The sequence below is a fragment of the Sarcophilus harrisii genome, chromosome 6, assembly GCF_902635505.1.
Source record: "Sarcophilus harrisii chromosome 6, mSarHar1.11, whole genome shotgun sequence".
Classification (NCBI taxonomy): Eukaryota; Metazoa; Chordata; class Mammalia; order Dasyuromorphia; family Dasyuridae; genus Sarcophilus; species Sarcophilus harrisii.
Genome location: NC_045431.1, coordinates 238,662,694 through 238,733,012, shown reverse-complemented (window position 1 = coordinate 238,733,012; position 70,319 = coordinate 238,662,694). Strand labels below are relative to the sequence as shown.

The following is a 70,319-nucleotide window of genomic DNA, read 5'->3' as shown; positions in this document are numbered from 1 at the left end:
ACAGGAACATCTGCTCATCTCCATCAGCATCAGACGTCCTTCAACACTGGCCCACTCAGTTTTCCTCATTGTCCCGCCACTCCCCCCCCCCCACATTGTTTTTTGCCTTTAGACCTTAAGCCCCTTGAGGGCAAAAATTCTTATTTTTTAATTTGTATCTGCAGGGCCAAATACAGTGCCTAAAGCCTTGTGGGTGCTCATTGATGGTTGATTGACTATCCATACAGGAACCCACTAAATATCTCTAACAGCATTTCACTGGGCTGAGGGCTTGGAAGCCAAGCCAGCCTGACTTGTTTTCCCATAAGCCATTAAGAAAGGTGAATCACACTTTCTGCAGAAGTCCCTTCCAGTGTTAAGGACATTTCTTGAGAGGAAAGGATGATGACACTAGGAGAAGGGAATGGCTCTAGCCTCTTGGTGGCCCAGAGCTTCAGAATTCGTAGCCTATTGAGATGGACTTCCTGCCTGATGCAATTCATCTTTAATACATATTTTTTCATCTCAGAGTCCCACTACACAGCATGGGGTGACTCCTGACCCTGAAACTGGAAAAGCTCTCAGGCAACCCCCAAAATCGGCTTGGGGCTCTCAGGAAAAAGAAACTGCTTCAGGAAGAAATGGGCTATTCCCATAAACCAAGATCTGTACCATGAAAGACCCGGCTCCTAGATTCCATCAAGTGTTTCCATAGCCATGTTATTCTATCTTAAGGGGTTAACACGAAAAAGGCAGGAGAATTGACTCCCATTTGTGGTTATTGGTTATTATTACTCCAAATGTGCCTTTGGTAGACATCTTGGTAACTAACTATGGGGGGCAGTGTGTGTGAGAGACAGAAACAGAGACAAAGACGGAGACAGAGAGACAGAGATGAGAAAAAGAGAGAGAGAGAAACAAAATGATTGGGGGAAGGGCAGGAAAGGTCTCAGGTAGAAGGTTAATCTAGAGATCAGTCAATCAGTTAATAAATGTTTTGTGTTGATGGTGGTTCAGTCATATCCAACTCCATGACCCCATTGGAAGTTTTTGTGGAAAAGACACTGGAGAGTTTGCCATTTCCTTCTCCAGCTCATTTTACAGAACTGAGAAACTGAGGCAAACACGGTTACGAGACTTGCCCAGATTTGAAGTCAGGAAGATGAGGTCTTCCTGACTCCAAGCCCAGTGCTGTGTCTACTGAAGTATCTAGCTTCCTAATAAATGTTTATTATTTATGTTCCAGGCACTCTGCCAAGCATTGGAAATACAAAGAAAGGCAAAAAGACAAATCCTGCTGTCAATTTACACACAATCTAATGGGAGAGATAACAAGCAGACAAATGTGTACAAACCATAGCAACAAGAGTATGTGATGATCAACCGGGATGGACTCAGCTCTTCTCAGTCATGCAGTGATGGAAACAATTCCAATAGACTTGGGATGGAAGCATCCAGAGAGAGAACTATGACTGCAGAGAGAAGCATAATATTCTCCTTTTTTGCTTGTTTGTTTGCTTTTTCTTTCTCGTGGCTTTTCCCTTTTGTTCTGATTTTTTCTTTCACATCATGACTAATAGGGGCATATAGAATCTGCCACGGTGCATTCTACAGTTTTGTGGGGCCAAGGGTGAGAACTGGATGAAAGTGGACATTAAGGGTGGATAAATAGCCTTGCAAAGGTCACTGCAGAGGTGCTAGTCCTCTCTGAATACCCAAACCCCACATGTTATACATTTAATATGTTATATGATAAATCTATATAACATATGTATATATCTGTGCCTAATTATGTACATGTTCCCTCCCCTGTTATCCTGCAGGGATAAAATCCCAGACACCAAGGTCCTTTTTCAAACTAAATTGCCAGAGATTCCAACTCTCCTGCAGACTGTCCACATTGTTTAAATGTCAAATGTACGCTTGCCAAAAGAAGAACTCACACAGGGCCAGCTCTTACAAGGTGGTCAGAAAAAGCAACACAAGGACATCCTCAAGGTCTCTCTTTAGAACTTTAGGATTGATAGTGTAACATGGAAGATACTGGCACAGAATGGCCCAGCATGACGTGCCCTCGTCAGAGAAGAGGCTGTGCTCTAGGAGCAAAGCAGAACTGAATTGGCTTGAAAGAAACACGAGATACAGTGAGAGGAGCAACCTAAATGTTCACAGGGGCTATGTCCAACTGTGGCAGAAAATTCTGAGCTCCCCTTGATCCGATCAGCCACAGTCGGACACACTGCAACTCCACTCTCACATAGTGATGTCATTTTGGTCCTCTCTGAGAGTGAAGGGCAACAAGCAGCCAACCAGTCTCAGGGATCTACTCTTTCTTTGTACCCTCAGGCTCAGTTTGATGCCTCAAACCCAAATGTCAAGTAAATATTTTTGGATTGAAGGAATTCAACTCCATTAGAAGATGTCAATGACATTGTTCCTGGAGTTAGTTTTATTCCTGTGTCCTTTTTCTTCCTGCTCATTTGCATGAGAACCCAAGGGAGGTTGGGGACTGAGAAAACTGGATGGGAGTAAACCCTGAGAATTCTTGGCAGTTTGCTAGGAAAAGCCTCTGAAAGTGGGTTTGACTTTTTTTGAAAATGTTTTGCGTGACTTCACATGTGTCTTCTCAATGAGTGGTGGTGGGGGGAGAATCTGGAACTCAAAGTTTTAAAAACAAATGTTAAAAATTGTTTTATATGTAATGAGGGAAATAAAATATTAAATTATTTTTAAAAGCTAAGGTTTTAAAAGAAATAAACAAATAATGAAGAAAAATAAATAAAAATGGTCTTAACTGGGGACAATTTAACATTGAAATATTAAGCAGGGTTCTTGATGTTCACTCATATTTCAATCACATCTGATTTTCTATAACCTCATTTGGGGTTTTCTTGGCAAAAATACTAAGATGGTTGGCCATTTTCTTCTCCAGCTCATTTAACTGATGAGGAAACTGAGGGCAAGTAGGGTGAAGTGATTTGTCCAGGGTCATACATCTAGTGTGTGGCTGAGGCCACATTTGAAGTCAGGAAGATCAGTCTTCCTGACTCCAGGCCCAGTAGTCTGTATACTATGGCACCTTCTCCTGCCCCCTATTAAGCAGGGAGCTGTAAGGCATTTTAAACTCAAAGTCAGAGTGAACATGGTAAAAAAGGCCTTGCCCTGGGTGACCGGGAAGTAGAGACAAATGCTGACCCACCTGAAGGCCCTCCTTGACTGCTATTGTGCTCTGTTCCAGAGGCCGCAGCATCTGGGGAGAAGAAGTCCTTTCTAGAGAGAAACTGCCCATCCCAGCCAAGGCTTTAAGAATCAGATTTCCTTACAGGAAAAAAAAAATCCTAAGGGCGTTTTTCTCTTTAGCCCCAAGACTAAGACTAAGGAAGCACCAAGACTGGAAGCACACAGCCCTGTGCCACACATACATCTAGCAGAGAGCCCACAGGTCCAATAGGAACAACTTAACATGTCACCATACTACACCAGGAAGTCGGCCAGGTGAGCGGTCCACTTGTGGCTGTGCCCTGGATGGTCCCTCTGCTCCCCATATATGTGTCCATTCATACACATACTTAATATACACATCTTTATGTACCTTTGTACACATGTGGGGGGGGATGTATACATACATATACATAGAGAGATCCAGTTGGCAAACGTTAATCATTGGACTTCAATGCTATTGGCTCCAGGATCAATGGCCGCAAGCCACTGAATTCTGGTCTTCCTCCTCCATTCTTTTGAAATGCTTTAGATGAATTTCTCTGGTAACAGAACAAATCCTTAGGCACTTTTCCCATTTTACAGCTCTTATTCTGATCCTGAAATCCAGATAAGCATTCAACAAGTATTATAAAGCTCACAGAAGCACTTCCCATGGGAATCGCCCCATGTTGGGCGCCGGAAACAAGATGGTCCTTCCCCTCAAAGACTTCCTTTCCACTGGAAGATCCCCCCAAAGCTCCGAAAAGAATGCCATGGTTTCTGGATTTTGGGGGCCCCATCCACCACTTGCCATCAGCTGATGGAGAGCGGGCAGTCAGGGCGTGACATACAGAAAGCTCTTGGGCATCTGGCCAAACTACCCGAGTTGTCTTAGTCAAAGCAGTGGAGACGGGTCTGTCCGGAGATGAGGCTCCTCACAAGTTTCCGGCACATCCTCACTTAAAGAGTAAATGGCCTTGCAGAATCTCAACACTTCCTCCTTTAGTGGAAGTCCCAAAATAGAAGAAGCTTCAGGCCCTTCATTCATTCTCTTGTTTCTTGTTTTCCTTAAAGAGGAAGTGGGAGGATCGAGGGCTACCCGGAGGAAATGGGGAGGCCGTGAGGAACAGAGGAGAAAATGGGAGGGACAGAAGAAGTGGGGCTTACCATGTCAGAGGGAAATCCAAAAAGCCCAGAGAGAATGGGGGAGATAGAACCAACTCATATCTCCAAGCAGAGCTCCCCCATCCCGCTGTCCAGCCCTTCCCTGGATTTCACACCAGTGATGTGACCATAGTGCCTTCATTTAGCCTGCCCCTTCCTCACTTGGAAAGCTTTCCCTTCCATCATTTCAGATGCCATGCTCTTAGGGAGACCTTGCCAAGTGCTTGTGTCTCTCCCACCAAATGGTGATTTGGTGATTATTATTATTGTTATTGTTATTATTTGTCCCTCCCATTTATTTTGCCCTAACTTGTTTCTGTAGCTGTTGATGATCATTATTATTATTAAATGTCCTTCCTATTTATTTTGTTCTGGCTTGTTTCTGTGGCTGTTGTCTCTCCCTTGCAGACTGTAAGCTCCTTGAGGGCAGGGACTGTCTCGTTTGTGTCATCTCCTTGTAGTCTTGGGAAAGTGTTTTGCACTTTGTAGGATCTTAATGGAGGTTTGTTTCTTAATTGATACTTCGATTTAAAAAATAATACAAAACACAGTAACTAAGTTCAGGTAGGAGAGCGGGCTAGCCAGCACGAGCACTGGGGGATTAAGAAAGGTTTCCCAGAGGAGGCAATATTGGGGCAGATCCCAAGACTGGGGATTCTGGGATATGGAACTGAGGGGTGGGGGGAAGAGCATTCAGCCAGCACAAAGGACAGAGTGGAAACCAGACTGGGCCTCTGATTGGATGAAGGGGAGAAAAGAGGAGGGAGGAGTAGAGAATGACAGGCTTTGAATGCAGCTGACTGGACGGTTCATTTTGCTCTCCAGAGGGGCAGCTTTCGGGGATGCCCCACAACCAGGGGATGATGGGACCAGTGCACTGGAGGAAGAGGAACCATGCGATGTGGCCATGGGAAAGGACCGGCAGCCAAAAGACTTGGGTTGAACCCTGGTTTATTCCCTCCCTCTCAGGGGGATCTTGGAGAAGTCCATTCTCTCCAGCCTCAGAGTTTCCATCTGTAACAGGAAGGGTTGGACGGCAGAACTCTTGCCCCCCTCCCCAATCCCAACATTCAGGGTCTTCATCTCCCCATTCTGGCTTCCATGGCTCAGCCCTCTCTCCCTGCCCAGCACAGAGCCACCTCTGCCGCTGACCAGCTCCAGGAACTCATTGTCCCGGTCCACGCTGTGTCTGCCATTAAAAAGCCGGGACCGCGAAGCCCCGATCAGTCCGAGGCTGTCAGGGACCTTACATGGGGCAGCTTTTGTGGAGGAAATGACCATGAAAGAAGGGTCAAGCCTGGGGAAGGGTCAGGGCGGATAAACTCCGCCGTTCGGATGCGGTAAAAGAAAGAGCAAAGCGGCCCAGAAAAGCCGACTGTGGGAAGAATCTCGGCCGGGAGGGAGGGTGGTCAGCAATGTCAAGGGTGACGCCCTTTCATCCCGCAGCTGTCAAGTGCCATTATCCTCCAGACCCAGAGTCCATTTTTAATATAGATTGCTGGCTCTTGGGAAAGGGGAAAGGAGAAAGGACCAAGGCAGGGACGTGAGGGGCTTCCCCTGCTGGGTCAGCGGTAAGCCACAGAATGGCCCCAGACACCCAGAGGTACCCGGCCTGTTTCTGAGAGACCCAGCTGAAGACCAAGTAGCAAGGGACCACAGCAAGGTCTCTGACAGGAAGACGGTTCAAATCCAGCCTCCATCATTTTACTGCTGCCCTGGCAAGTCCCTTAACCCTGTTTGCCTCAGTCTTCTCAGCTGTAAAATGGCGATAATGATAGCACTCACCTCCCAGAATTGTCGTGGGATGGGATAAGACACATATAGTGCTTACCACTGGGCCTGGCACACAGTAGGCACCATATAAATGCTGCTTTCTTTCCCCTTTCCATTCAGATTTAGCTTAAAGGCTTCCAAGGAAGAGGAAGTGGCTGCTTCCCAGCCCTAGTTCATCCTGTTAGCAACAGCCGGACCTCATCACCCGGCTCCCTGGAGGCTCTGCCCCTTCCCCTGGTGCTCACGGTTCTGCCCTCTGGGGTCAAGCAGAAAAAAGCCAGCTCTTGTCCTGGGCAGCAGCCCTGCGGACACCTGAAGGTGATGCTCAGGTTACATACACACACACACACACACACACACACACACACACACTCACACACACACAGATATACAAACACACACACATACACACTTATACACACATACACACACTCACACACACAGATATACAAATACATAAACACATGCAGACACTTGAAGGTGATACTCAGGTTACACACACACATACACACTTATACACACGTACACATACATACATACACACATTCACACACAGATATACAAACATACACATTTATATACACAGAGACATACAAATACACATACACACATACATACACACTTTATACATACACACATATATACACACACACAGAGATATACAAACACATACACATACAGAGATATACAAATACACATACACACATACAAACACATTTACACATACATACACATACCTATACACATAAATACACACACACACACACACACACACACACACACATTCTGAGTCTTGGCTACTCCAGGCATACAATAGGAAGAGTAGACACTCCCCACTCCTGGTCACCTCTCTCTGTAGCTCTCTGATTGAGCCACAAGGCCCAGAATCTGCCCTCCGAGGGGCCCAGGGCAAAAGAGAACTGGCTCATCCATCTTGAAGCTTGGCACCCCCCTGGGCAGACCCGGAGCTCCTGCCCTTTCTGGTACCTGCTCCAGCCAACCTCGAATTCGACCTCCCCCCACTCTTTCAGTCCCTTGTCTGTGCCCAACCTGGGCTATGTCCCTGGAACATGAAGGGGAGGCCCCCCAAAAATCCACCGTATGTGATGGCAGGAAATGGCTGGACTTCGTGCTCATGTGGAGTCTGGGACTGAGGGAAAGGCGTGGGGCAATGCAAGGAGAGTTCTTCTGGTTCTGGATTCTGGGAATCACTTCCCTAGTCACTGAATGACTCCAGCAGCCCAGATCCATTGGACAGTGGGATAGAAAGAACCTAAGATCTGAGGCAATCCCAATCGACTTCAGATAGAAAATGCCCCTGCATCCAGAAAAAGAACTATGGAGACTGAATGTAAATCAGCATTCACTTCTTTTTTCTGTTGTTTTTTTTCTCTCTCCTATGTTTCTTTCCTTTTGTTCAGATTTTTCTCTGCCAACATGATTCATAAAGAAATGGTTATAAAAATGGGTATTAAAATTTTTTAATAACTTAATTTTTAAAAAGAACCTAAGAGTTTGGGGTGGAATTTAGAATACCCAATGTCATCCCTAGGAAGGATTTTAGAATATAGACCCCAAGGTGTAAGGCTGAGAGGGATCTTAGAAAAGGTCACAGAAAGTCAGATCTGGAGAACCTTAAAGACCAATTCCTTAATTTTACAGATGAGAAAACTGAGGCCCAACCAGGAAAATCATTAGTATAAATCAGAGTCCAGAGGCCACAACTAAGCTAGCTCTTTTTCTTATTGCCTCTGACCCCAGGCAGCTGCTTTTAAGCTGAGATCATGAATCCTTCATTCCTTTCCTAATAGCTGATCATATCTCATGAAACTTCAAGCTTGCATGACTCCCATCTGCTGCCTTTCCCCCATTCATGCGCTGCTGATCAGAGCTAAAGAAAATCGGGAAGCTGCGCCTCAGATTTGTTACGTGATCTCGATTGGGCTCTCACCGCAGCAAGGCAATCCTTTTGTACATCCCTGAGTGGTCCGCTCTCCCATTCACCACAACGGACATTCTATACCTTCGAGCCATTTCATGACTCTTCCCTCTTCTGACTTCCCTTTCTTTCCTCTCCTCTCCTTTCTTCTTCTCTCTGTCTCTGTTCCTTTGCATCTCTGTCTGTCTCTGTCTGTCTCTGTCTCTGTTATACACACATACACACCTCTCCTTACTAGCTCCTTCCCTGCTGCTAAAAATATGCTCGTATCTTCTCTTAATGGACCCTTACTTGATCCTGTCATCATTAACTGTCATCCTATATCTCCTCCTGTATTCCTCTCTTCTCCTTGGCAAAATTCCTTGAGAAATCTGTCTAGATTAGGTTCCCTGACTTTCTCTCTGATCATGTGCTTCTAAAGCCTCCACTAGCACTCCCCAGTGCTCCCCAGTGCTTAAATTAACCTGGTAAGTCTTAACTTTCTATTGCCCCTGAGCACCTCAGCTCCACGCCCGCGCCTTTGCTCATGCTGTTCCTCCCACCTCAGATGCCCTCCCGGCCTCCACAAATTCAAATTTTATCCCCTGCTCCTTCTGCTTTTGTTTGCATCGGACTAACACGTTTCCTTTCTTCAGTACAGATTCATTCCTGAATCCTTCTCAATCAAAAGAACTCTCAAGGCCAGGAACGATGCTTTGGTCCCTCTGAGTGGGAGGCCCCGAGGGATGAGGGCTGCCCTCCTCCCACCATCACCCCCGAGAGTCTAAGTGCTTCCCTGGCCACCGTGGAGTGTTCTGGGGTCTGTCTGGCAGCCCACCTCCTGCTCTGTCTTATCTGGGGGCTGGCCCAAATGTCACCCAACATCTGGCTGACAACCTCAGCATCCAATTATCGGGGCTGTTCCAAATATCCAGATCGGGGCCTGCAATTTGCAATCGTCTTCCAGATGTTGGGGATGGGGCCGACCCCGGCACCGTCTGGGAGAGGAAACAGACCTCTCCTCTGGCCGGCTTCAGGAACACCGGGCCGGCAGAGTTCAGTGGCGATCAATTACTGGCCGGGAAAAGGTAAGACAGACACATGAGACGCATTCCTTCGCTAATAGCCGGGACCGGCCCGCCGCCCGCCCAATTAGGTGGGCTGGGAAAGGCCCCCCCACTCCCCGTGCAGACATATGCCCCTGCCCGTCAACCGTTGGACAAAATCAAAACAGTTGGGGAAAGAAGAGGGGAAGATTTTAGGTAGCACATGGAGGCTCTCCGAGCCCGGAGGAGCCAGGACTTCCCTAATTGCAACCTCCTGCCTCATAAATGGGAGGCCAGGCTGGGAGCACATGGGACATCATTTCTCTCTTCTACTATTTCAAATACCTGGTTTGATTTTTCTCAGGCTTCTTCACCTGGGTCCCTTCTGGTTTTCTTCCTCCATGGGTCCTGGGCACCGGGCTGGCCCAGCTCAGGCAATTGGAGCAGAGTCCCTCATTTCTTGGTGCAGTTCTTTCAAGTCTGCATCGAGGGAATTGGGAGGAATGCACAATAAGCTCTGCCAGGTGTTATTTCCATCTGGAGCGATGGCTGGAGCCGATTCATATATTTACCAGTCCACTCATTCACTCTCTCCTTCATTCACTAGCTTGTTCATTCATTCATTTGATAAACATGTGCCCAGGGCCCGTTGGGTGCTGGAAGCAGATGGTCAGAATTCAGGGAACCCGATGTAAATCTCATAGGACCCACACCCCTCCAGCTCTAGGTAGTCAATCAGAAAGCCAGAGGACCCCAGGGATGTCTAAAGGTTGGCCAAGTCATTGTTTGGCTAAGAACTATCAAGATGGCCCCAGCAATCAGTTCAATGGAAAAATGACAGAACTGGGGCAGCTGGATGCGGCAGTGGGTAGAGCACCAGCCCTGAAGTCAGGAGGACCTGAGTTCAAATCTGGTCTCAGACACTTAACACTTCCTGGCTGTGGGACCCTGGGCAAGTCACTTAACCCCAACTGCCTCAGCCAAAAACAAACAAAAAAGATAGGACTTGCGACAGCATCAAAATGTCTTTATCTGAGACTGTGCCAATGGGTCAATAATCTGGGTTAGCTCATGCAGTCTTGGGGAAAATTGATCTCTGGACTTCAGTCTCTCCCTTCTTCAACCTACAGGCCATAATTCTCTTCTGAGTTGCCTTCTTGAAACCCCATTTGTTCAGGTCATGTCTCTATCCCCAACCTATCAGGAGCCGCCCATTGGCTCCCAGGTAAAGCATAAATTCTGCCTGTCACTCAAATCTTCCCCGGTCCAGTTCTAACTCACCCATTTGGTTTTCTCCCACACAACCCCTCTTGACACATTCTAAATGCCCCCCAAACTCTAAGTGTCATAATTGCCTTCTGCGCCCTTGTTTGCTTCCACCCAAAATGGGCTCCCCCACCCCTCTCTTCTCAAAATCTTTCCCTTACTCCATGAAGGCTTTATTGACCCGCCTCAGGATCCCCCATTTCAGGGACCCCATTGTCTGGCCCACGTGCAGGTGAGCGTCTTCTCTCCCACGTACGGCTCTCTCCTTTTAGACTGTAAGTCACCTTTGATCGCAGCGTGGCTTGGGGGTCCCTCAACAGCCAGCGTCAGGATTTGGTTCAGAGCAAGTATTTGGTGAACTGAACCAAACGGAGCCTGGAGACCGTGTCCAGGCTGACCGGTTCAAGGGCCAATGAGCCCGGCCGAGAGCCCCTCCCTGATTTCAGCCCCCACCTTCCTCAGCTAACACAAAATTACTACGATGTCTCCCCGGCTGTTTACTTATGGACCCCAAAGGGGTCATCCTGAAAAGCTAGCCTGGAATTTCCCAATCCATCCCCCAAGCATTTCTTTGGTGCCTGCTCTGGGCCCGGCGCCGTCTCAAGGCTGGGGATCCACAGACACGAATGAGACTGGTCCGGCCTTCGAGGAGCTTAGGCGAGGTGGGAAAGGCAGAGGGAGCATAGAATAAGTATCAAGTAACAAGTATCGAGATAAGTTTATACAAAGTAAACAACGCGTCAGTTTGGAAGCAGGAACTGTAACAAGTGCGGTCACAAGGAGCCCCAGACAAGGGGACCGCTGAGCGGGAAGAGATGTCAGAGGTAAAAAGTGGGCAAGTAGTCCGATTTGGCCACAGAGCGCAGAAGGCAGCTGTAGGTGTTGCAAATGCCCCGTTCTGCAAAGAGACCGAGGCAGTCCTGGGAAACTGCACAGCTTGTCGCACTGGGTCCTTCCCAATACCGTCCCTCCCAATGGGACATCGGAAGAAAGGTCACACGTTTGGTTGGGACCGCAGCGGACCCCGGAATGGCCGTGATTTTGTCAGCTTCGTTCCCAGGATGACCCTTCGGTGTCTGGGGCAGGTGGAGGAAACATCACCACAGGATGTCTGAGATGGAAGGGACCTTGGCGGTCGTTGAGCTTAAATGCTTGTTTCGGAGGGAGAAATTGATGCGAAGACAGGAAGTCCAGCATCATGTGCCCAGTGAGAGCCGAAATCAGAGACTGAAACCAGTACCCAAGAGGGCAGCGCCTCTAAAGCCAAGGGAAGCCCCCTCGGGGAAGGGCCGGTGGATTCCGGAGAGGTCCGGATTGGTCTCGGTCTTTAGAACCTCTATGGAACATCAGACCTCCTTTCCTGACTGGGCGCCTGCGCCTGTCAAGTGACCTCCTCGGCCTCCTCTGAGAGCCCGCCTCCTTTCCGAGTGTGGCACATTAGTGAGTGCTCTTGGGAGGGAGGAGACAATGGCCGTGGCCATGGGGAGATCCCTTTCTGAGCTTACTCACTTCCCACGTGGGGAGGTTCTGTTGAGTGTGTCTGAGCGTGTAAATGGAAGTGAAAGCCTTTACAGAGACAATGGAGTTTCTGGGAAAGGAACCAGTTCGACAGATTTGGCCAAAGATAGTCATCTCTCCTCCCCAAGGACCATTGGTCCAGCAAAGCCCCCGCCATCTTGGCTCTGTAAACATCAACCCAGGGACTAGTGACATGGCCCTGCAGCCAACCCCCCCTTCCCCTTCCCCCTCTTCCCCTGCCCCAGACTCAAGAACTCGGGAATCCAGGGAAAAGGCAGTCCCTCCCCCAAGCATGTGTTCTCATTCTTTCCCTCAGTGATGGCGGCACAGCCCAAGCTTACCTGGAAGCAGATTCCAAGGGAGAAGTTGGAAGAAAGGGAGGAGGGGGATAGAAGGCGACCAGGAGGAAGCTTCCCTCACCTCACCACACACACTCACATACATACACACACTTGTACACACACACTCACACACTCACACACACTCACACATACTCACACACACACTCGTACACACACACATTCACACTCACACAAACACTTACATACACACTCACACACTCACACTCACAAACTCACACACACTCTCCCTCACACACATGTACACACACACACACATTTCCATTTAGCGTTCAGCTCTTACCGCCCTCCATGACTGTCTGCCAAGTCAGGGCTGTTTGTGAAGCCTCTGTGACACATCAAGGACATCAGGGACCTCAAAACCAGTCTGAATGAAAACCTTCCATTATCCAGAACTGTTTTTCTTCTCTTCCCTTTAAGGATGAAGATGAAAATCACAAGGAAGTGAACTCAGATCAGCTTGGCTGGGGGGGGGGGGTGTTTTTTGTTTTTGTTGTTTTGTTTTGTTTTTGTTTTTGTTTTATTTTTAACCAAACACCTTGTTTTCCCAGAATCGGTCTATGGCAGAGGGTGGATTTGAACCCAGGACTCCTGACTGCAAAGATGTCCCACCCGTCTTACTCCTCTTACCTTGTCCATGACAAATACTGAATGTGGGCTTCTTAAGTTAAATCAAGTTGAATTTTTGCTTCTCCTTCAATTAAAACTTGGGGCAGCCCAAAGGCCGCAGACCAGGGCCTTCCCATGCTGGGGACCCAGTGGAGGATGGGAAGAGGCTGACCAGAAACAAAAGCATGGGGTCCCGCCCTCCCCCCCCAAGGAGGGGCCTGCTTCTGCAAGGATGGACAGATAGCGTCTTTCTAAGTCCGATGCCCAGTGGGTGCCAGTCCAGACCCATCTTTTGCCCAGGACTGCCCCAAAGAAGGCCCGTGGGCTCGTCGTGAGAGCTCACACGCCTTTTGGCTAATCGGGAAGACTCCGGCCTGGGTCTTGCCGCGAAGATTCTCTTTTATTTTTTCCATCATTTTATTGTGCGCAGGAATTTGAGAAAATCTGCTTCATCCCAAGGCAGGAAGGGCGTGGGGGGGAAAGGCCTGAGTTAGCATCTCCCGAGACTCCCTTCTGGCTAGCAAGGGCCAGCCAGCCAGCACGGCCAGTGGGAGAGCCCCTCTCCTCCCCGCTGGTCTGGAACAGGATTGGGGGAAGCCGCTCCCCTCCTTGCTGTTCTGGAACAGGATTGAGGGGAGTCCCTATTCTCCTCACTGGTCTGGCACAGGATTTGGGAGCCCCTCTCTTCCTCACTGGTCTGGAACAATAGTGGGAGAGCCCCTTCCCTCCTTGCTGATCTGGAACAGGATTGAAGGGAGCCCCTCCCCTCCTCACTGGTCTGGCACAGGATTTGGGAGCCCCTCTTCTCCTCTTTGCTGGTTTGGAACAAGATTGGGGGGCGTCCCTCTCCTCCTCACTGTCTAGAACAGAATTGGGGGGAGCCCCTCTTCTCCTCCCTGGTCTGGCATGGGGCTCAGGGGCAAGGGTAGTTATAAGTCCACAATCCATTTTTCTGTAAAGGCACCGAGTTACAACAAGAGGATTTGCTTTCCCATCAGGCAGACTCACAGGAGGGGGGATTATGGCAGCTGGAGACCCCAGCCCCCAACTTTCTCCTTTAGGTGCCTCTGCCGGATAATCAACGGGTTTCAAAAAGCCATTAGGAAGCCTTTGCCGGTGATTTATGGACTCCCAGCCGATGGTGCCCCATGATTCATGACATTTCATTAGGGCGCTGAGATCGGGCCGCTTCCTCCCCATGTGCATGCCGCAGCCTGCTGGAAGCCCCGCTCCCCCCTCTGCAAATAGCCCCTGTTAAAGCAGCAGACAAAAGGGCCTCTCAGTCGCTTCCCCATTTTCCCACGTGTGAGGCGGCAATTGGAAACTTCCTTTCGATAAGTCCCAACTTCTAAATTAGAATTTATGAGTGGGGGGCCTCCGGTGTCAGGGCCGGACGGCCGAGGGGACACAAGGGCAGCCTTTGATGGATAGGGCTGCTGCCGGGAGAAGGGGCCCGGGAAAGGATCAAAAAGTGGGCCGGGGACAATGGGCTGAGGCCCCGGCTCAGCCACAGAGCCGCAGGTCTGGCTTTGTGAAGGCGAGCAGACGGAGGGGACCGGGCCCGCAGAGCTGGGGGTTAGACTCTTATTTGGGGCCCCGGCCAGGGCTCACCCAGGTGCTGTCCTACCTTTTTTGGTCCCTGGTGAATGAGTGCAGGGATTCTGTACCGTGGTGGGGGGCAGGGGCACCGGAAAGATCCAGGAGAGGGAGACATGCTGGACTGCCTGGAGCTGAAAATTCAGCCTGTGAACCGCATGGGATGCTGGGAAAACCTCTGACCCTGGGTGAGCCTCAATTTCCTTCTTTGTCACCCCGCAGCGCCTCGCTCCCACCCGCAGCTCTGCCGAGGGTCGCTCGAGGTTCCCGCTGTCGGGTGCCAGGTAGACGGCATTTACTGCTTTGAAGACGCCACGTGTGACTCTGAGTCAAACTTTTTCTTAGGCTCTGAAATGGGGGAGATCAGGGCTCCCTGCCTTGGGGGGCTCCTCCATCTCACACATAGCCCTTTGAGGGCAGGATCTGAAACGCATCCAAACTGTGGGTGACTCCCTCCCCCACACTCCCACACATGTACATGTGCACACACATAATACCCCTCATTGCACCCCCAAATCAGAACAGCTCCTGCCTGCGCCTGTGTGACACAGCCGTCCCCTCCTGCATTTGGTGTGCGGCTTAGATGCGGCGCTGGAAGAGATCTGAGGGCTTTCTTGTCCTCATTTTACACATAGGGAAACCGAGGCCCAGAGAAATGAAATTCCCTACCCCAAGTTACAGGGGTGATAAATGATGGAGGCAGGATTCCAACACATGTTCTGTGCCTCTAAGTTCAGGGCCTCTCCATGGAACCCCATTCCCTCCACTCTCGTCTGCCCGCCAAAGGTCTAAAGGGGAGGAGGGAGGGCAAAGAGCCAGGGCCACACTGCTCTGGGTTGCCAAAGATACCCCATAAGGAGCTTACTCTCTTTCCATAAGAAATATAAGTACTTGCTTACAAACAAACAAATAAACAATTAAATAAATGATAGGTGAATAAATCGATGAACAAATGCACAAATGTATAAGGAAATAGAATAGGTGGGTAGACAAATGAATAAAAAATGAATAAATGAATGAGTGAATATACAAATAAAATGAATAGAAAAATGGATAATCAAATGAACAAATAAATAAAGCTTGGGGCAGGAAAGACAGATGTGAGCGTCAATCATGAAGACGTTGTTGAGCCTTCTTTAGTTGCAGGGAGCTGGTTGTTAAATCCAGCTGATGCAAAGCCAAGGCAGAAGGACGGGGGCCCAGGACAGAGCCCTGAGGGAGCCCTACTGTCCGAGGGCTTGATCTGGAGGAGGCTCCAGCAAAGGAGGCAGAGAAGGAGCAGTCAGAGAAGTGGGAGGAGGACCGGGAGAAAGGAGCCGGCCGGAGAGGGTGACCACCAGTTCCCACTGTGCAAGGGAGCCAAGAAGGAGAAGGAGGAGGGCCAATAAAAGGCCTGGACTTTGGTGCTTCAGAGAAGAGATGGGGCCGGTTGTCTGGTCACCCAGCAAAGGACCCTTGCAGCCCTCCCTGCTGCTCCTCCCCAGAAACAGCCCAAGTGCTGGAGAGTGCCTGCTCTTGGGGTCTCCCCAAGCACCCACACAAGGCCTTGCGGTCCTAGCTCTGAAGATGTTTGTGCTCAGCACGGTGCTCAGAATACAGTGGGTGCTTAATAAATGCTTCTAATGTTTGCTTGGATAAATGACTGAGAGAATGGATGGGGGCTGGGGTTCTCCCGGGACCCCTTTACTCCCTGCCAAGGCTCTCCCCACAACTTGCCCCCCTCCAGGCCCAGCCCTCAGCCCCAGCTTCAGAATCCCAATCATCGGGAGTGACTTCAGACCCCTGAGCAGAACGGGGTCCTGAGGAGGTTCCTCCCGAGAACGCCGGAGCCTTTTACAAGTCAGAGCCGGGCGGAGGCCGGGGTCACCTGGCCCAGGCCGGGCTGCTGCACCGGACGTCCTCGAGGGCAGTCCCAGCAGGCTCCGTTCCTCCACGTTCCCGGGAATCCGCGGCTTGTGATGAGTCAGTCGGCGCCGGCCTCGGCGACCCGGACCTAGAATCTGAGAAATGCCATGTGGCCGGCACCAGGGCTCGCCTCCCTGACTCAGCAGAGTCCCCCGTGCCCTGGCTGCCCGCCTGGGGCACCCTGCTGCGGGAGGACGTCAGCCCAGCTGTGACCCAGAGGCGATACCTGCCCCAGATGCAGCAAGTCCTGCGGCCAATGGAGGGACTGTCCCCGGCCGAGCTGCTGAGACAGCTGCCTCCCTGCCACGTGGCTCCTGCGTGGCACGGGCCCAGCGGCCCCGGCTGACCCAAGCTGCCCGGGACTCCCAGCAAGAGATTTCTGGGCTCACGTCCCCCGGGAGACGGCTCTGGGGGCCGTGGAAGCATCTGAAGGTGTTCTGAGGCCGGAAGCGCCGGACAAGGGGGAGGGACTTCTGGAAACGGGCCAACGGGGTCTCTGCACAAAGACCTCCCCGGAGGGGCCCCCACCTCCCACACAGCCCCTTCCTTTGGGCACAGCTCTCATTTCCAGGGAGGAGGCCCCCATTATGCCTCAGTCATCACCTTGGCAGCTTCTCTTCATCATTCCTGGCTCTGCCCTTTGGGGACAAGGAGGAACAAGCACTTATTAAGCACCTACTGTGTACCAGGCATTTTTATCAACTATAACCTGCTTTATATCAAACTAAGCAGGGCCGGGCCTGCAGGGGGGAAAGCTCATCCTCCCAAATTCAAATCCGGCCTCAGCCACTCACTAGCCATGTGGCCCTGGTGGGTCACTTCCCGCCTCAGTTTCCTCATCTGTAAAATGAGCTGGAGAAGGGAATGGCCCGTTATCTCTGCCAAGAACACCCCCCGCGGGGTCCCCAGAGTGAGCAGAGACACGGAGGTCGCGGAGCCGGGTCGGCCCCTCCTTGGCGACACCGCGCTGGGCGGGAAGGGGTGACCAGGGAGGTCCCTTTCAACTCTGAAAATCGCGAGGGTGTTGACCCCGCTGCTGATGTCTCCCATCCCTGACAGTCTGTGATTCTGTGAAATCCAACCACGGGGCACTGGCTGCCCTTTGACCCCGGTCAAGCAAAGATCAGTCACTTCATAAACAAGTCTTTAGGGAGCGCCTGCGACGTTATTGAGCTCAATAAATATTTGCGGATGGAAGGAGGGCCCTTTACCCTCGGCCGGCCTGGGGATCCCCAGCGGGCGGCTGACCGGGAGCCCGGGGCGACTTTGGGGAAGGAGCCCGACCCCGGGGAGCCATGGGCAGCCCGGGGAGTCCCGTCTCTAACTGGAGGCTGGGGGTCCGGGGGGAGGGGCCGTGGCCTTCCAGGGACCACCCAAGCCCCCCACCCACTCCAGGCGCTCTACTTCCAGGCAAGCTCAGCACCAGCTCCCACCATGCCCATGGGCTGGAGGGTCCGTGCGCTCCCCTCAAAGCGCTTCCACATCTGCAAACCTACTAACTGAAGCCCTTGTACAGCACCAGAAAGGAGGTGTGTTAGGTATCTTACATAACAGGAAACTGAGTCAGGAGGAGGTTCCATGACTCGCCCAAGGTCACACAGCCCACAAGGGTCAGAAGTAAGACTGCAGCCCAAGTCTTTCTGACTCTGTCTCTGTCTCTGTGTGTATGTCTCTCTCCATATCTCTGTGTCTTTGTTTCTATCTCTCTGTCTTTTTAGGTCTGTCTCTGTCTTTCTACCTCTCTGTATGTCTCTGTCTCTGTCTCTGTCTCTCTGTATCTCTGTCTCTCAATGCTTCTGTCTGTGATTCTCTGTCTCTGTGTCTCTGATTTGTGTGTGTGTCTCTGCCTGTTTCTCTGTGACTGTCTCTGTCTGTTTATCTTTATCTCCCTGTCTTTCTGTCTTTGTCTCTGTCTCTCTCTGTCTGTGTCTGATTTGTGTGTGTTTCTGTCTCTCTCTCTGTGTCTGTCTCTCTCTGTTTCTCTGTCTCTCTGATTTGTGTGTGTTTCTGTGTCTTTGTCTCTGTCTCTCTCTGTTTCTCTGTCTCTTTCTGATTTGTGTGTATTTCTGTCTCTCTATCTTTGTCTCTGTCTCTCTCTGTCTCTGTGTCTGTCTCTCTCTGTCTCTGTCTCTGTCACTCTGTGTGTGTCTCTGTCTCTCTGCCTGCCTACGGGTCCCTTCCCTCCCTGGCCACAGTTTTCTTCTCTGTATAACGGGCGAACTCGTGGCTCCGAATGTTGCCTCCAGCCTTGAGTCCCTGATGGGGTTTGGCTGAGGCGAGCCCGGTTTCCCACTGACCCGAGCAGTTCTGAGCTCCCGACAGTGACCTTGGAAAGTCAAAAACCTCAAGACTCGGGAAATAATAATGACAACAATAAAACCAATAATAATAATACTGAGATTTGCCAGCACTTTATAAACACGATTTCACCGGATCCTCGTGTTAGCCCTTTGAGATAACAGGGAAAGCTGTTCTAAGCTCCTTCTTACAGACAGGGAAACTGAGGCACGGAGGTGGTCCCTGAGACGGCAGATCTGGGACTCCGTCCCTGGCCTCCACTGCACGTGTCTCCCTCCAGTGGGGCCAGGAATGCCTGGCACGGGGGCGGCCCCGGAGGGGGAGCGGGTTCTTGTGCAGCAGCCAGCTATCATACCTTGGAGGTGCCACCACCCACACACACAGGAAGGGCAAACTACAAGGAAATACCCGTTGGGGCAAACACGGGGAGCGGCTCCAAAGTCTGAAGCCCTTGAGACAGCACAGGGAAAATCAATTGGGAAAAGCGAAGCCAGAATCGGGGGGACCCTTGGCCCCCCAGCTTGCAACCCTCCTCAGACTCAGAGCGGGGAAGGAGCAGAGAGTTTGTGGAACCCAACGCTCTTGGAAACTGAGACAACCCACGGAGGGGACGGGATCTGCCCAAGTCCCTGCCGCCCACCAGGCCCGGGACCGGGGCTAGAAGCCAGTTCCCCTTAATCAGATGAAGTCCAGAGTCCTCTCTGCTCCCCCAGCGTACACAGGACGCACGCGGTGCTTGGGATAAGGGGATTCCTTTTGTCTTAGGAACCAACTAACTTAGTTAAGAGAGTTCCGCCCTCTCAGGCCTGCTCCTTCCAGGCCTGGGCTCACATACTCTTCCTGCCCTGCACGGTTTCCCTTTAAGGTTTCCGGCCATTTCACCTCCAGCAAGCCTCCTTTCCCTTTCACATTTACTCCCTGGAGGAGCCAGACTTGCAAGGATCCATCAGGAGAATCAGCAGGGCACCTGCTGGACGAGGGCCCTTCCGTCCCCAGAGCTCCTAGTCCAACGAAACATGGAAATCGTTCGGCCTCCAAAATAATTCCCTCAGGTTTCTCTGGCAAAGAGGCTCACGACGCGGCCCTTCTCTGACCACGGCCCTTCCCTCGAGGATCGCTTCCTTGACCCCCAGATTGGAAGTCCACTGGGAATTACCTGGACACACCTGAGAGAAGGACATGGCCTTTTTGTCTCCCTCCAGGGGGGTTCCCGGACACTGAAGGCACTGGGCAGATGGGGGGGGGGGGTCTTTGGAGCCATCTATGAAAGGCCGCCCGGTCTGTCCAGCCAGTCCGGGCCAAGATCACACGACCGTTCCTCACTCAGCTCAGCCCCATTTGCATGGCTCATAGATCATGGACTGTAGGATGTCAGAGCTGAAAGGGACCTTTGGGGTCATCTCACCCCCTCATTATCAGTGGGAAGAAACTGAGGCTGGGAGGTCTCCCCCAGGTCACAGGGGCAGGAGCCGGAGCCTTCAGGACCCTTGTTCTCTGCCCCAGGTGGTCCATTTACTTCACATTCCTCAGGTCTTCTCAGAGAAGGGCCTCCACTGCTTAAGGGTCTCTCCAGTAACCCTGACAGACTGAATGCTCAGAATGAGCATCTTCTGGCCTCGGCTGTCCAATGCGCTGCCGGGCAGACCAGGCTTAAAAGTCGAAAAGACTTGCTTTCTTGCACCAGGACTTTCTACATGTTCCCTCTCCTCCGCGCCAAGCCCACGAACCACAATCAAGAAAAGGTCAGATGGAAAATCAGCTCTCGTTCCTACCTGTTACCTATATTAGTTTCCACCAATGAATCCCATCTTTTTCCCAAACTGACAGAGGGGAAATTAAGGCAGAAAGGAAAGAAGTGGGCATGAGCACTCCATCCCTACAATAGGCCTTTTTGAAGTGTCTGTTATGGTACATGTTGGTGTCTGTACTGGGGGTTGGGGCTACAAACACAAAAATCAAAATAAAAAAATATATATTAAATTATAATATAAAATTATATTTATATTATGTTAAAATTATATTGTATATTATAATATAAAATATTTATATTACATTTATAATGTATTTTATATTGTATTTATATATTATTTATGTGACATGTATTATATAATATATATAATATTAAAATATAATAGAAAAATTTAAAAAAAAAGAAATCAACATTCTGCTAGGGAAATCCCACAGGCTCAGAGAAATCAGTACAAAATAAAAGCAAAGCAAAACCACACTAACAGCTGGGAGAGATCAGGACTGGCTTTGAGCAAATTGTGGCAACTGAGCAGAATCTTGAAGCAATAGAGAGATTTGTGGAGGGGACAGTAAGAGTAAACGGTATGTCAGGCAATGGGCACAGCCCGTACAGATGCACAGAGGAAGGAACAGGACATCAAGGTATAGTATCCTAGAAATGACATGGAATATTCCAATCAACAAACTCCTTACCCAGACCAGGAAGGTTCCAATTAAGATTCTGCAAGCTAAGTTTCAGGATCTGCAAACCCGAAGGGCAGACTGGTTTTTGATAAGGCGAAAGAACTGGAGACCAAATTGTCAAGTCACCGGATTATTGAGAAGGCAAGAAAGTTACAGAAAAATATCTATTTCTGCTTCACTGACTACTCTAGAGCCATCGACTGTGTGAATCACAACACATGTAAGCCCTCAGAGATGGGAGCAACAGATCGTTCAACTTGTCTTTTAAAACACCTGTTTTGGGGCCAAGAAGCATCAGTTAGAAGCTAATATAGAATGTTCGGTTAGTTGAAGGTTGGGAAAGGAGTATAACGAGGCTGTCTGTGGTTACTTTATTTCCTCAACTTACCTGCAGAGCACACCGTGCCGAGTGCCCAGCTGGGTGAACCAGAAGCCAGAATGAAGATTGCAGGAGAAAAAATCAGCAATCGTAGCTATGCAGATGGTACCAATATGGAGGCAGAAAGTGAAGAAGAATTAAAAAGAGAAGAGCATAAAAGTATAACATTAAAAACAAGATCTTGGCGGCTGGTCCCTCTGCTTTCTGGCAAATAGAGGGGGAAGAAATGGGAGCAGCGGCAGATTTCATGTTCTGGGGCTCGGGGTTCCCGCAGATCGTGACTGCAGCCAGGAAATTAAAAGATGCTGTTTCTGGGAAGGAAAGCTTTGGCGAACCTGGACAGGAGGCTGAAAAAGCAGAGCCGTCGCCTTGCTGACCAAGATCTGGATGGTTTTTCCGGCAGCGATTTGTGGTTGTGACAGTTGGACAATGAGGAAAGTTGGGCACTGCCAAAGCGAAGCTTTCAGGGGGAGGTGCTGGAGAAGACTTGACAATCCCTTGTGTGGCAAGGAGATAAATCGGTCTATAATTCAATTAATTCTGGCTACTCAAGGAAGGAGAGAAGTTGAGATTGAAGCTTAAAGACTTGGGCCACGTACTGGAAGATGGAGCTCAGATTGACGGCAAAGGGAAGGGGGATGGCAGGGGATGGCATGGATTGTGTTAGGAAACAACGAACATGGGATCGGAAAGACTTTGGCAGGTGGTGGAGTCTGGGAGGGTTTGGCGCGCCGTGGTTCACGGGGTCATGAAGAGTTGGCCACAACTGAACAAGAATCATAGCAGCAGGAGGGACCTGAGAAGTCAGAGAGTCTGGGGGAAACTGAGGCACTGCGGTTAGGAGACTTGTCCAAAGTCATGGAACTAAGGAGAGAGCTGAGCTCTGGTCTTCCCGATGTCCAGTCTGGGTCCCTATAGATGCAGAGCTGGGAGAGAAACCAGAGCCCATCTTAGCCAATGCTCTTATTTTAGAGAGGAGGAAATTCAAATCTTGGAGGGGTGACTTTGCCCAAGGCCACACAGTTGGCCAGCAAGTCAGTGCAAGTACCCAAAGCTAGACCTGGGTTCAATAACCTCCAAGTCCCTCTAACTGTAAGTCTGTGACCCCTGATCACAGGAACCACCTGTTGGATGTTGCATGTTCCCGAGGGTCAGGGGCTGCACCGAGGGAGGGCGCAGGACCACAGACCCATGAAGCTCCAGCCACCGCCGTGTGGAAGCTGGAGAGGCAGAAGTCCCAGGAGGGGCTCCTCCCCGGGGGTCGCCGGGACCCTCGGCAGCTGCACCGGACGCCCTGCCCCTCGGCCTTTCTCCTGGAGTCCGAGCCGGCACATGCCGGCCCCCGAGGTGTCCCCGGGTCCCCAGGGCACCCCAGGGTTTAGGTCTGTTTTCCTCTGGCCCCATGCACGCCCCACCTTATGTTATTCTGTTCAAAGACCATCCCAATTACGCAGACACCCACACAGCCCAGATTGGACGGCCCTACATTAAAGGAGGCACTGGCCCCAGGGTTCACCCACGGACAAACATGACCCCTGACCCACTGCCGGGGTCAGCCCGACCGCAGTCGATAAAGAGCGATGCTGCTCGATGCCGGGCTGTCGACAAGGCGCCAAGAGCTCGGCCGCTGCCCTGTGGGGGTGTCGTGGTGACTTCAAAGGTGTCCGGCAGCAGCGTCAGGGCCGGCCGGATGTCGCAGGCCTGGGTGACCGCCAGGCCGAGGCAGGGGCCTCCGCCAACACAGAGAGCTCGAGACCATGTGACCACGCCCGAGTTACAGAGAGGGAAACTGAGGCGAGCCTGCTTGGGGCAACTGGCATAGGGGGCAGGGCCTGGAGTTGGGGAGTCCTGGGTTCAAATGCAGCCTTAGACATGGATCAACTTCTCCCCTCAGTCTCCTCAACTACAAAATGGGGATAATCACAGCACATACGGCAAGGACGCTCATGGGTATCGATTGAGATAATATTTGCAAAACCCTTAACACGGTGTCTGGCACATAGTAGGTGCTACATAAAGGCTTGTTCTCTTTCCTTTCCCTGGGAACAGACTCTGGGGCAGACCCTGGCATCTGGAGTCAGGGGATCTGCCTGCCACCCATTCCCTGTACAAGTCCCCCAAGATGTGGGAAAGTGACTTTTTAGGTAAAATGATGCCCTTGGACTGGATGACCTTTAACTCTGATGCCCCTCCTGGAGTGCCCCCCAATTGCCCCCCAATCCCTTGTTGTCTCCAAATCTCAGTGCGCACCAACCCCCATGTATACCTTTCCTGATCTCCCCACCCCCTTCACCTTACAGGAAGGAAGGAAGGAAGGAAGGAAAGAAGGAAGGAAGGAAGGAAGGAAGGAAGGAAGGAAGGAAGGAAGGAAGGCGGAAGGAAGGAAGGAAGGAAAGAGAAGAAAGAAGAAAGAAAGAAAGAAAGAAAGAAAGAAAGAAAAAAAAGAAAGAAAGAAAGAAAGAAAGAAAGAAAGAAAGAAAGAAAGAAAGAAAGAAGAAAGAAAGAAAGAAGAAGAAGGAAGGAAGGAAGGAAGGAAGGAAGGAAGGAAAGAAAGAAAGAAAGAAAGAAAGAAAGAAGGAAGGAAGGAAGGAAGGAAGGGGAAGGAAGGAAGGAAGGAAGAAGGAAGAAAGAAAGAAAGAAAGAAAGAAAGAAAGAAAGAAAGAAAGAAAGAAAGAAAGAAAGAAAGAAAGAAAGAAAGAAAGAAGGAAGGAAGGAAGGAAGGTAAGGAAGGAAGGAAGGAAGGAAGGAAGGAAGGAAGGAAGGAAGGAAAGAAAGAAAGAAAGAAAGAAAGAAAGAAAGAAAGAAAGAAAGAAAGAAAGAAAGAAAGAAAGAAAGAAAGAAGGAAAGAAAGAAAGAAAGAAAGAGAAAGAAAGAAAGAAAGAAAGAGAAAAAGAAAGAAAGAAAAGAAAAGAAAAAGAAAGAAAGGAAGGAAGGAAGGAAGGAAGGAAGGAAGGAAGGAAGAATACAGCACTTATTCAATACCCACTATTTATTAAGTGCCTCCCCTCAAAGAGCTTCCGTTCTAAGGAGCTCGTCCTCCAGGAGGGGACGGTAGCCAAGGAAGCGCTGAGTGGGGACCCTGAGTTGATCCCCCTCCTCTGGATGCGGTGGCGAGGCTCACTTGGTCCTGGCTCCAGAAGCTGCAGGGGCTGGGGGAGGGGTGGGGTTCTAAGATGTCCCAGGGTTCCAGCCTCGGGCTGTCACAGCCTCGGGCTGTCACAGCCTCACAGGGACCTTAGCCCTGGGTCACCACCCTCCTGGTGCCTGTTTGGGGGTTTGAAGGGAGGCGGTTTGGTTTGGGAAGGGTTGGGGCCCTTCCACCCCGTTTCGGGAAGTGTGGATGGTGGAGGTTCTTGGAGTCCCCATGGGTGGATCCAAAGAAATCCCAAACCCAAGGTTTTGGGTTTTGAGGTTAAATGAGTGGATGTTTTGGGCCTTGAGGGTTTTTGGGTTTTGTGTCCCCCCTTTCCCTTTTTGTTTTTTCCCCCCTTGTTCCTTTTTTGTTTACCCCTTTTTCTGTTTCTTTTTGGTTTGGGTTAAAAAAGGGAAGGGAGGAAAGGTTTGGGATTTTAACCCGTTTTGGTGGTGTTCGGAAGGGAAGGTGTTTTTTTAGGAGGGAAAAAGGGGCTTTTTGGAGGTGAGGGAATTTAGGGGAGTGTTGTGGTGGTAAATTTGGTGTCCCGGGTTATTGTGAGTGGGTGGTGAGTGGAGGGTGTGTGTTATAGGGGGTGGGGGAGGGGAGTGTGTGTGTGTGTGGGAGTGGGTGTACAGGTTTGTGGTGGTGTGATGGGGGGGTGGTTGGTTGTGGGAGGTGGAGGGGAGTGTGTGATGTTGTGGGGTGATGGGAGTGGGTGGTGATGTGGGTGGGGCGTGGATGCAAGTGGTTTGGGGGTGTGTGTGGGTGTGAAGAGGAGGGTGGGAAGGGGTGGTGTGGAGGGCCCTGGTTGTGTGACTGGTGGGAGTTGATTGGTGGTGATGGGTGGAGTGGGTTTCGGTGTGGTGCGTGGGGTGGTGGTTGGGGGTGTGTGGATGAAAGGTGGTGTGGAGGGGAGGCGATGGTGTTTGGTGAAATGTGGGGTGGGTTGTGTGATTTGGGGTGGGAGGAAGGGGTGGGATGGGGGGGTTGGGTGGGGCGTGGAGGGTGGATGTGGGGGGCAGGAGGGTGCGGGGACGTGGAGGCGGGTGCCCAGGGGAGTGTGGTTGTGGTGGGCGGGGGCAGTGGGCGGTGGAGGGGACCCGGTGCCGGTGAGTGGTGGGAGTGTGTAATAGGGTTGTGGGGGAGTGGGAGTGTGTGGTTGGTGGAATTGGTGGATTGTGGTGGCAAGGAGTGGTGGTGCTGTGGGTGGGGGACGGGGAGGCGGTTGCCTGGGAGTGTGGCAGGGGGGCGTGGGGACTGTGGGAGGCGCGCAGGTCCTGTGGATGTTTGGAGGGTTTGAGGTGATTTGTGTGGAGAGGTGGTGGGCCGCAGGGTTGGGTGACGTGGGTGGGATTGGGGGGCATGGTGGTGGGGTGGGGGTGGAAAGTGATGGGCATGGAGCGCGGGGTCCCTGGGGAGTGTTTGTGGAGGTTTAGGGAAGGTGGGATGGTGAGAAGGTGACGCCGGGTCGGTGGGACGTGGGGGGATTGTGGTGTGTGAGGTGGGCGGGGGACGTGGGAGGGGGAAACGTGGGTGGCAGTGAGGCGTGGCGGGTGGACGTGGGAGGCGAGGTCCGTGGAGGTTTGTGAGGTAAGAGGGTGATTGTGGTGGGAGAGGGGGGAGGGCAGCGGTGTGGGATGTGGTGAGGTGATTGGTGGCAGGAGGTGGGGGCGGGACGTGGGAGGCGGTGGACGTGGGATGGTGCATGGATGCGGCGGGGGACTGTGGGGGACGTGTCCTGTGGAGGGAGTGGAAGAGGGGATTGGGTGAGAATGGTGGTGCGACGTTCGGTGGCGGTGTGGGATTGGTGGTGGCAGGATGGTGGGGTGCGGGGATGTGTGGGACGTGGGATGGCAGGAGGCGTAAAGCGGACGTGGGAGGCGACGTGCCCGGGAGGTTTTGGGGAAGAGGGATTGTGGGGAGAGGGGTGGTAGCGACGCAGGTCGGGTGGGTGGATGGTGGGGTGCATGAGGAAAGTGCTGGGAGTGGGGTGGACGGGAGGGCATGAGGCGGGGGGGATGGGAGGCGACGGGCCCCTGGTGAGGGATGGAAGAGGTGTGGTGAGAGAGTGTGTGGAGTGCAGTTCGTGTGTGGACTGTGTGTGAGGGATTGTGTGTGTGGGAGTGTGTGTGTGCGTGTGGGAGGGGGGACTGTGGGAGTGTGTCGTGAGTGGGTGGTGGTTGACTGGGGAGTGGTAGGTGGCACCGGTTGGGGGGGCCTCGGCCCTGAAATTGCAGGAATGCAGGCGCTCGGGCCGGGCCATGAGAACGTGACCCGGGTTGATACTTAATCTACTCCAGGGCCCGGCTGCCCGGCCCGGCCGGCTGGGCCGCTGCCTGGGCGCCCCCCTCCCCCTCCCCACCGGGAGAATGCTTTAATGAGGCCGATCTGAGCCCGCGGAAGAGTAAATTGGGCCCTTTAACCCCGGCCCTTCTAATATTACAAGGTGGGGAAACCGAAAGGGGAGAAAAGCTGAGGGGAGGGGAGGCGGGGGGGGGGGGGCCCGGGGGGGGGGGGAGGCCCGGGGGGGGGGAGGCCCGGGGAGGGAGGCCCCGGGGAGGGAGGGGGCCCGCCGGGGGGGGAAGTTTCCCTCCGGGGGGCCCTCCCGGGGCCCGGGGTGGGGTCCCGGGGCCCGGGGGCGGGCCCCAGTACCCCCGCCCGGGGATCCGGAGCCGGGCCACCCCGGCCCCCGCGGTTTTAAAAGCCCAATTTCCCCCGCCGGCCCAGCCCGGGGCCAGGAGGCCCTTGGGAGGAAAGGGGACCCCGGGGCACCAGGGCGGTTCCCCAGTACTCCCGGGGGGAGCCGCCCGGGGCCCAGTTTTTGGGGGGGGGAAGGCCGGAACCCCGGCCCCAAACCAAGGGGCAAGCTTGGGCCCTACTGGGGGGGGCCGGGGGGGGAGCTCGGGTCGGGGAAGGTTTCCTGAAAGGGGGTGGGAGGGGAACTCGGGCCAAAACAGGGAAAGAAAAGCCAGGGGTTTGGGGGGGGCGGGAACCAGTAACGGGGGAAGGAGGGAGAAAAGGTGGGAAGGGGGGGGAAAGAAAAAAGGGAAAGGGAAAAGGAGGAAGGGGGAAAAGGAGGGGGGGAAGGAAGGAAGGAAGGGAAAAGGAAGAAGGAAGGAAGGGGAAAAGGAAGGAAAAAGGAAGGAAAAGAAAGAGAAAAAAGAAAGAAAGAAAAGAAAGAAAGAAAAAAAGGGAAAGAAAGAAAGAAAGAAAGAAAGAAAGAAAGAAAAAAGAAAAAAAAAGGAAAGAAAGGAAAAGTGGGATGGAGGGGGAAAGGGGGGGAGGAAGAAAGCAAAAGAAAAAAAAGGGAAAAAAAGAATGGGATGAAGGGAGGGAAGGAGGAAGGGAGGAAAGAAGGAAAGAAGAAAGAAAGGAGATTGGGATGGAAGGAGAAAGAGAAGAAGGGAGGAAGAAAGCAAGGAAGGAAAGGAAGGGAGGAGGAAAGAAGAAAAGAGAGTGGGATGGAAGGAGGGTGGGAGGGAGGGAGAAGGAGGGAAAAAAGAAGGAAGGAAGAAGGAAGAAAGCAAGGAAGGAAATAAGGGAGGGAGGGAAGAAGAAAGAGTGGGATGGAGGGAGGGAGGAAAGGAGCCGTGTCTGAATCCAACTTTGATGCTAACATGATTCCCCAGGCTGCCTTTAGAGGCCCAGTAGCATCAGCTGCTCACCAAACACTAAGTACTTCATGTATCTTCCAGGGGTGGGGGGAAGAGCCCCCCTGTGAGCTGCCTGGGTGAGACCATGGTCTGCTGGGCTCCAACTCCCACATTTTAGGAAGAACCTGAGCGGCCGGACAGTGCCCTGGAGCAGGAATAACGGCCCAGCTTCGTGGGCACCTTCTTTGCATCTATTATCTCACTGCCACCCCGGAGGTAAAGGCTGTGGTTAGCCCCCTTTGACTGAAAGGGAAACTGAGGCTCAAGCTGCTCATTGATCCCTGGATCTGCAATCTGAAGAGCTGAGCTGAGCTGGAACATCCCACCCAGTCCCTTACTGCCTGAAGGACCTCACTTGTTCTCAGCTTCTTCTTTTCAAACCTGGGCCTTTGGGTCAGTGGTCCCTAAGCTTCTTTCCAGCTCTAGATGTGGGGTCCAGGCAAGGAGACGAGAGGCAGCTGAGAGGATCCACAGAGTGGGCAACAGCGTGAGTCCAAGGAGCAGAGAACTAGTTGACTCTGGCTGGGGGGGGAGGGGGGGGAAGACAGACAGATACAGAGACAGACAGACAGTGGTGGAGGGAGAGGGAGAAGGAAAAGGACACAGAGAGGGAGAGGGACAGGGACAGGGACAGGGACAGGGAGAGGGAGAGGGAGAGGGGAGGAGGTAGGAGAGGGAGAGGGAGAAGGAGAGGGAGAGGGAGAGAGACAGGGACAGGGACAGGGACAGGGACAGGGACAGGGAGAGGGAGAGCCAGTATTTCAGGGCTTTCTGCAAGCACAATCTCACGCAGTTTCCTGACAGCCTTGCTAGGTTGGGCTGCTCTGATCCCATTTTACAGATGGGGAAATTGAAGCTCAGGGTTCCTTAGGCCCAGGTGGAGCTGTCCACCAAGGCTCCTAACTTAGGCCAGGGGCTGTACCCACCACCCAGATAGGTTGACTGGGGGAAGTAGATTTTCCATAATAAGAACACAGGAAGCACAGTGGGTTACATCTGCTCATTTTTCTAAGAAGCAATTATTCAGCTCCTGCAGTATACACCATTCCAGCCCCTGGGAGTGTCGGCACAGGGGAAGGGGGGGGCTGCGGTGCGACGGGTAAATGGCTGCCCCGGCCGCACTTGGGGAGCCCCTCAGTCTGGACTTGACAGGAGGAATCTGTGCAGCCAAAGAATTCCCAAATTCCCCGGCCCTACAGCAGGGTCAGGGGCTCCCAGGGGGCGGCAATCGGGCCAGCAGCTTCTGCCACGGGGCTGACCCTGGATAATCCTTCCCCCCCTTACCCCGTCCCCTGGGCAGGGTGAGGGTCTCCTTTCCTCCCCCCGGCCGGGCTGGAACACGGGGCCCATCTCCAGTGGGAGATCAAGGCCGGGGCCGGCGGCAAAGGGAAGGACATTGGAAAGGAGGCTCCCCCCTTCCCCACTCATCCCCAGGATAGAAAATGGGGGAGGAAGGGAGCTCTCCCCACTCACGCAGCAGAGGTGGAAAGTCCTCTCAAAGGTCGCACAAATCGGGCCCCACTTCCCATCGTCCCAGAGGCCCAGGGCAGGGGACCCCAGCAGGCCGGGCCTCGGTGCTGGGGCTGCTGGATTCTGGGCCCCCAACAGAACTTCCCCGGTTCTAGGCCAAGCTCTGGCTGACAGGTGAGAGAACAGTCCGGAGGCGCCGGTTCCGACACCTCACGTCTGTGTTCCGGGGTCCTCGGCTCACATTCCTCCAATCCATTTTCCTGTCCCACCCCAGCGTCTCCCACATCCCAGCACACCCAGAGGGGCCCCCCCCCCCCCCTTCCCCTCCCCCCCGGGGCTGGATTAAAAAGCTCCCTCCCAGTGTGCTCAGAATACTCAACCAGAGCCCTTTCTTCTGGACGGGAGCACAAGAGCGGACAGCGGCTCTCCCCTTTTCCAGCCCAGGGAGGCCGGTGAGGGGCCATCTGCAGCCTCAGTTTCCCCCCCAAATAGGGTTAGCAGGGAGTGACTGTGAGTAATAGTAGAATAGTTTCCCCAAATATGCAAAAGGGCTTTAGGGGAAGAAAGAAAACAAGGGGAACAACACAAATGTACACACAGACAGCAAATATACAGATATGGAGAAACACACAAATACACAGACACACAAATGCACATATACGTAAAAATGCATGCACACAAACATGCACAAATGCACATAAAACACATGAACACAAATACACACACAGACAGCAAATATACAGATAAAGAGAAAAACACACAAATACACAGATATACAAATATATAAAGAGAAAAACAAATACACAGACACCCAAATGCACGTATACGTAAAAATGCATGCACACAAACATGCACAAATGCACACACAAAACACACAGACACACAAATATATAAAGAGAAAAACAAATACACAGACACCCAAATGCACGTATACGTAAAAATGCATGCACACAAACATACACAAATGCACATACAAAACACACAAACAAAAATATACACACAAACATAGACACACAAATATACAGATACAGAGAAAAACACACAAATATACAGACACACAAATGCACAAATACATAAAAATGCATGCACACAAACATGCACAAATGCACATACAAAACACACAAACAAAAATATACACACAAACATAGACACACAAATATACAGATACAGAGAAAAACACACAAATATACAGACACACAAATGCACAAATACATAAAAATGCATGCACACAAACATGCACAAATGCACACACAAAACACACAGACACACAAATATATAAAGAGAAAAACAAATACACAGACACCCAAATGCACGTATACGTAAAAATGCATGCACACAAATATGCACAAATGCACATAAAACACACAAACACAAATATACAGATATGCATGCAAATATACAAATATAGAAAAATACAAATATACAAACACATAGACACGCAAATATAAAGACACAAATACATATATATTTAACACATACATACATATGCACAAATGCACATAAAACACAAACACAAGTATACAAACACAGAGACACACAAATACACAGATATAGAGAAAAACACACAAATATACATAGACACACAAAAGCATCTATACTTAACGCATACATACAAACATATATGTACAAATGCATATACAAAACACACACAAACACAAATATACAAACACAAACAGACACACAAATATACATATATAGAAAAACACACAAATGCACATCTACTTAATGCATACATACAAACATATGCACAAAAACAAACATGCAAAAACACACAAACACAAATTTACAAATACAAACGTGTACACAACTATATAATACAAAACCACAAACACACAGATGCAAATCTTTAAAATTGCTTATTACCCTCGATTTTGTGGGGTTTTTACTGGGCATGCAGCCCCTTGGCAAAGCCTTCCCCTTTCCGCCTTCCTCTGAGCCTTCCCTTCCCAACAATCCGTCAGCCCCTCAGCAGTGCCCAGGGGTGCCAGGGAAGGAGGCAGCCACTCTCCCACTGCTGCCTTCTCTTTTCTCCCATGTTTCCAGACCTCAAGAAATGGGCAGGTCGGGCTTGGGGTTCACGGGGGCTCCTCCTGACCTGTTTTCTCCATCGCATCCGTGTCCAGGGTCTGCAGCAGGCCTCCATCTCCAATAGCACCGGGAGCTCCAAGATCTCCACAAAGACCCCTGTGCACCTTCTTCCTGGAGTCCCGGCTTAGAAAACCACAGGTTCACATCATCGATGGCTTTTTGGATGTTGATTTACTTTGTGAACCATTTCCCAGGGACACTTTCGTCCCCTCTGGGGAGGCCAGGGGGTTTGGGCTGGACCCCCGCTGGGGAGAATCACTTAGAAGCTCCCGGTCTCCCGACACCTCCTCTCCCTTCCTCTGCCCTGTCTGGGCTTCTGCCATTTTTCTTTCTCTCTTAATACCTCCGGGATTACCCCCCCCCCCCAAGCATGTACCTCATTGTTCCCCCGCTATCTCCCCGCGTAGACGGTGCCCTCCCCGAGGAGAGATACTTGGGGTTTAGCTTTCCTTGTGCAGCCCCCATTAGCACGTGGTGCCTGCTTCCTAGCAGATGCTGGGAAAACTTTTGTTTTTTTACTTTCACGCCCAATCAAAACAACAATAATTATAATAATAGGCAACTTCCCTAAGCACTTTAAGGTTTCAAAAGCCCTTTATGTCTGGAACTCATCGGATCCTCCCGCCAGGCTCCCAAAGTAGGTGCTATTATCCTAAAAGGAAGCGGAGCCCTAGCGGTCCCGCCTCAGACACTCGCTGGCTGGGCGTCCCGAGAGCCTTTGGGCCAGCGGCCCACCTGGAGCTCGTCTCCCATCGCCGGGCCTTTGAACATCGGCTTCCTCGGGCCGGGGAGCAGGAAGAGGAGGCTTGGGCAAGCTTGCTGGGGGGACGGAGCCCCCCAGCCCCGGGAAAGGGAGCACCCCCGGCCCCGGGAGGAGGACGCCCCCCAGCCCCGGGAGGATGTCGGGAAGGACGCCCCCCAGCTCATGCAAACAAGAAACCCCAGGCCTCCGTCTCTCCGGTCCCTCCACCCAGATCCAGGAGTTGAGGGTCTCGTTAACTCCCCTGAGAAACGGCCCGTGCTCCCGGAAAGCTAGTTGGCGCCTAGGTAGAGTCTCCCAGGAGGGAATCATTTCTTTCCAAATGAATCAGGTGACTCAGAGTGGAAGCAAAACATTGGAAACAAAGGGAGGCTGAAGAACGGGACCCATCAATGAAAAGGCAGTTATTTCTCTGTCTTTATTGTGCTGTGAGAAATGACAAATATGAGAAATTCAGGGACTGGGAGGACAACCGAGCCGCCCCAGACTCACAGGACCCGAGTTCAAATTCTGCCTCCAGAATAACCAGAGGAATAACAATAGGAGGGGAAATGCAGTAAGTGAAAGGGGGCGTCCGGCCTCCCTCGGGGCTTTGGGCTTTATCTGCTCTTTCCCTTTCTCCAGCACGAGCCCCGCTAAGCACTTCGACCTGGGGGCCCCCACATGTGGGGCCGGGCCCGGCCTTTGTCCACGGGTCAGAGAAAAGGCTTCCTCCGCCCAGGCCCGGATTCTCCGCCGGGATTTTGCATAATCCTCTGGAATCTGGCAAACAAAAGCCGCTTCCCAGTTAATTTGGGAAATAGGTAATCAGTGAAAGGCCGGGGCCCTCCCCAGAGGAGGTAATTTGGGCCCGGCTGACAATGGGAGATGGATGTCTGGGGGTTGGCTCCCGTGGCAGCTCCCACAGAGATGAGCCCACTCCTTTTTGTGTCTCTCAAGCTTAAATTAAGGGCGACTCTGGAGATAAGGTGGCGTTTAAATTGTCCCCACCCCCCTGTGTGTCGGAGCAGTCCCTCTGGGCCATCTATCTCCTGGGAATGGGGGGGTGGCACCTAACGGCTCCCTCCGGCCTCCCGGGCACAGAGGCCTCTGGGAAAGGGGGCCTGGGAAGGCCTGGGGCCTCCTCCCCTCAGGCCCTCGGTCCAGCCAGCATGCGAGAGAGCCTGGGCAGCCCTGGCCGGACAGGCCCGGACCTTTCTGTCCCCGGGCTTTGGCCTCTGGCTCCCGTCATGGGGAAATTCAGCCACAGGACTCCAGCCTGGAACCCACGACCCAGGCTGCTGGAGCCTCATCGGGATGAAGTCGGGCTTCTCTTCGGGGCTTTTCAGACTGGGTCTCATGGGACGCTCACCTGAAGACGGGTGGTAATATCGTCATCCTTCTCGGAGGCCCGGCTCTGAACCAGAGCGCTAACCACTGCCCTCCCCTGATCATGTTCAAACTGAAGAAGTCGGGAGAGTCCATCCCTAAAGTCCCATCCAGTCTGAATCTAGACCCCCTCATAACCTTCTGACTAGCAGACCCTTGAAGGCTGGGCCCCTCTCCTCTTCCTTACCCACCCACGACCCCCAGACTTTACCAGGGAGCCTGGCACAGAGCCGGGCTTCGAAAACCTCCCACTTTAGGAATGATAGCAAGCACCCCTGACAGGCCCTGAGCTGCCACACAGACTGCAGACTTCCATTGCTGGCTGTAGGGAGGCTGTTGGTCAAGGCCACTGCCCTCTTCAGGACTCAGATTCCCCCCTGTAGAAGGAGAGATAGACCACCCTCACATCTTCTCTCTGGTGTCTGCAGTCTATAAATCCCCTTCTCTCTTCAGGACTCAGTTTCCCCCTTTGAAGAAGGAGAGGTAGATTCCCCTCACATCTTTTCTCTCTCTGGGTTCTGTAGTCTACAAATCCCCTTCTCTCTTCAGGAGACATCTCTCACTTGGGTCTAGTCTACAAATTCCCTTCCCTGTCCTCTGTGAGCAGAAGAAGGGGACAATTTTCCTGGATTCCCCCCCACCGGGGTGCAGTGTACTCCTGCTTCAGGCTGGGACCAGCTTGTGATCCAACCAATATAAACAAAGTGCCAACCAAGGCCCGGAGAAGCCAAAGCAGATCCTCCCCAGAGCAGGCTGGGCCCAACTGGAGCTTATTGTTAGGGGTTATGATCAACGGTAACCTAGCAACAAGAGACACACCTGAGGGATGGCTGGTCCATGAAGGGGTGAGATGATGGACAGAGCACCTCCAGTCAGGGAGCTCTGAATGCAAATCCTTCTTCAAACTGGGTGATCCTGGGCAAGTCCCCTCCCTGTTTCCTCATCTGTAAATGGAGACAGAAGTAACACCCGCTGCAGGGGCTCGAGATAACATAAGGAAAGCACTTTGTAAACCATTAGTACTACATAAATGCTCACTCTGGCGATTATCTCCCACCTCTAAGCCTTTGCACTGATTGCCCCTCTTGCCTAGAACGTTCTCTCAGCAGTCTAAAGTTCAGTTCGGGAGTTTCCTTCTGCAGCAGGCCTTTCCTTGCCCTCCTTGCTCAGTTTCTTGACTCTCTGGGGGCCGGATCTTTGGGTGGCCAGTCCGATGAAGTCTCAGGACCCTTCTCAGGTCCTAATAGCAAAATAAAGCACACAAGACTGCAAAGAAACCATTGAAATCATCGTGCAGATGCTTCACAGAGCCCAGTTAAGAGCCCTCTGCTGCTACCAGTGACTCCTCCCCACACAGTTACTGGAGGTTTGCATTGTATGTGCTTTGTGTAGTCCTGAAGCCAGAGTCTGTCAAAAACACCCTGCGTGGCTAGAGCCAGTTGTTAAATTTTCAGCGGGAACAATTCGAACCTTGGAAGTCGACAGACTCCCCAAATCTAGGCTGATTTCTTGATTTGTTGATTGTTTACACTTCAGAATATGTTGGAGAAAACGCTAAAATGCGGCTTAATCTTACAAGTTTGTTCTGTTTTTGAAAGCCGATTGTTAAACATGTATTGGCACACCACAGCCTGGAGTTGTTGGAGTGGGGGTGGTTGTGATGGTTGTGGTTGTGGTGGTTGTGGTGGTTGTGATGGTTGTGGTGGTTGTGGTGGTTGTGGTTGTGATGATTGTGGTTATGGTGGTTGTGGTTGTGATGGTTGTGGTTGTGGTTGTGGTGGTCGTGGTTGTGTGTGTCGTGGTTGTGGTGGTTGTGGTTGTGGTTATGGTGGTTGTGGTTATGGTGGTTGTGGTGGTTGTGGTTGTGGTGATTGTGGTTGTGATGGTTGTGGTGGTTGTGGTGGTTGTGGTTGGGATGGTTGTGGTGTGGTGGTTGTGGTTATGGTGGTTGTGGTTGTGATGGTTGTCGTTGTGGTGGTTGTGGTTGTGGTGGTTGTGGTGGTTGTGGTTGTGATGGTTGTGGTTGTGGTTGTGGTGGTTGTGGTTGTGTGTCGTGGTTGTGGTGGTTGTGGTTGTGGTGATTGTGGTTGTGATGGTTGTGGTGATTGTGGTTGTGATGGTTGTGGTGGTTGTGGTGGTTGTGGTTGGGATGGTTGGGATGGTTGTGGTTGTGGTGGTTGTGGTTGTGATGGTTGTGGTTATGGTGGTTGTGGTTGTGATGGTTGTGGTTGTGGTTGTGGTGGTCGTGGTTGTGGTTGTGTGTCGTGGTTGTGGTGGTTGTGGTTGTGGTTATGGTGGTTGTGGTTATGGTGGTTGTGGTGGTTGTGGTTGTGGTGATTGTGGTTGTGATGGTTGTGGTGGTTGTGGTGGTTGTGGTTGGGATGGTTGTGGTGTGGTGGTTGTGGTTATGGTGGTTGTGGTTGTGATGGTTGTCGTTGTGGTGGTTGTGGTTGTGGTGGTTGTGGTGGTTGTGGTTGTGATGGTTGTGGTTGTGGTTGTGGTGGTTGTGGTTGTGTGTCGTGGTTGTGGTGGTTGTGGTTGTGGTGATTGTGGTTGTGATGGTTGTGGTGATTGTGGTTGTGATGGTTGTGGTGGTTGTGGTGGTTGTGGTTGGGATGGTTGGGATGGTTGTGGTTGTGGTGGTTGTGGTTGGGATGGTTGTGGTTGTGGTAGTTGTGGTGGTTGTGGTTGTGGTTGCAGTTGCTCCAACCTTTTGGGGAACTGCTCCTGTTTGAAGACTGAGGAAGGAGCCAGTCAAATGGGAGAGTGACCGTCCTGGGACCTCCCTCTGTCCTTCTCCCGGGGTCAGGGCCCATCTGGGCCACCCTGGGCCAGCCTTTCCCAGCTGAGGATGAGATGGTGGGAGAGCCATGGGAGATGCAGCAGATGCTTCCCAGAAGTGGGTCCCACCTAAGGACCTTGGGGGTGAGGGGGGAAGCTTTATGGGCCAACAGCATTTGGTTGCCCCCTTCCCGGATCCTACGGTGGGATGATCCCCTCAGCTCCCTTCCACTCTCAGACGGAGTTTTCTTTCTTGGGGACAAGCGAAGGAGATCCAAGGAGGAACATCAGTGGTTAATGCAGAGAGGGGAAGGCCAAGGAATCTTCCTCCTCCCTCAGAAACAAGAAGGTGTAGACATGGGGTCCTAGCCCCCAGGGAGGCTCCTGTTGCATGGATCCGGGATGGGCCGGAGTGGGCGGAGCTTTCAGGTGAGAGGATCTGGATTCGGTTCCTGCCATTGTCCCGCCTGTCGCCTTCCCACTCCACAAAAGGGAGGTGATGGATTGCTGGCCTCTAAGGACCCTCCCACACAGACACTTTCTCCACTGGGGCAGATCACAGCCCACGGACACCTTCCAAAGCCTTGCCCGGGTTCTCCCTGAACCCCTCCATCCCTGACGGGAATTTTCTGCAGCCTTGTCGTGGGGTTGTGCCAGGGGATAACGGGCTCCACACCACCCACCACCCGGCGGAGACGTCCAGAGGTAACTCCTGGCCCCTGTCCTGGGCAGGGCTTCACTCCCCTCACAAGTATCAGGAGAATGGGGTGAGTGCTCCCATTGAGTCTGCTGGGAATAGCGATCCGCTCCCCCGCCATCCTGGCCAGCAGCCAAAGTGGGCATCCCCCTGCCTCGGGCAATTAGAGTGTAAGCTCACTGAAGGGAGGGAATTCCTGTCTTTCTCTCCCCAACATTCGACAACCAGTACACGTAAACACTTGAGAAACGCTTTTTCATTCATTTGTTCGTTTGTTTGCTCGTTCACTCCCTCCACCACCACTCTCCCCGCCCCCCCACAGTTGTCCAACTCAGCCCCCTCTGGGTTTAGCTTGGCCGCAGCTTCCATATCTGCCCCCAGAAAGCTCCAGGCACTCTCTGGCCACACGGGGGGCCCCCTCCCCAAAGACGGAGGCAGCCCCTTCCCGAGGAGCTCCCTCTGAGCCTCTCCGGCGGGCCAGATTCCAGGCCTCCCTCCTTCCTTCCCAGCCTTTCAAACAGGTGTCAACAAACGGCCCCCCCTCGCTCCCCCCCTTTCCCCCCCAGCCAGCGGGGCAGGGCAGGGCAGGGCAGGGCAGGCCGGATCAGAGCATCCCCTTCCTCCCAGCCTCCCTCCCGCCTCCTCCCTGGGGTCTGGTATTCCTGGAATTTGATAAGCCACCCATTCTGCCCCCTCCCCCTCCGGCCCCGCCTCCTCCCCTCCCCCTGCCCCCCGCTTACTGTTTCTGTCTTGCAGCCTTCCCCCTTTATCCCCCTTCACCCAATTCCCAAAGGAAGGCATTCATTGCTAATTAACCGCTGAAATAATGTGGAGGGGCTCCGGCCCTGGGATTCCAGGAGGCAAGGGGCCTTTCCTCCCCCCGCCCGCCCCCCTCCCTTTAAAATGCTTCCCAAGGGCCTCCGAGGCTTACTTTCTCATTGAGAGAGGGGCTCTCTGCGGGGGAAGGGGGAAGGGAGGACACACACACACACACACACACACACACACACACACACCACACACACACACAGAATTATCCAAGGGGCTCCAATCAGAACCTGGGCTTCGGCTAGGGGGAGGGCGCTCACAAAGGCAGAGGCGGGAGGGTTTCTTTGGGGGCTGGGCCCCCCCCCCCAACCTGCCCAAGTAGCGAGGAAGGGGTACCGGGGCCTCTTGGGGGATCCCCAAGCGGAGATGGAGCCGGGGAGGGCTCCCAGCCCGGCCTGCGTCCCCTTGTCCCTCCCCAAGATTGCAGCCCCCGCCCAGCCCCCATCCAGGAGAACTTGCTATCCTCAAGGTGGCAGAAAGACCCTCCTTGTGACTTATTGTGTTTTTAAAAATAATTATCCGACCCCGGGCACAAGCGTGACCTCCACACTCCCCTTTTTCCCTTTTCAAACTGTCACCCCAACTTTTGTGCCCTTGATAAACTCATCCAAGCTGGACCAAGAGCAGAACAAGGTGAATCCCTCCTGAGAGACGGCCGTTGGAAGAGGGAGGGGGGGCTGTGGGAGGGGGGCACTGTCCCCGGATGTAGGAGAAGGGGGGGCAGGAGCCGGGGGAGAGGGACAGGAGGAGCAGGAGCAGGCCCAGGCTGTCTGCCGTTCTCCAGGCGGCTGGGACGTCCCGACAGGCCTCCGATCCCTTTCCTGTCCCTCCCCTTCTAGACAGAGCTGCCCCAAGGTGGGAACGTGCCTGAAGGAAGGGCCAGGGGCCTCTGGGCCTCCCCTCCCAGAGGGCAGGGAGAGTGCCCAGGACCAGCCCTGCTGCTTCCCCGGCCTTTCCCTCGGCACCAATGGAGGTGGTCGGACAAAAGGTCAGGTCTCAGGCGATGATACGAAGTCTTGATGAAGCACCTACTGTGTGCCTGGTTCTGTGTGGGACTCTGACAATGCAGAAACACAAACGAAGAGGTCCCTGTATCTCCTCCTCCTCCTCCTGTGCTTCCTCCCCCTCCTCTTCCTCCTTTCCCCTTCTCCCCCCTCCCCAAAATAAGCAAGGGAGAAAGAGATTTTGTAAACTGAACAAAAACATGAGCTTTTTATGGGGTGATGGACATCGGGCCATCTCCAGGTGAGAAGTCAGCTTCATGGGAAGGCAGGAATCACCCCTGGGCCTGGGAGGTGACCTGTGCAGGAATTTGTCTGGAACTGTGGCTGTCTGGGGATCTGCCTCCTCGGGGCCCCCCCTGGGCTGGGGCACCCCGATAGTCCAGATGGGGTTTTCTCAGCCCAGATGCTGGAGGCGGGGGGGAGGGGGGGGGTGTAGCTGTTCCCTTCTCCAGGGGATTAAAGCAAACAGAGTTAAGTGTCTGAGGCTGAATTAGAACCCGGGGCCTCCGCCTCCAGGGCAGGTGCCCCACTGGCTGCACCACCCAGCTGTCCCCGGACTGTGGCTCAGGAGGACAGATGCCAGGTCTTCCTCCCCACGGACGGGTCTTCAGAGCTGTCACAGGCTCAGGAAACGCACCCTTTAAGACCCAATTGTATCAGGAGCAGAGTGAAGTGACCCCCGAACCGGGACCCTCTTGGAGGTCCCGGAACATGCACAGGCTTCCTTCTTAACACTAACACCAAACTTAACTCTTCTGCCGAAGGGACAGAAGTGCCGGGGCACCCTCTGAATGCCGGCGCCGCGGGCAGGGCTCCAGCCACCCCACCCCGGTGGCAGCTCCGTGCCCGAGGACTACAAAGGGAGTTCTTGGGGGTAGTTCTGAGGAAAGTCAGCCAAGAGGCACCCATCCGACTTGTGTCAACAGTGGGACTTGGAAGGGCCCCTGCGCGGGGACGAACGCTTGCCAAAGATCCTCACCCAGGTGCCAGGCCCCGTGGAACGGATCCAGGACTGGAAGCGGCTCCTTGACCCATCTCCCCAGCCCATTGTGCCCCGGCTCGGCCGGGCCAGCCAAGTGAGGAAACGGCTCATTCTTCTCAGAAATTAGGAGCCGCCGGCTCCTCTCATTCACTGATTAGGTACAGCAGACAATTTGCTCTATGGCCAACAGCGGGGACCTCCTGGAAGTCCTGATCTCTGGAACATTTCAGTAAACAGGCCTGCCCCTCTCCCATTGTCCCGAGAACAAACAGCCCAACGAACATTCCATGCCTGTTTAGGGCCTTCAATATCCCAGGCCCGGGGAGGCAGCAGGTGAAGGCCCACGGGGCCCACACGGGCGAGAGGGGCCGCCCGCCCAGAACCAGCCGCGCAGATGGGGCCAGCCTTCCCGAGAGCCGCCCGCTCCCCACGCACCGAGCCCACGCCCAAGGGGCCGGGCTGCTGTTTCTGAAAGGGGGCTGCGTAAACAAGCCATATTTCCGGGGCATCCTGGGTGAAAGTCTCCAAGAGGCTTCTGGGAGACTCCTCTCCCTCCCTCATCCGCCATGTTCCCAAGCCCCCTTCATCTGGGTCTGGACCAGAAGGATCTCCCCCCACTCCTCCACATCCTGCTGCCACCTTTGAGACTGGCTCATGTTGAAGCCCCCGTGCCCTTCCCCGTCTCATCCAGGTCCTGGCCCAAAGAAGGAGGGGCACATGGCGCCGAGACAGAAGCCCCGGCTCTAATCCAGCCCTACCACTTCATAACCGTGTGGCTTTCCAGCAGGGTTCCTCGTGTCTCTGTCCTTGAGCTTCCTCTGCTATAATCAGGGCAGTGACCCCCAGAGTTCCTTCCAACCGAGTGCCTTGGAGACAGGAAGGTCTCATTGTCCTTACGTCTCCAGAGCCAAGCACGGTGTCTGGCACAGAGTAGGTGCTTAAGAAATGACAGGTACTTGTCTCTTCTCAGCGATCCGAGGCAATCCCAGTCAACTTGGATGGAAAACTCCATGTGCATCCAGAGAGAAAACTAAGGAGACTGAAGGTAAGTCAGCACGTGCTATGTCAACTTTTTTCTGTTTTTGTTTTCTCATGTGGTTTTTTCCTTTTTGCTCTGATTTTTCTCTCCCAACATGATTCATGAAGAAATATCTAAAAAATGAATGTAAAGTTCAACCAAAAAATAAAGTAAAATAATTTAGTGGAGCATAAAAAAATGCCTGTGGATTGATGAATAGATTCAGATTTCCTGGTTATATTTATCTTACCTTCAGCAGCAGCATCACCATCCCCCCCCTCCTGCAAAGTGCAATGTGTCATTGGTGGGGCTGCCATCCCTCCTAGAATGGTCTGTTCTGCCATTCCATTTGACAGCCATCAATGATTATTTTAGAATTCTTTTTTGTGAACCTGTGAGGAAGAGGAAGAGGAAGAAGGAAGGGAGGAAGGAAGGAAGGAAGGAAGGAAGAGAAGAAAGGGAGGGAGGGAGGGAGGGAAGAAGGAAGGAAAGAAGGAAAGAAGGAAGGAAGGAAGGAAGGAAGAAAGGAAGGAAGGAAGGAAGGAAGGAAGGAAGGAAGGAAGGAAGGAAGGAAGGAAGGGATGAAAGGAAAGAAGGGAAAGAAGGGAGGATAGAAGAAGAAAAGGAAGGAGGGAGGAGGAAGACAGGAAGTCCATTAGGTTTCTATTTCATATTTCTCTTGCCTGACCTCTAGTTGGTGGTTCTCTGGCCTCTCTGCTGACAGGTCGAGGTGAGTAAGTTCTAGCCAGCATGATGGCTGGCCCCAATGGCGTCCTTTGGCTTCCTTTGGCCTCCCTGCCTCCAGAGTAGAACTGAGCCTCTGTGGATCCTGGACCCCTTCCTGCAGCCCCTGGTGCTGCATTCAGCTCTGCTTCCCCTCTTCCGTTCATGTTCTAAGTGTAAGGACACAACCTAGAACAAGCTGCCTGCAAATTGAGTCTGTGTCCTAGGGAAGAGAGCAGAGGCCGGAGTTGGGATCTGAGTTCAAACACTGGCTCTTTCACTTTCCTGGGTGACCCTGCTTATGGACCTCAGTTTCCTCATCTCTCAGCAGATGCCTCCAAGGGACAAATGGCCTGGAAGGGACCCTTCCTAAGAAGGCAGCAGCCAATCCCACCCTTGGAAATCCAGTGGAGACTAGGTGGCCAGGGGAGGAGCTTTCACAAGTGCTCACAGGGCAGCCACAGAGGCTCAGAAACGGGGCTCCGCCAGAACTCGGGTCCCAGGCTCTCTCCAGCCCAGCGCCCTGTCCACGCCAAGTCTCCAGGGACTCCAGCCCCGGCCGCGGCCCAGAAGCCCCTCCTGGCTTCCCATCTCTCCCTTGCCCAGTTTGAAGGCCCCGTCTGGGGAGCACCTCTGGGGGCCCGGGGAGGACTACGGCCCCGCTGCTCCAGCTCCCTGTTTCTCTTGGCAAGTGTAGACGCCACCAGACTCCAGGAATTGACACCTGCAGCTGTCCTGGCCATTTGCCCTAGACAGCTCAGCTACTGTCAGAAATATCCTCGCAATTAAGGACTTGTAATTACACAGGATGATGCAGAGAAAGGGTTTTCTTTGTCAGATCTGCAGTTTTGCCTCAGGCCTTCGAGGGTAATGAAATTCTGGGCTCCCCGGCCCCACTTGCTTTTCTCCCCGCCCCCCCCTCCAGCCTTCCCAGGTTCCCAAAAGGGCAGCAGCTTCTGCTCCTGGGAAGGGGGCCCTGAGCCCCCCTCCCCCACCAGCTTCTCTCTGGGGTCTCACCCCCCTCCCACTGTGAGATTTCCACTGGGAGTCACAAACAGGCCCCCTGATCTTCTGCTCGTCTGCCCATCTCTGCCTTCTTCCCCTGTGAGAGGAACCCAAAGGAGCCCGAATCAAACCCGGGGCCCAGAGGTCACCCCAACTTTCCCCTATTAGGTATTTCCTCATCTTCCATGTCTCAGCTGCAGGCCAGGGCTCCCCCTCCCAGAGCTGGTTTCTGTTCAGAGAATCAGAGACTTTCAGCAGCAGAGAGGAGCTCACAGCCCCCCAATGAGCCACCCCCCAGCCTCTACTTGGATGGGGAAGTCACCTCTTCCCTGGTGATCCCATCCCTCTCTTGGATAACCCTCATTGTCAGAAAGTCCTTGTACCGCCAGGTTCCCCTCTGCTTCTGAAATCTCCCGGCATTGTTCTTAGTCCTGCCTCCAGAAACAGGGAGGACAAGAAAGGCTCCGGAAGACCCAGATTCAAATTCTGCCACCTGCAGGAAAGCCACCCTGGGCTGATCTGTTTTCTCAGCCTAGGAGACTAAGTAATATATATATATATATATATATATATATATATAGAGAGAGAGAGAGAGAGAGAGAGAGAGAGAGAGAGAGAGAGATAGACATATATCTATCTAGATAGATAGATAGATAGATAGATTACCTAGTATATGTATATATGTTTAAAGTTTTTGTTTTTGTTTTTTTTTTTTTATTTACAAGACATATGCCTGGGTAATTTTTCCAACATTGACCTTTGCAAAACCTTCTGTCCAAATTTTCCCTCCTTCCCCCATCCCCTCCCCCAGCTGGCAAGTAGTCCCATACATGTTAAATATGTTAAAGTACATGTTAGATCCAATATATGTATACATAGTTATACAGTTATGTTGCTGCACAAGAAAAATCAGATCAAGAAGGAAGAAAAAAAACCTGAGAAAGAAAACACAATGCAAGCAAATACCAACAGAGAGAGAGAGAGAGAGAGAGAGAGAGAGAGAGAGTGTGCTGTGTTGTGGTCCACACTCTGTTCCCATGGTCCTCTCTCTGGGTGTAGCTGATTTTCTTCATCACTGAACAAGTGGAACTGGTTTGAATCCTCTCAGTGTTGAGAAGAGCCACGTCCATCAGAATCGATCGGCATATAATCTTGTTGTTGCCGTGTACAATGATCTCCTGGTTTAGGTAATAGATTCTTAAGCTCAGGGTCTGTGAGTTTACATTTTAATATCTTGATAACTGCATTGCAATGCAATTCTAGGCTTTTTTTTCTTGCCTAAGACACTTTAGCTCCAGACTGGGTGCATTTTCACTAGTTGTTCCTCATGCCCGGAATAATCTCCCTCATTTCCACCATCTGGTTTCCGTAGCTTCCTCCAAGTCTCAGGTTAAATCCCATCTTTTTAGAAGAAGCCTTAATTGCCCACTCCTTATTGTTAGTTCATTCCCTCCAAGATGACCTCTGTGGAAAGCTTCTTGGTAGATGGTTTTCCTGTTATTTCTCACATTGGACTATGAGCTCCATGAGGACAGGGTCTGTCTCTGCGATTTGTGGGTGCCCCCAGTGTGCCGTATACAGTAGGTACTTAATAAGTGCTTATTGTTGCTATTGTATGCGATTGAAAACAAGATTCTGAGAAAGGGGGGCCAGTTCAGGACAACATAAAGGTGATGAGCCCTGCAGCCTTTGAAGCTCTATGTCCTCCCATTAAAAATCTGACGCCCTTTTCCTGGGACAGTTTTGTCTACACTCAGTGTACACTTTATGTGTCTATTCATAAATCAAACCATCAGACGCAAGATCTGGAGCCAGGAAAGATCTCAGAGGCCATGGAGTCCCACTCTTTCATTTTACAGAGAAAGAAACGTGTCCATGGTCACATGGGTAAGACATGTCCCAGACGGGATTTGAAGTCCTTTGGCTTCAGAGCCAGGGCTCTCTCATGTAAAAATCAAGTCTTGCTGTAAAAAGGAGAAATCCCCCTACGAACTCTGGAAACATGAGCGGTTTGGTATGGGGAGAACCAGTCCGTGTGGGGGATCCCCGATCTTATGGTGTAACAACACATATGCTGCAGCTGGACACCTTCCCGGGTCAGCGCAAAATTCATCGGGCAAGGCCGGCGTCCCCATATCTTTGGGGGCATTGGTGATACAGTGGATAGTGAGACGGCTAAAGGGTTTATTAACAAGCCACCTTCAGAGATCACAAATATATATATACAAATAAACAAAGTACTCCCAGAAACACTGTCCTGGATGTCACATTGTCCGGCTCTAGAAGCTTTCCTGGTTCCCTCTTGCCTCTGGAATGAAATACAAACTCCCCTAGTTAGTGTTTACAGGTCTTCACCATCTGTCTCCAATCTGTCTTTTCAAACTGATCTCTCATTATGCTCCTTAACATATTTTCTGTTCCCGACTAACTCACCACCATGTTGGGTTTCTCCTCTCCTCCCCATGCATGGGAATCCGTCTCTGACCTCATGTTCCTGCAGACTTTTTCCCTGGGCCTAAAATGCTCTTCTTTCCCATCTCCTCCTTTAAGGCTCCGTTCAGGGCCATCCCTGGCAGGTGGTCTAGTCCTTTGTTTTCCTCACGTCCTTCTGAGAATTTCTTTCTGTGGGTAGTAACTTGTTTTTTCTTACACAACACAAACGTAGAGCTGTAATCGGCCAGTAAGTCTGTGAATGCAAAACCGACAGGTGGGCAGTGCCCATCCAAACTGGGCCGGCACGGTAACAGCAGGACAAGTGTATCTGGGAAAGACTCGGCCCTTCCGATCAAAGCAATGGGCCCAGACGATTTGGTAAAAATAAAAATTTGAGATAAAAAATGCTCTCTGCCTTCAGAGAGAGAGAGAGAGAGAGAGAGAGAGAGAGAGAGAGTGAGTCTGAATACAGAGAGAAGCAGACTTTAAAAAAACTTTCTTTACTTTTATTATTTTATTTTGTTTGTGTTTTCTTTTGCCAGTTGGGCAACGTGGAAATGCGTCTTGCCCGACCTCGCGTGTGTAACTGAAATCCAAATGCTCGACTCCTCAAGGATGGGGAAGGCATGGGAAGGAGAGAGTTTGGAACTGAAAAGTTTAAAAACGATTGTTGGGTTGTTTATGGGGTTTTTTGCAAGTAACTGGGAAGCACAAAGTAAGTAAAATTAATAAGAAGGAACTGGGCTGCCCCGGGTAGAGGCCGGCGGCACGGTGAGGAATCATGGGCATCTCTGGGCCTCCCCTCCCGCCTCCCTCGTCGTCGCCCTCCCTTTGTGTGCCCCTGAAAGCGGAGCCCCCGCCCCATGCACCAAAATGCCTTCCCAGCCACCAGGCCGTGTTTCTGTCATCAGATCCTAAAAGTCAACACGGAACCGAGGACGGGAGGCCGTGGGCCATTGTCAGGAAGCCTGGCCACAGCTGAGAATGACACAATTGTGCCCGGACCCTCAGATGGTCTGCGAGGAAAAAAGGGGAAAAGAATCACATGGCTTCCTCCTTAAGGGAGAGGGAGGCTCAGCTAGGTAGGAGACGGAGGCAAAATCATTCACGGGCAGAGACAGAGGCCCCCCACACAGCCTCCAGCTGTATCCAAGGCCTCTGATTGGCCCGGACCGCCAACGGCTCGGCCAATCTCCTCCCTGGGAAGCTTGACCATTCATGAAAGCCAGCACCGCACTGTTTTGCTTAAGAAGAGGAAGTGGGATGGGGGAGGGGGGCCTGTGGGGAAGAGGAGGGAGGAGGGAGGAGGGGAGAGGGGAGGGGGCTGTGCGTTATCACTTTCTCTCCATCAAGGCCTTCCATTGTAGCCCAGCTTTCCCAACGTGGGCCCAGCCTGCCCTCCCCCAGGAAATCCACACTCTCCCTCCTCCCTGGGAGGGAGGGGGGGTTCAGAGTGGGGCTGGGGTCCAGCGGAGTTCCAGGAGCCCCCTGGTTCTTTCCTCGAAGGCAAAGGCTGTCTTTTTCAGGAAGCGCTGGCCATGAAGTCATTTTTTTTTCCTCTCTCCCCCTCTGCTGATTGAAATCATCTGTTTTCGGGCCCTGACAAATGAATTGAACCTTCCTGTGACTCGGGGGCCTTCTGACTTTGAAGCTGGGCCTGTCTATAGGCTGTCTCCCAGACGCACACAATTTAATCTGCTCCCTCGCAAGGGTGCACTTTACGTTTCCAGAAATCCAATGAAAGGACCATTTGTTCTCATGATCAAGACCAGCGGCTTATAAAATGTTTATTTCCCAGCAGCTGATAACTAGAGCCACAATGTCCTAGGCCCGGGGATGGCCCACGTACAAAGGTAACATTCAGCCCCGGGAAAGTGCCTTAGTCAGAGGACTCCCACCTGACTGGGCCGGCGGGGGCAGAGCTCGGGCCCCCGCGTTGGCCAGGGTGACGGGGAGATGGCAACGGGGATACCTGGGGTTTCTGCCCCGAGTTAAGGCTTGAAAAGCGCTCTCCACTGGGTACTTCGTGGCTGTGTGTCACTCAGAAGCACTGGGAGTACGCACCCTGAGAGCCAGCCTCGGGTACCCGAGCATCTCCCCTTTGCCACGGACTGGCTCACGGAGCCCGCGGGAAGTCGCTCAGTTCCTTAATCGGGGTGGGCTCCCTTTTTTCTCGGACTATGTGGGGAACGGCATTTCATGTCACTGGTTCCTTGTGTTCCTGTGCACGTAAACATGCGATGCCCCGGGGGCCAGGATGCAAACAGTGGTTAGAGCCCCTGGCCTAGCTCTGGGCCACAAGAGTTGCCATCTGCATGAAGAGGTTCTAAACCGGGGGTACCGGGCCCCCACGGAAGCACAGATCTGGATACAACATGTCACACACACGTGCCTCACACATGCACACATATGGCCACACGGTACATGTATGTGCTCGGGAGGTCCCAGAACATCCGACCGTGTGCATTCTGCTTTTGGCCCAGTTCCACCTTCTGTGTCTTGGGTTGTTAGGGACCTGCCTGTCCTTTAAGTGGCCTTTTGCAGACTGAGGAGGGAGAAGGCTTTCCCCCTGCCGCTGACCCCGGCGGCATCTGGGAGCTGGCCACGGGCGCCCGGGCCTCCCGGCTCCAGAGGCAGCTGGCCTTGGGGACTGCGGAGGAACGGCATGCTCATGCTAATGAAGTGTGAGCAGCAGGGCCCCTCGCAGCCCTCCCGGCCAGGCTGGAGCAGGCACTGCAAGGCTGCAGTCACGCAGACCCCCCAGGGCTGAGAAAGTCCTGCTCCTCTCCCCCTGGCCCCAGAGCCCAGCTGCGCTGGGACAGACGAGGGGGAGCCCGCCGGGGGAATGGGGAGGATGTCCTCGTTGCCGCCGCCGCTGACCAGCCCCTCAGCCTCCACTTGAGCTTATGGAGTTCAAGGCCAAGTGGCCGCGGAGGCAGGAGGCCAGCGGCTGCCCAAGCTTCTCCCTCCCTGCTCCGGAGGGCTCCTTGCTCCTCCGGTCACTCGGAGCCCTGGGCTGAGGGGCCAAGGGGGGCAAACTGGGGCCCCGCTCCGGAGCGGCCGCCTCCTCCGCAGAGACGCCCGGCCCCGCTGGCTCCTTCCCGGCCCGGGAGACCCCCAGAGAGGGCCCGGTGACACCCCCCCCCCCTCACAGATGAAGCGCCCGGGCCGCGGGCGAGAAGCGCCACAGACAGTGGGCGGCAGAAGGGGCAGAAGGAGGCGGGGGAAGGGGGGCTGAGGGCGCTGACTCTGCGGAGGGACAGAGACGGGAGAGAATCTGGAGATGAAGGACCACATGAACGAACTGTGGCCGCAGAGAGCGCAGGGAGCCGGGAACGGCCAGGGGGCTGCGGGAAGGAGCCTTCCAAGGACCCAACGCCCTCGCTGTCGGTGACTCGGTGCCTACAGAAAGGCTTGGAAGCCCGGCCGGGCGCCACAAAGGTCGGGGCCCAGGTGGGCGGGGGAGGCTCAGGGGCCGCCTGAGCCTGAGAGGGGCCGCGGCCCGGAGCCCAAACCCGCGCGGAGGGGCCAGAAGCGGGAGCGGCTCGCCCTGTGTCCCGCGGCCCAGACCCGATGCAAGGCCCGGGGTCCAGCCCCTTCCCACCGCTCCCCCCGGCCCGGAGCCGCCTCCGCGGGTCCCTCCTCGGAGCCTGGGGCCCTCGGAGCGCAGCCCAACCGACGGACCTCGGACCCTCCTTTCAGAAACTCCGCCGGACAAACAACCCCCCTCCTGCGGAGCGTCCCGAGCCTCCCGCCCGGGCCTGGGCCCGCGGCCTCCCCAGGAGCTCGGGACTCGGGACCCCGCCCCCGGCCTCAGGCGGAGATCGGACGGGCCTGGGGCGGCGCCCCGTGGGGGGAGGGGGCCCCTCCCCCCCCGGCCGATGGGAGCCCTCTCCCCGTTCCGATGACTGACGGGAAGGAGAGAACTAGCTGGGCGGCCAGCCGGAAAGCCGGGTTTGCCGCCGATATTTCTCCTTGGAGGTCTCCAAGGTCAGGGCCGCCAGGGCACCGATCGGGCCCTACCCGCCCGTGGGAACTCCCCCATTTCTGAAACCCGCCGGAAGGAAGGCCCCCCCCCGAGGATAGAGCCCCCTGCTGGCGGCGTTGGAACGTGTGCTCCCGGAAGAAAGGGTTGGGGCATTTAGGGGTCTCTGGGCCCACCTTGTCCAAACCCTGCGCGTTACAGAGGAGGAAACCGAGGTGCGGGGAGGGGAGGGCTCGGGTGGGCGAAGAGCAGAGTCAGATGGGAATCGGAAGCCGGGCCCTCCAGCGCCGGGCGCGCTTCCCTCCGCACCGAGGCCCAAAGGCCTGGGAAAGGGGCATCTCCGGGAGGCGCCGGAGGGGGCGCTAAACGGGAAAAGCCCAAAGGGAGAGCTCCCGCCCGGGCGTTCTCCCGGGAATCTGAAAGGAACCATTGAGGCGCCGGCGCCAAGAGCTGAGAGGGCTGGGGGAGGGTGAGAGGGGCTTTGTGCCGGAAGCGGCCTCGCGGCTGAAGCTCCCAGGAAACCGGGACCAGCCCCTGAGGAGGGAGGACCAGTGGCGCTTCTCAGATACCCGTGGGTTGGAACCCGGGGGAGTTTTCTCTCCTTGGCCCCGGCCCTCGGGAGTCAGCGCCGAGCGGGCCGGTTTCTGGGCCAGACCCGGAGCTCCCCGGTCTCGGGGGTGCAGGGAACCTGCTGGGAACTGTGGCGGGCACGTGGCGGTCACAGAGCTGGGGGAGGGGCGCGGAGGCCCTGCCCGAGGCGTCCGGCCTGGTCTCCGCGGGGCCGCTGGGACGCACCCGCCTGGAGCCGCCCCAGTTCCGGGGTCCTGAGTCCCCCGGGCCGGGCCCGGGAGCAGCGCCCGAGCGGGTGGTTTCGGGCCAGACCCGGAGCCCCCGGGTCTCGGGGGGGGAACCGCTGGGAACGTGGCGGGCACGGGCGGTCACAGGCTGGGAGGGGCGGAGGCCCGCCCGGGCGCCGGGCCTGGTCTCCGGGGGCATGCTGGGACGCGGGATCTCCGCCTGAGCCCCCAGTTGTGGGCCTAATCCCGGGACCCGGGCCGGACCCCGTGGCAGAGCCCGGCCTCGGCCGCCTTGAAGGCATCGAGGAGCGAGTTTCCTCGGGGCCGGGCGGATCGCGGGCGCCCCAGCGTGGAGGCCTCCGGCACAGAAGCCGCGAGGTCCGGGCCTCCCCGGGGCAGCGCGCCTGCGCACAGAAACCTAGAACCGGACCTAGAATCCGCTCAGAGCGGTTAGTTCCTTCCGGAAGCTTCTCCGGTGAACCACAGGTGGATCCCCGGAGCGCGGGCCCCTGGTCCCGGGCTATCCCTCCCCGGCCGCGGGACCGTGACCCACGGAGTGCCCTGGGCCAAGCCCTCGGACGCGGGGAGAAGGAAACCCCGGAAACGCTCCTCGGTCGTCACCACTGGGCCGGGGAGGGTCTTTCAGAAAGAGAGTCCCTGCCCTGGAAAGGACCGAAGGCGCCCAAGTGCAGAAGGCGAGGGCGGCGGGGGCTTGGCTCCCCAGGGGGTTATTGGGGCCACAGCCTGGAGCGCCTCCGCCCGCAGCCCCGCGGGGCTGGCCTTCAGCTCGCTTGGGGCGCTTGGGAGCGCCGGTCTCTCCGCCCGCAGGCACCGGGCAAGGGCAGGGACGCGGGGAGAGGAGGACAGCGGCCCGGAGCGGCCGCGGACACGTCAGGGACTCTGAGGGCAGGAAAACAGGCTACAGACTTGATCTCACTGGATTCCCCACAATCCCCTGCGAGGAAGGCGCTGTTATTAGTCCCATGTTGCAAATGAGGAAACTGAGGCCCGGAGGATGCACCGCCCGGACCTGGGCCCCGGAGAGAAGGCGGGTCTGGAGCAGCCGGAGAATGTTCGGGTCTGGAGCTCCCACTTCCCCCGGTGGTGGCCCTTCTCTCTCCTCCATGGATGGCTCCGGGAGGCCGCAGGGCCCTGCTCCCAGAGGGGCCCCTCCCCCGGGGCACCAGTCCCGCTGATCCCGCCAGAGAAGAACTCCCGGATGGGGGCAGATCGTGCCTTTCCCGGTGCCCGGGAACCTGCCGCCTGTCCCGGTGCCGCCCCCGGGGCAGGCTTGAGCCAGGTCCTTGGCTGGCCCGTGGGGAGGGCCCGGCCCGGGGAGCACAGTCCTTCCGGTCCGCCTCTTCCTGCCAGAGGCCCGAGGGCCCATGTGGCCCAGCAGCTCCCCCGGGTCAGCGGCCCCCCACCTCGGAACCTCTCAGAATAGCTCCCTCTTCCTCTGGCTGGGCCCGCGGCCACGGGGGAGGGGAGGCACGTGATGATGGGGGGGCGAGGGGAAGGGGCAGCCACCCTCCGGGGCCTTCTGGCTGAGGGGCCGTCCCCGTGGGGCCGGCGGCCGCATCTGGCCCCAACTTCCTCAGCAGCTCTCAGGCCCTTCACTTATTAAATCATGCGCATTGTTGGAGCCTGAGTCACAGCAGGAGGGCCAGATAGTTCCTGCATTAGTCAGGGGGCGCATCCCTCCCCCGCCCCTGGGGATTGCCCTCTGCCTTTCATTCACTGTTTGTTATTTTTCCCCAGAACTTTCGCTTTTAGCGGGTGCCCGGGCCCAGCCCCAGCCCCCCGGGAGCCCCTGGCAGAGAGCAGGCCGGGCCCCGCGCTGCGGCAGAAGGGGGGACCGACGGACGGACGGACAGCTGGGGAGCCGGCTGCCGGGGGCTTGAGCGGCTGCCCAGGCATGACTCACTGCCCCCGTGCACTCCGGAGCTCGCCCCACACATTCAGAAGCCCCGAGCCCGTTTCCTGTAGATAAGAGATAAAATGGAAGGCAGAGCTGACCCACAGAGTGACAGTGGCGGGGCTTCCTTCGAAGCCCTCTTCTTCCTCAGTAACCCTGCCAAGCAGATTCTCGGCCACACCGAGGGATTTCCTCGGCCAAATAAACTTCCTCCCGTTATCTGCGAGCTTGCCAGCCGGGCGGCCGCTTCTTCCTTTTTTCTTATTTTTCCGCTGCTCTAGCACTGCCGAACCCGAGCGCCCAAGATCGGGGGAGGGCCGAGTGAACCCAGCCCGGGGTGGCTGAGGGGGCCAAAGACCTCGGGCCGCCTGCTGGAAGGAGCCCCTTCTCCCACACCGGCATCTTGAGAATTCTGGGGCTTTGGGATCACTCCCCGACCTCCAGCCTTCAGCAGCTTTTCTGCTGCCCCTGGCCCTAATTCTGACTCCAAGTTCCAAGCCCTCTAGGCCCCATTCACCTCCTAAGCCTCCTATTTCTTGTTCTGCTCTTGAATCCACTCCTAGGAGATGCCCCCCCCAAAATGTGGCAACGTTACCACAACCCCCACAGCTTGCCCCGTCACCTGAGTGAATATTCTAAGTCTTTCCACCCTAATTCCCATGGTTGCACATAGGCTATTGTCCCTCTCGAGCATCCTTGTCAGGAAACGCTCCAGCGTGTTAATGTCCGCCCTCCAGGACCGAGCGCTCACCTCCAGATGGAGTCTGACCAGGGCAGGGGACAGTGCCGTGACCACACACCTGACACCAGAGCTCTTCCCCCTTTATGTCTCCCCCGAGGACTTTAGCTTTGGGGAAGCTGCCTCAGGACACCATTGTCCACACACTAAGAGCCACAGGAAGTTCCCCACTTCCTTGTCCTGAGCTGTTTCCCTTTTGGAAAATCATTCCTTCATTATCAGCCCCAAGGGACAATTCCAGCAGGGATCCATGTGCCCTACTGTCCCAGGTCTGGGAAGGAGTCTTGGTGGGTCTCTTCTCTCCTAGCCTGACCTTCCAATCCCCACTTGGGGCGCTATCTTGGACACTCAGCTGTCCAGGTAAGCCCTTCTTGGGGTCCTGATGGCCCCGCTTTAGGGAAACCCACTCTTGGCAGACTTCTTAGTAGGACCTTCCATCAACAAAAAAAAAAAAAAGGAAGATACTGGATCAAGGTGCCCTCAAGGGTTCAAAAGGAAGACATTGGATCAAGGTAACCTAGAAAGAACCTCAAGGGCTCAAAGGAAGACACTGGATCAAGATAACCTAGAAAGAACCTCAAGGGTTCTTTCTAGAATAGGTGAGGGTGGGGACCTGCAGTTAATGAAGTTCTACTCCTTAGAAATATGACCCAAAGGTTACTTGGGAAAAGGAAACTTGGGAGGTAGCAGTAACGCCTAAGCTATAAAGTAAAGACAGAGGCCATGAGGACTGAAAAGCTGTAGAGGGTGTCCAGACAGCCCTGGACGATGGGTATGGGAGAAGGGGGGCTTTGTCCAAGGTTATGTAGAAAATAAATTAGAGACAGAGGTCAAGACTTGAACCCAGGACTCCAAATGAACAAAGAGCATGCTAAGAGCGCTGTACCAGGGATTAAATTGGGGTGAAATACCTCCAGAATTCTGAGCAGCCGTCTTCTAGGAGAATGTGTCAGGGAATGGGAATAGCAGGGAGAGTACAGCAGAGAAAGCTACGTTTAAAAAACATTTCCCCTTCCTTGGAAGAAGAGTCTTTTCCTTATACCAGGGAAGAGAGGCAATGTGGGGTGTCAGGAGGAGGTTGGCCTTCTTCCAGAAGCTGGGGAGGAGAGGACACAAAACATGTAAAATAAACCATATGGGGGAGGAGACATGAGTTCAAATTCCAGTTCAGTCACTTCCTCCCTGTGGGACTGGGACACATCACTTCCTTTTCCCTCTGCCGAAACTTGGATTGGCTCATCTTCGAAGGTCCCTTCCAGCTCTAAGTCCTTCCTTCTACTGAATAATTTGAGGGAGAAGTAGAACCTAAACAGAGGGGAATCAGGAAGGGCTTCCTGGAGGATGTGATAATCAGTGAAATAAAGTGGGGGATTCTCAAGGGGCTCAGGTGAGCCTCCAGATATGGGATAGTCAGTGTATAAGCAGGGAGGTGGGAGATGAGTAGACAAGTTCAGAAAACAGCAATTTGATCCAGGAATAGCTCAAAAGAAACAGGTTCATCCATATTAGTAGCTTATTACAGAATTGGGTAGACAGGGGGTGTTCAATATGAACGGCAACGTGCCCCCCCACCCCGACAAGGGGGCTGACTAGAGGAAGGGATGCTGTAACCTGGGAAGCACCCGAATAATCATGTCTTACATCACATTGGCCCAAGTCTAGGTCCTGCTTAGTAGGAGCTGAGTCACTCCCAAAATGAGAGGGCCCTGAGTCACAAGCTCCCCCGGTGCTTTTGGCTCGTGAAAATGCAAGAGTCCACAGCAGTGGAATTTTGGATCCGGAGTCTGAAGCCATAACCGGGGCAGGGCAGCTGGGATGTTGTCACGCGTTGCAGTCCTTTGGCAAGTTTAGCATTCAGTTTTCGTTTCTCTCGGTTTAATCAGCTCTCTGATTTCACTGAGAGAGAAAACTCTGGAAGAAGTTTTCTTCCCAGGGCAGCCTAGCACCTCCTCTGCAATTATCATCTCAGGGAGTTCCTCGGTACTAAGGAGTCAATTATTGGTCACATGGCCAGGATAGACCAGAGGACCCAGGTCTTTCTGATCACTCTCAGTTCCTGCTCAGCAGGACGAGCTCCCCAAGCACATACACTGCTCCCAGAAGCAGCTGGATCGCCCTAATGCATGAGCCCTTGGTCCAGAGTCAGGAAGACCTTAGTTCAAGGCTCTGAAGACTTCCCAGGCTCATCACTGACCCAGGCCAGAATAATCCCCTTGGGTCTCAAATTAAGAACCACAGAGTCTCAGCATTGGAGGAAACCAGTGCCCCAGGGCAAAGTTAAAGCTGTCTGAGGCTCTTTTTGTGGTGGTGTGGAATTGGAAACTGAGTGGAGGTCGCCGATGGGGGAGTGGCTGGATAAGTGATGGTACATGAAGGTCGTGGGGCATTATGGTTCCATGAAAAACGATGAACGGGCTGATTTCAGAGAAGCCTGGAGAGACTGAGATGAACTGATGCTGAGTGAAGGGAGCAGAACCAAGAGAACGTTGTACATGGTAACAAAATCATGGGACCATCTCCTGTGAGGGACTGTGCTCTTCTCAGCAACTCGATGATCCAGAACGGCTCCAATGGAGTTGGGCTGGGAAGTGCCCTCCACAACTAGAAGGAGAACTGGAGACACTGAGCGGGGATCAAAGCAAACGATTTTCACCTTTTCAATTTTTTCGTTTTTCGTAGTTTTCCCCTTTTGTTCTGATTTTTCTTTCACAACGTGACTGATGTAGATGATTGCATGTGTCTAATCTGTATCGGCTTGTTTGCAGTCTTGGAGAGGAGGAGAATGGGAAAAAATGGGACTCAAACCTCGTCAAAATAAATGTTGGGAACTAAAATATAAATTTGAAAAGGCTCCAAGCTAGTGATGACATCCTTCTTGCCTTCATGAATGAGGATGTAGAGGAAGGAGAGACATGCACTCTCAGGATTCACCGCCACTCTCCAGGAGTGATAATCGGTTCACACAGACGTCCCCTTCTCTCTTCTCATACCATGTCCACCTCGATGGGGAGCAGGGAGACAAGGGAGTAAACTTCCATCTCGGTTGGGTCAGAGGCTTGTAGGAACAGGGAGATGAGCTTGGTCTGCTACTTTGTGCACAATAAGTATCTCATACATAAGTTCATTCGAATGCAAGGCTCTTACCATTGCATTAGGCCCTAATTGTTAACATGGACAGGCGACGGCCCAGACTGTTGAAACAACTGGTTCGAGGGCTCAGACTCCTGGCCTAGACAAGCACGGTCATTACCTGCTGGTTGTGAAAGTCTGTACTAATCCTTTACCTGGCGTGTGACCCAACCTGAAGTGGAAGTGAAGATTGATTTAGCTTTCAGAATCAAGTGACAGCCTTGGATAGGAGTCATGTGTAATTAGCACATTACTCTCTCTGTTTCTCTTTCTCTGTCTCTCAAGAATTCATTATTTGACAAAAACTGCTGGGATAACTGGAAATTAGTATGGCAGAAATTAGGCATGGACCCACACTTAACACCGTATGCCAAGATAAGATCAAAATGGGTCCATGATTTAGATATAAAAAACGAGATTATAAACAAATTGGAGGAACATAGGATAGTTTATCTCTCAGACTTGTGGAGGAGGAAGAAATTTGTGACCAAAGACGAACTAGAGACCATTATTGATCACAAAATAGAAAATTTTGATTACATCAAATTAAAAAGCTTCTGTACAAACAAAACTAATGCAAACAAGATTAGAAGGGAAGCAACAAACTGGGAAAACATCTTCACAGTTAAAGATTCTGATAAAGGCCTCATTTCCAAAATATATAGAGAACTGACTCTAATTTATAAGAAACCAAGCCATTCTCCAATTGACAAATGGTCAAAGGATATGAACAGACAATTTTCAGATGATGAAATTGAAACTATTACCACTCATATGAAAGAGTGTTCCAAATCATTATTAATCAGAGAAATGCAAATTAAGACAACTCTGAGATACCACTACACACCTGTCAGATTGGCTAAGATGACAGGAAAAAATAATGGTGATTGTTGGAGGGAATACGGGAAAACTGGGACACTGATACATTGTTGGTGGAGCTGTGAACGAATCCAACCATTCTGGAGAGCAATCTGGAATTATGTCCAAAAAATTATCAAACTGTGCATACTCTTTGACCCAGCAGTGTTTCTACTGGGCTTATACCCCAAAGAGACACTAAGGAAGGGAAAGGGACCTGCATGTGCCAAAATGTTTGTGGCAGCCCTGTTTGTAATGGCCAGAAACTGGAAAATGAATGGATGCCCATCAATCGGAGAATGGTTGGGTAAATTGTGGTATATGAATGTTATGGAATATTATTGTTCTGTAAGAAATGACCAGCAGGATGAATACAGAGAGGATTGGAGAGACCTACATGAACTGATGCTGAGCGAAATGAGCAGAGCCAGGCGATCATTATATACGTCAACAACGATACTGTATGAAGATGTAATCTGATGGAAGTGTATTTCTTTGACAAAGAGACCTAATTCAGCTTCAATTGATCAATGATGGACAGAAGCAACTACACCCAAAGAAAGAACACTGGAAAATGAATGTAAATTGTTTGCATTCTTCTCTGTCTCCCTCTGTGTTTCTCTCTGTCTCCATCTCTCTCTCTATGTCTCGCCCTGTGTGTCTCTCTCTGTATCTCCCTCCCTCTCTATGTCTGTCTCTCCCTGTGTCTCCCTCTGTTTTTCTCTCTGCCTCTGTCTCCCTCTGTGTGTGTCTCTGTCTCTGTCACTCTGTCTCTCTGTCTGTCTGACTCCCCCCCATCTCTGTTTCTCTTTGTCTCTGGCTCTGGCTCTGAAGAAAGAAAGGGCTCCCTTTTCATCCCTCTTTGTCTCTCTATCTCTCTCTGTGTTTCCCTCCCTCTCTGTGTCTGTCTCTTCCTCTCTGTGTCTCTCACTGTCTCTCTTTCTCTCTGTCTCTGTCTCTCTGAAGAGGGGAAGGGCTCCCTTTTCATCCCCCCATTCCCCCTTGTCCTTCATTACAGTGATTAGGGTTTTGACGCTACAAGCAGGGGTACAGCTCGTTAGCAAAGGTTGCCGGGGCTGCTCTCAGCCTCCCTCCGATGGCAGAGCTCAGGTTGTGGGACAGCAGGCTGCTTCTCTCCCAGACACTCAGCCCTGACTTGGCTCCTGGTATGGACGCACCCTCTTGGGATCCTGCTTGCTCCTGGGCAGCACAGCTGGGCCCTGTCCTCCAGAAGCTTCCAGTCTAATGGGGGAGGATCAGGGCAGGAAAGGGTCAGAGGAGCCCGTGGCCCCCTCCTCTCCCTGGCCGGGCCCAGAGCCACCATTCACCTGTGACTCTGCTGTCTGGAGCACATCTGTCGGAGGGCACCCGTGGTTAGCCCTTTGTCGGCCTTTTTTCACAAGGAAGCCGCAAAGCTACAAATTTGCTATAAAACTCCTCGTAAGGCCCGAGGAAGCCCCAAACATCTCTAAAGCCAGCCCTTTCATCTTTACAGAGCTGTAAAAACTGGGCCATTTGGCCGAGCGGAACCCGAGCCCTCCCTCCCCTCCTCTCTGCTTGGGGAACAAAGACCCCTTTTTAATTTCCAAGGAGAGGAAGGCATCAAAGGATGCCTTCTGCTTAGGTGTCTGCCTACCTGGGGCTGGGACAGCGCTGGCCCTGAGGGCCTGCTCTTGAGGGCCTTGGCCACTCTGGGCCCTCGCTGAGACATGACCAAGGGGGGAAACTCTGTTTCTCTCCTCTATCAAATTTTATAAGAACAGAGCTCATTCTGTGCGTTCCAAATATACCCCTGCCAACCCAGTCCCATTCCATAAATGTGAGCATTAATTGTGCTCCTACTGTGTGTAAGGCTTTGTACTAAGCAATGAAACTGATAGATCTGTAGCCTTTCCAGTGTGGGTATTTCCACACCCTCATCCTTTCTTTTGGGGACTTCTGTCTAGGGCCTCTCTTAGTTATAGGGCTGAGGGTCTTCCTTAATTCTCAGCATCCAGAATGCTAATATAAATTCCAGGAGCCCCCCCCCCCCCAGGGACCATCTGGTATAGCGCAAACCAGAAAAACTATTTCCTGTGGTAGCCAAGGGGCACCACAGTGAATAAAGTGGTGGGGTTATGAGTTCAAATCTAGCCTCAGACACAAGACACACTAGTTCCGTGACCCTGGGTGAGCCACCAAACCTTTCCTAGTTTGGTTTCTTCATGTGTAAAATAGGGATCATAAAAGCATCTCCCTCCCTGGGTTGTTGTGAAGACCTAATGAGCTAATAGCTATAAGATACTTTGCAAACCTTAAAATGCTATATAAATTATAATAATAACAGTAATTATTATAGTTATACCACAACAGTCCTGACAACTGGCCACCCAAGGACAGGAGCTTGCTACCTTCCAAGGCAACCCACTCTACTGTGGGGTAGTTCTAGCAGTTACAAGTTTTCTGGGACATCAGGCCTGAGTGGTCTCTTTGCACCTTTCCCATCATCCCTTTGTTCCTGCTTCTGTCTCTGAGGTCAGGCAGAACGAGCCGATCACTTTCCACACACAGATTCAAACACTTCCAGAAGCCCATCAGGTTCTCAAGCCCCCTCCCCACTCAATTTTCTGTTCTCCAAGCTAACCACAGCCAGCTTTCAGCCCATCCTCCTAGGGTAAAGGGCCTTTATGGTCTTTCTCAGTTAATCAGTCCTAGCCTCCTTCCTCCTCTCCACCTTAATTCAGAACCGATATAGAGTCCATGACTTCTCAAAGCTTGAAATTGTATCTCCTGAGTACCACCGGTCCATCAGAAAACAACCGCCCAAGGCGTGGGCTATGAACGTGATGGCACGCTGTTGTGCCCTGAGAAACGAGGAAGGGGTCGGTTCCACAGCCAAGAAGACTTGGATGAACTGATGCAAAAGAAAGGCAGCAGAACCAGGAGGACAAATGGAATGACCACGGCAACTTCATACCAACTTTGAAAGACTTAGAAAATGAAAAAAGAAAAAAAAAAAAAAAAGGAACTCTAATCAACAATGACTACCCACAATTCATGATGAAACCTGACTTGCTGCTCCCTCCTGAGAGAAAGAAGATGGCCTATCTATCTGTCTGTCTGTCTATCTATCTGTCTGTCCTATCTATTTGTCTATCTATCTATCTATCCATCCGTCCTTCTATCTACCTGTCTGTCTGTCCGTCCTCTCTGTCTGTCTGTCTGTCCATCCTATCTATCTGTCTGTCTGTCTGTCCATCCTATCTACCTGTCTGTCTGTCCATCCTATCTATCTGTCTGTCTGTCTGTCCATCCTATCTACCTGTCTGCCTGTCCTTCTATCTGACTGTCTGTCTGTCTGTCCATCTATCTGTCTGTCTATCTGTCGATCACCATTCATGTATGTTCACAGATGTATAGTAACATATCTGTAGCTGTGGGTGCATATACACACATGTGCAGACAGACTGACATGGTTAATGTGGCAATGCCTTTTGCTTGACTATATATGTTTGTAATAAGGGCTATTGTTTTTTCTCTGTCTGTGGGAGGGAGGGAGATAAGGGCAAACTCTGTTCTAAAATAAAATACAATTTTATCTGGAGCTTTTAGTAATTATTTAGTAATTTGGGGGGAAAAGACCATGTCCCTCCTTAGCAAACATGGGACGTGACTCAGGTAACGGGAGACGGACTGGGCCCAGCTCCAAAGGCAGGCCTTGGAGACCCTGCACATCCGAGGAACAGCCACCTCTGGACCCTCTCTTCTCCCTGCCTGGAGTCCTCTCTATGCCCGGCCCCAGAGCTGGGCAACCAATGACCATCTTCAGTCCTCCCCTCAATTAAGAGTAACTGCTGGTTCCTTAGCATGTCCGCCTACTGAACACCTCAGTTATATTCTCTTACCCACTGACTATCCATGCTATCATGTTCATTGTACAGTGAGGAAATGGCTCAGTGACTTGCCCAGGGTGACACAGCTAGGAAGTGTCTGAGGTTGGATCTGGATTCAGGGCTTCCTAGCTGTGGGACCGTGGCAAGTCATTCTGCCCTGTCTGACTCAGTTTTCTCATCTGTGAAATGTTCTGGAGGAGGAAATGGCCACCGCTCTAGTCTCTGTCAAGAAGACCCCTGATGGGGTCACAAGTGACCCCCCACCTCCTGGGAAGGCGACTGACCCAGCCTCTGCTCTCTGTAGCTTTTAGAGAGTCTCCTGTCTGGTCTGCCTCAGTTTCCTCTTCTGACATATGAGGGTCTCTTCTACCAGAAGAGAGACATTACTTTGCAGAGAAAAGAGCACTGGCTTTGGAACCCGATTCAGATCCTGCCTCTTCCCCTCAGCCCCAGGGGCACTTTGGGAAATCAGGATTTCTGGGCTGATATCTGTAGGGTGAGGGGCCAGACTAGCCAGTCTCTAAAGCCCCTCCTTATGCTTGGTTCCCATAAGTGACTCACATTCCCTGGGCCTCAGTTTCCCCTTCTGCACAATGAGGGGCCGAGTTAAGCCTCCCGCTCCTTCCCGGCCTGTGACCCTGTGGCTCTGCCCCGCCGGGCCGAGGCACCGAGCTTTTTCTCAGAGCTCACAAGAGAGACTGAGATTTCCAGCCTGAGCTCCCAGGATATACTGCTCTAAAGGGGGGAGGCTGGGGGAGCCCGGATCTATTTTCACATTTATTTAATGAATGGGGAGGGAGGGACTCGCCTTTATCATTTTCCATTCCATTTTTTTCTTCAGCTTTTTGAGATCAGAGACATTTCCATGGCTCCCTATTCCCACGGGTGGGGGCCCCGGGGGAGGCCCCCGGAGAGAGAGCCAAGGCCGGCCGAGGGAGGGAAGCTAAAGCATCGTGTTCACGTCCCCGAGCCCTGACTCGGGGCCTTCTGGGTGGGACCGTGGAAACCGGCAAAAGGGGGACCGAGGAGGCCGAGCGGGGCGGCTGCGGGCTGACGGGGCCGCCCCCAAGGCCCATGAATGGCGCGAGGCGGGCCCGGCCCGGCTGAGGCCATATTTGCTCACTTCAAACCCCAGGGTAGGGGGAAATTTTCATGGAGCTTATGCCGACTTAGAATGGGAAACCGAGGCTTTTCTGGGGACATTGTTCTCCCTGACAGTGCAAAGAAAGAGAGCTCGAAATCTCTTCTCATCATAACTAATGATTAAGTCAGCGGCTTTATGGGCCAGGAGCAAATGCCCGGCACATCAACAAAGTATTCTATTGTGATCTAGTACACTTTATAAAAAAGGCGGAGGAGGGCCGGTCCCGGGCATCTCTGAAGGCCCCGCGACATCCTGACCAGGGTCTTCCTCATTGTCTGCGCCCTGAGGAACATGGAATGTGTCAGCCTGAGAAACCCCGATTCCATGCTTCTCAGAGGCCCGCTCAGAGCTTTGGCAGAGGGAGCTTTCTCAGGCCCCTCCGGGCCGCCACTCGCCTGCAGATGCAGGAAGGGCCCCGGACCCTTCAAGCCAGGACAAAGTGGGCCCTGGGTGTGCATAAAGGGGGCCCAAAGAGAGCCCTCCCTGGCCGCGAGGGCCCAAGGGGAAGGGGTGACGGGTTCTGGGACTGGCCCGGGAGCCAGAGGCCGGGCCAGAGGTCGCTGGCAAGGGCAGGTCCTGCTAAGGGACCCGGGCCTCCGGTCCCAGAGTCAACGGTCCCTAGTGGAAGTAGGAGAGGACAAAGGAGTGGGGGCTGGGGATGGTCTCATGGGGCCGGCGAGCTGAGAGACGGCCCTAAGGCCGTGGGGGCCAGGGATTCCAAGGGAATCCCCACATGGGGAAACTGAGGCACGATGGGAGTCCCGGATTGGAGGGGGAGGCCCGAGTTCCAGTCCTACTGGGAACCGTTTTATCAGACAAGGAGCTGACCTGGAGCGTGGGCCCGCTGGCCCTGGCACCGAGGATGCTTTAATCAAACAGCCGCTTGGCAGAGGCCTGGCGTGCACAGATAAGCTTCAAGGAATTGATAAGAAGCCTGGTTTATCTGTAACATAGCGGTTGTTTGTCCGGGCCCGGCGCTTTTAAAGTGCTCCGAGGTGCTCCGGGAAACGCTTCTCCTGGACAAATCCGAGGGCTCCAGGCTGGAGGCTGGGCTGTAGGACCCCGGCCACGTGTGCCTGGGAGCCGGGCAATGAGGCCAGACCTCTCCAGGACTTGGTCCCAGTCTCAGGGCCAGGGACTCGCCAACATCCAAGGATAAGGAGTTTGGAGCCAGACTTGATCCTCCGCCCCACTGAGGCTGGGGACACACAAGGAGCAAATCGGGGGCCGAAGTTCCAGCCCAGGCCATGCCCTGCATTCTCACACTCTTCACCCTCCGTGGCCCTTCCCGCTTGGTGCCAGAGAATTCAGCTCCTGATCTTGCATCGAGTCACCCCATTCCCTAATGTCCCACCGGGGCTTGGCCATCCAAGCGGACTGGGGGCTTCCTGAGGGCAGGAGTGGCAAGGGGAGGGAGGGAGGGAGGGAGGCAGGGAGACTGGCTGGGGAAAGTGGAGGCCGGAGCCACCTGAGGACAAGGAACGGGCGGAGGAGAGCCATGAGGCTGAGATGGGAGGAGTGGAGGCCCTGGGAACCACGGCCCTGGTGGTGCTGAAGGGCCCCCGATCCCGATGTCTCTGGGGTGTCACCTCTGGAGGAGGAGGTGCAGGGAGGAGGCTCGGGAGGGGGGCACATGGGGCTTGGTGAGTCAGATCACACTGAATCACATCAAATAAACAATCCCCAGGAAGTCCGAGGATGAGAAGACGACTTTGGGAACAGGAGAGTCAAAGAGGAGACGGGTGGCAGGAGGAGTCCAAGTGGCAGATTTCGGGGGAGGAGGGGGCTTGCTGCTTCCCTACCTGATGTGGGGAGAAAAGAAGTTCCAGTGGTTTTCCAGGTAAGCACTGTCTTGGTTCCTTCTCCTCTTCCTCTTCTTCTTCCTCTTCTTCCTCCTTTTCTTCTTCTTCCTCTTCTTCTCTTCCTCTTCCTCATCCTCTTCTTCTTCCTTCTCCTCTTCCTTTTCCTATTCCACCTTCTATTCCTCCTCCTCCTTCTTCCTTCCCCTCCTCCTTCCTCCTCCTCCTCCTCCTCCCCTTCTTCCTCCTCCTCCTCCCTCTGCCTTGCCAAACCTCACTCTTCATTCAAGACCCTTCTCCCAAGTTCCCCAAGGTGAAGGATGACAAGGATGGGGGCCGGGTGGTCACTTGTGTTGGGGGAGGGAAAACCGGACACGGGGATGGAAAAAGCAAAGTCGCAGATGGTCCTTTGGGATGGGGATGGATGCTGCAATGAGAGCCCAAGGACTTTCAGCGAAGGCACAGAACAGGTGGGAGAGGATCTGAGGGCTCTCCCGTGGGAGGTGGGGGGAGCGTGGGGAGCCCCTGACCAGGCTCTTGGACTTTGGCTGGGGGATGGAGAGAAGGGGCTGTGTCCGAGACACCTCATGCACCTAGAAATGACCAGAGAACGCTGGCTGGGCTGGACGGGGGAAAGAAGTGCCCAGGGCCACGGGGAGGGGGGAGCCTGGCTCACTTGGGAGGGGTCGTCCCCCGCATTAACAGGGAAATTAGCAGGAAAGGGGCTTGGGGGAGGGGAAGATAAAGACTTCCGTTTTGAATTGTGGAGCTTGAGATGTCTATGTGACTGGGCTGTGAAAACCGGAGGTCAGGGGAGAGGTTAGGGATGGACAAATAGATCTGAGAATCCTCCGCATAGAGATGATAATTAAACTCATGGGAGCTGATGAGATCACCAAGCAAAGAAGGAGAAGAGAAGTATGGCCAGACCAGCGCGGGTGAGGGGGGGGGGGGCGGCTTCCACATCGTGGGGGCAGAGGAGGAGGGACTGCCCTGCAGAATCCCTCACGTTATGTCACATCTTGTGCTCGTTTGCTCCGGTCTTTGAAAATAAATCTTAACTTCTGAGCAGAAGAGACCCCAGAACTCAAACTGTGCAGCCCCAAACCAAGTGGGGTCTGAGCTGAGTTAGAAAGGAAGCAGGGAAGCTGAAAGGTGGAGTGAGCAAAGCATCCTGGGAAAGAAAAGGCAGAGAAGTTACCCAGCTCATACTTGGAGGCCTCTGGGAAGAGAGAGATGCCCCCACCCCATCCCCAAGACGGCCCATTCCCCTTTCTGCTACCTCTAAGGGTCAGGTTGCATTCGCTGCTACTGCCGACCTCCCTCAGCCTCCCCTCCCCCTAACTGGAGTCTGGAGGCCAGAGCAGCAAGCGCCTATGATGTCTGCCAGTGTAGAGAGCCGAGTCTGGACTCTGCACCTGCTGCCCTGCCCCGCTCCAGCTTCCCAGAACAAGACGCCCCCACGCCGGGTGCCTGCCGGTGTCCCATTTCCCCCTTTACACCACCACTCTCCAGCCTCTCCCATTTGGATGGTAAGCTCCTTGAGGAAAGGGACTGTCTTTTTAAAGAGCTTAGCGTACTGTCTGGAACATTTAATAAATGTTTATTGATATCCAACCTACAGCTTCTTTTTGATGTTTTCACCCATTGCTCCCAGTTCTGTCTCCAGGGACCAAAGAAAACCAAGCTAATCCTTTCTGCACATGACGGACCTTCCAGGCTTTGCATGGAACCGTTCAGCGGGGACCTCCTCGGCCCACGGATTCTTTGTGCACCGTGATGCATTGCTGGGCCAGCTTTCTGGGGCAGATCTAGCCCTCCCCACCTCCACACTGGGCATTTACTTTGCCCCTTTTGATGGAGACCAGATGACCTTTCTCCTCGCCGTGGCTCACCCCTTCCTTGGGACTCTCCACCACCCACTCCTCAATCCCTCTCTAATTGGTTTTGACCACACTGGTTCTGGTGAAACTGTTCTCAGAAAGGTTATCAGTGATTTCTTAACGGTCACATCTGATGGTCCTTGCTCAATTTTCATCTTCCCTGACCTTTACACCACTTTGATACTGCTGATTACCCACGTGGCTCTCTTGTGATGAGATTCCCATGGACTGGCCATTGTCTTCCTGCTTCAGGAGTGTCCCCCCCAAAGCTCTGAGCTGGGGCCCCTCCTCTTACCTCTTTACAAGGAGTTAAGCATCTCCTCTCCCCAGATGACTCCCAGATCTCCAAGTCTAATCCTACTCTCTTGCATGGACCCCCAGGCCCAAAGTTCTACTTTCCTCCTGGACATCTCCACCTTGGGTGTCCCATCAACATGTCAGACTCAGCTTGTCCAAAACAGAGCTCATTATACTTCTCAAAAAACTTCCCTTCCTTACCTCCAACCAGAATCGATTGCCAAGTCTTGTCAGTCTCCATGCCTCCATTTTCTCCTCCCTCTACTCCAGCAGGTGCATCGGCCAAAATCACCTTCCTAAGTCCCGGGTCTAGCATGTCATTCCCTCCTTAAAAACCTTCCCTGATGATAAAACAGTCAACAAATATAGCAACCTAGTCTTTGACAAACCCAAAGATCCCAGCTTTTGGGATAAGAACTTACTGTTTGATAAAATTGCTGGGAAAATTGGAAACTAATATGGCAGAAACTAGGCATTGATCCATACTTAACGCCGTACACCAAGATAAGGTCAAAATGGGTTCATGACCTAGGCATAAAGAATGAAATTATTAATAAATTAGAGGAACATAGGATAGTTTACCTCTCAGACCTGTGGAAGGGGAAGGTTTTTATGACCAAAGCAGAACTAGAGATCATTACTGATCACAAAATAGAAAATTTCGATTATACCAAACTGAAAAGTTTTTGTACAAACAAAACTAATGCAGACAAGATTAGAAGGGAAGCAATAAACTGGGAAAATATTTTTACAGTCAAAGGTTCTGATAAAGGCCTCATTTCCAAAATATATAGAGAATTAACTCTAATTTATAAAAAATCAAGCCATTCTCCAATTGAAAAATGGTCAAAGGATATGAACAGACAATTCTCAGATGAAGAAATTGAAACTATTTCTAGTCATATGAAAAGATGCTCCAAGTCATTATTAATCAGAGAAATGCAAATTAAGACAACTCTAAGATACCACTACACACCTGTCAGATTGGCTAAGATGACAGGAAAAAATAATGATGATTGTTGGAGGGGATGTGGGAAAACTGGGACATTGATTCATTGTTGGTGGAGTTGTGAACGAATCCAACCATTTTGGAGAGTAGTTTGGAACTATGCTCAAAAAGTTATCAAACTGTGCATACCCTTTGATCCAGCAGTGTTACTACTGGGATTATATCCCAAAGAGATTATAAAGAAGGGAAAGGGACCTGTATGTGCACGAATGTTTGTGGCAGCCCTTTTTGTAGTGGCTAGAAACTGGAAACTGAATGGATGTCCATCAGTTGGAGAATGGCTGAATAAATTGTGGTATATGAAAATTATGGAATATTACTGTTCTGTAAGAAATGACCAACAGGATGATTTCAGAAAGGCCTGGAGAGACTTACACGAACTGATGCTAAGTGAAATGAGCAGGACCAGGAGATCATTATATACTTCAACAACAATACTAGATGATGACCAGTCCTGATGGATCAGGCCATCCTCAGCAACGAGATCAACCAAATCATTTCTAATGGAGCAGTAATGAACTGAACTAGCTATACCCAGAAAAAGAACTCTGGGAGATGACTAAAAACCATTACATTGAATTCCCAGTCCCTATATTTATGCACACCTGCATCTTTGATTTCCTTCACAAGCTAATTGTACAATAATTCAGAGTCTGATTCTTTTTGTACAGCAAAATAATGTTTTGGTCATGTATACTTATTGTGTATCTAAGTTATATTTTATTATATTTAACATCTACTGGTCATCCTGCCATTTAGGGAGGGGTGGGGGTAAGAGGTGAAAAATTGGAACAAGAGGTTTGGAATTGTTAATGCTGTAAAGTTACCATGTATATATCCTGTAAATTAAAGGCTATTAAATAAAAAAAAAAAAAAAAAAAAAAAAAAAAAACCTTCCCTGATTTCCTCTTATCTCTCAGACCCCTCAACCTAGCACTGAAAGGCTTTCACAATCTGGCTCCAATCCACATCTCCAGCTTTACTTCATTTATTCTTCTTTTGTGCCCTCTACATTACAACCCAAGCGGATGACTAGGTGGATCTTGAATTTGGGATGCTATTTCCCACCTCTGTGCATTTGAATAAGCCATCCCCCTGACTAGAATTCCCTTCCTCCTCATCTCTGCTTTTCAGGCTCAGCTTCCATTTAACACCCAGCCTGGGTACTACCTCCTCTGTGGTTCCCCCCCTCCCTTCTCTATTCCCCCACCTCCTCAGTAGCTATTTGTGCTATGTCTCTCTTCAGTACCTCAGTTCTTCCATGTTCTTCCTTCTGTATCCAGAATCTGCTTTAGGCAGGAAATGTTCTATTACGTGGACATGCGGCCCCCAGTCCAATGTCAGCTCTCAGGGGGCACTGAAAGCTCCCTTTTCATCCTTGGGTCTCCAACGACAAGCAGAGGGTCTTAGGAACAGGAAGTTCTTGATAAGTATTTATGAAATTTGATTTGTTGATAAGGCAAACTTGATGGAACTTGGTTTTAAACAAGAAACAGAGCTGGACCCAACCGGGCACTCAAGAAAAATCAAGGGGAGGAAGAACATCTATGGTAGAAGGTTGGATGGACAGCTTATGGAACTCATCCATCAGGCCATTGACCTTGGGCAGACATTCGGTGGGCCCAGAATGGAACAGGAGGAGAACAACAAGTGGGATTTCCTGGAGAAGAGGTCACTGTGCTTGTAATGACCCTCTATTTCTCCCTAAAACAAAGATGCAGCTTTTTCTTTTTCCCTTTCTTTTTTTTTCCTGAGGCAATTGGGGTTAAGTGACTTGCCCAGGGCCACACAGCCAGGGAGTGTTAAGTGTGGAGGTCAGATTTGAACTCGGGTCCTCCTGACTTCAGGGCTGGTGCTCTCTCCACTGCACCACCCAGCTGCCCCAAGATGCATCTTTTAAAGAACTTTTTTCTGGCAATCTGTCTGGGTGCAAATCATAGAACATGACAGTCTCCAAAGCATTTTATCAGAGGGCTTTCCCAAGGGAGATAACAGTGAGGGCACAGTTGGGCGTGACCAGGTGGCAATCCATTATTATTTCGAGGAAACATTGGTGGGGTAAAGGCTATCATCAAATACATATGTGGGGACAGTGGATAGAGCACGAGCCCTGAAGTCAGAAGGCCCTGAGTTCAAATCTGACCTCAGACGCTTCCTAGCTGGGCAAGTCACTTAACCCCAATTGGCTCAGCAAAAACAACAAAACAAAACAAAGACATGTAGGGGGAAAAGGGGGATTGGACACCTGGTGAGAAGAAGTCCCTGAGAGAGAGAGTCTGTATGCTCCATGATATTTAGTTAAGAGCACATAAGAAAAGCTCTAAAACACTGGATGGACCTTGATGGTGAAATTCTGGGAGGACACAGGCAAGCATGACACAGGGTGGACAGACATGAGTGATCCGCCTACTGTCTCACTGTTTTCCAATAATCCCTCCCAGGTGCTTGCGGGGCCACTGGAACTCTTTTTGTCTGTTGCTCCATCTTGGACTATGGTTCATTTCTGGAGATGAACTGGAGTGCCTCCTCGGCGGATGTGGGATGTGACCACAACGCCTTACACAGAAAAACCAAAGACACTGAGGGTGTCGCAGGCAGGAGGCGAGGCTGGGGCCACTCAAGGGCAGTTTTCAGCATCCGAGGAGCTGTCCCAGGGAAGGAAGGGGAACAAAACATGTTCTGCTTAGTACCGGAGAAGGGAACTGCAAGCGACAGAACCTGGTGTCAGGGGAAACTTCCCAGCAACCCTTAGCACGACCTCAGCAAGGGATTGAGGGCCGGGGAGAGAGCAGGCAGCCCTCACCAAACCAAAGATGAGCCAAGGTTTTAACTTGCCCGTCTATGGTTGGCAAAAAGGGCAACAGGAACACTGATCTTTGAGGACCTGAGAGAATGGACGGATTAATGCATTGTTGTGGGGCTGCAAGATGGCTCCGGCATTTGGATGTGGGACCGTACCGCCGGTCAATAACCTGTGCTTGCTCTTTGGTTCACGGAGACCAATACTAGACAATGCTTTAAAGGCATCAAAGACTAAGGGAAAGGAACTCGAGGGACAAACATTTGGGGAGCGGTTCCTTTGTTCCAGCAAAGAATCGGAACAGAAGGGAGCGCCCAGCAATTGGGGCACGGCCGGAACAATTAGAGTATTTGGAAGCGGTGACGACTGCATTCAGAGGAACCTCAGAAAGCTTCGGCTAAAGAGAGAGAAGTGAGCAGAATCAGAAGAACAAAATACTCCAGGACCACAGCAACATAAAGGAAAATAAGCAAAAAACCCCAGAGCTTTGAGTGACGCGGGGACCAATTTTAGCTTCAGAGGATGGGATAGGGTAGGAGAAGGTACGTCTCCCCATGTCTGGACCGAGAGACTGGAGCAGAGGAGCCGGAGATGGCGTGCGTTCTCAGCAGGGATTGGGTAGATTGGATTTGCTTGCCTTGACTTATTGGTAAATAACCTTTAGGTTATAAAGGTACCTAAAAAGGTAAATAATCTTAAAAA

The 70,319-nt window shown here is 52.7% G+C and overlaps 1 protein-coding gene and 2 long non-coding RNA genes across 3 annotated transcripts; 1 reads left to right on the top strand and 2 right to left on the bottom strand.

Annotated features, from left to right (window-relative positions):
- Nucleotides 1-26,012: 26,012 nt before the first annotated feature.
- On the bottom strand, nt 26,013-33,928 carry LOC116420089 (extensin-like). Its single transcript, XM_031943609.1, has 2 exons — nt 33,903-33,928; nt 26,013-26,616 (listed from the first exon to the last, which is right to left on the bottom strand). Exons 1-2 carry the CDS (start codon nt 33,926-33,928, stop codon nt 26,013-26,015), a joined length of 630 nt encoding a protein of 209 aa, XP_031799469.1.
- A 28,897-nt stretch (nt 33,929-62,825) lies between these two features.
- LOC116419852 lies at nt 62,826-65,316 on the top strand. The gene is made up of 2 exons (XR_004230178.1): nt 62,826-63,669; nt 65,286-65,316. It is a non-coding gene; the product is annotated as an uncharacterized LOC116419852 (long non-coding RNA).
- LOC116419853 lies at nt 65,282-68,566 on the bottom strand. Its single transcript, XR_004230179.1, has 2 exons — nt 67,711-68,566; nt 65,282-66,144 (listed from the first exon to the last, which is right to left on the bottom strand). It is a non-coding gene; the product is annotated as an uncharacterized LOC116419853 (long non-coding RNA).
- Nucleotides 68,567-70,319: the final 1,753 nt, after the last annotated feature.

Coding starts and splice junctions, on each gene's coding strand:
- LOC116420089 (XM_031943609.1), bottom strand. CDS start 33,928: ATGACGATATTACCACCCGTCTTCAG. Junction 26,617..33,902: donor ATATTACCACCCGTCTTCAG/GTGAGCGTCCCA, acceptor ATCCCTCACCAG/GGGCCCGTCGCCTCCCATCC.